At 49.6% G+C, this 62,016-nt stretch overlaps 2 protein-coding genes and 1 long non-coding RNA gene across 6 annotated transcripts in view; 2 read left to right on the top strand and 1 right to left on the bottom strand.

Moving 5' to 3' along the window:
* Window positions 1-5,058: 5,058 nt before the first annotated feature.
* Window positions 5,059-19,648, bottom strand: Spo11 (SPO11 initiator of meiotic double strand breaks). 4 transcript variants are annotated; one of them, XM_076571280.1, is made up of 13 exons: window positions 19,471-19,648; window positions 17,194-17,307; window positions 15,093-15,181; window positions 14,638-14,704; window positions 14,162-14,270; window positions 13,694-13,780; window positions 12,840-12,876; window positions 12,444-12,553; window positions 10,470-10,569; window positions 10,051-10,088; window positions 9,380-9,456; window positions 6,616-6,727; window positions 5,059-6,384 (listed from the first exon to the last, which is right to left on the bottom strand). In XM_076571280.1, the coding sequence occupies exons 1-13, from the start codon at window positions 19,599-19,601 to the stop codon at window positions 6,130-6,132; spliced, it is 1,326 nt and encodes a 441-aa protein (XP_076427395.1). In that variant the 5' UTR covers window positions 19,602-19,648; the 3' UTR covers window positions 5,059-6,129. The 4 variants fall into 4 exon arrangements, with proteins under 4 accessions (XP_076427395.1, XP_006985405.2, XP_076427396.1 ...); XM_006985343.4 differs by having other exon boundaries at window positions 5,059-5,796; XM_076571281.1 differs by lacking the exon at window positions 17,194-17,307.
* Window positions 19,649-25,467: 5,819 nt separating this feature from the next.
* LOC143273083 (uncharacterized) lies at window positions 25,468-35,773 on the top strand. Its single transcript, XR_013050967.1, has 2 exons — window positions 25,468-27,478; window positions 32,414-35,773. It is a non-coding gene; the product is annotated as an uncharacterized LOC143273083 (long non-coding RNA).
* A 22,771-nt stretch (window positions 35,774-58,544) lies between these two features.
* Bmp7 (bone morphogenetic protein 7) overlaps window positions 58,545-62,016 on the top strand; it is a 78,363-nt gene continuing 74,891 nt past the window's right edge. The window contains exon 1 of the mRNA XM_042276890.2: window positions 58,545-59,489. Within this exon, the coding sequence (XP_042132824.1) occupies window positions 59,075-59,489 (415 nt within the window). The 5' untranslated portion in view covers window positions 58,545-59,074. The remainder of the gene's footprint in view (window positions 59,490-62,016) is intronic.

The raw sequence follows: 62,016 nt of genomic DNA, 5'->3' as shown, positions 1-62,016 counted from the left end.
GGTCCCAGGTTCCATTCCAGGCACTTAGTTGACGATTCACCGTTCCAAAGAGAACCAACGCCCTCTTCTGGTCTCTGTGGCCACTGCACGCACGTGACCCACAGAAGTGCAAGCAGTCAAAATACCCATATGCATAATAAAATTTTTAAAAAGAGTTCATCAACTCATGTCCAAGGCTATCTTCTGAGAGGCTGCCTACCTGCTTGCCCACTGGAGCATCCCGAGGAGCATGATGATGATGCCTACTCACTGGGCTGTTTGTTTATTTCTGTGCCTGGATGTTTTGCCTGCATGTATGTATATGCACCACATGCGTGCAGAGGCTAGAAGAGGATGTAGGATCCCCGAAACTGGAGTTACAGACAGTTGAACCATCAAGTAAGTGCTAGGAACTGAGCCAAGTGCTCTTAACTATGAACTTGAGTCCCATGAACTGGTCTGTATTAAGCTGGCCTGAAACACCAGCAAAAGGCTTGCATTATGGTACATTCCATATAGAATGTTAAACATGTCAGGCAAAATGATGACACAATTAGCTAGATTCCAGACTGAGGATTCCAATGAGCCAATCAAGGAAAAGTAGTTTTAGAGGCAGAGAAAGGCTGAATGCCAATAATGAAGAACAAAATGTGATTGGTAGCTACAAAATTATTATTATTATTTTTTTGTTGTTGGGCAATGGCTGGCAAGCCTTCAATCCCAGCACTCAGGAGGTAAAGGCAGAGGCAGGCAGATCTCTGTGAGTTCCAGGCCAGTCAGAGCTACATAGTAAGGCTCTGTCTCCAAAACAAACAATTTGTGAAATTTAAGACAGAAACAGGGTCCCTGGACAATAGAGTAGAAACTGACATTGGCTTACGTGTTTTAAAGGGACTTCTGTATAATGCAGTCCGAAACTGGCCTGTCTAGGAAACTTGATGATTATACATTTACTCTTTTCCCCCTGAAAAGTCGAATAGCAAGTTTCAGTTTGGTTACGTGGAATTTGAACATGAGCGACTACATTTTGGTTTGTAGTCGTGTCTGTTCCTGTTGGGGACCAGTGAGGGAGTTGAGTCCAAAGTAGGGGACTCCTCTAGTTTGCACCCCACCAGGGACTGTTACTGTGACTTTCCCAGGAGTACTTCAGACACAGGGCATGTGAGGCAGAGGTGACCCAGACTCCTCTGTCTCTCCAGCCCTCCTTATCTCTAAGAGTCATCAACTAGCAAGCACAGTGTGCCCTCTGTGAGCATGGCTGACAGTGGCCAAAGAGACTTCGCACTGACTTCTACACCCATCAAACACGGGACAGCTTTCTTCAGGGCTGCGGTCCTTGCAGTCTATGGGCTGTGCTGGGCAGTCTATGTCAACTTGACACAAGCTAAAGTCCACGAGAGGAGGGAACCTCAACTGAGAAAATGTCTGCAGAAGATCCATCAGGCTGTAGGCAGGTCTGTAGGGCATTTTCTTAATTAGTGTTGACTGGGGAGGGCCCAGCTCATTTCGGGTGGTTTCATCCCTGAGCTGGTGATTCATGGTTCTATAAGAAAGCAGGCTGAGCAAGCCATGAGGAGCAAGCTAGTAAGCAGTACCCCTCCATGCCTTTGCATCAGCTCCTGCCTCCAGGTTCCTGTCCTGTTTGGGTTCCTGTCCTGACTTCCTTTGATGATGAACAGTGATGTGGAAGCAGAAGCCAAGTAAACCCTGTCCTCCCCAAGTTGCTTTGGTGATAGTGTTTATCACAGCAATAAAACCACTGACTAAGACATGGGATTTTGCAGTCTATGGAGCCAGCTCCAAATAGTTATTAATGATCTCTCAGACAATGTGGGGAATCACATCAGGTGGAGACGTCATCTTTCTCCCCCACCCTTACGTTCCCTAACATCGACCTCTCCAGCCCTTTGTCTCACAGGCTACTGACTGTGAAGCACAGGTCTGGCTCCAGTGTCCTCAAAGTCTGCTGCTCACCACATGGCTGCTTAGCACTGCAAGGCTGCTGTGTATGTCCTGGGTCCACTTGCCCCAAGGCCTTCTCTTAGAGCTTTAGACTCATGGCATTTTGTAAATATAGATCCAACATGTCCAGGGCGGGTCTGAGAGAACTCTGCTGTTTAGAGGATATAATGGACCAGCTGCTGTTGCACATCCCATCAGTACAGCAACAGCAGTGGTTGACCCAAACACAGCAGCTCACATTCTGTGTCTGTTTCTAACCTATTTTATGCAGACACATACTTTATGTGAATAATCCCACTTCATCCTCACAACGGTCTGAAGGACTCTGTCGTTATTGCCCTCCCTCATCGTGACTGTGAGACAGAGATGAGGCTGTGTCCCCGCCCCCCCCCCCCCCCCCCCGCCCCAGAGGCAGTGAGTGAGGGGAGCCTCACAGCCTGGCTGCACACAGAGGCAGTATTGCCTCTTCCCTAGCCTAGACACCACAGGGAGATCAGTCATCTATGTACTCAGTGTGGGTAAAAACTCACATAAAGCCTTCAATCCCAGCTCTCAGGAGGCAGAGGCAGGAAGACCTCTGAGTTTGAGGCCAGCCTGGTCTACAGAGTGAATTCCAGGACAGCCAGGTCTACACAGGGAAACCCTGTCTAGGGAAAACAAAATAAAACAAAGCAAAAAGAAAAACCTCACATAAAAATCCAAATACTGAAATTTTTGGCTGTGACTATCACCCACATTGGTGAAGTTTCAGGAGAAAACTCAGGACGGATTGCAGTTTATAGTACACTTCCAAGAGACTCGATGTGTTTATAAGTTTAGTTCCAGCTAATTTTTCAACTTAAATGATACTTAATTTTGACATTTTTAATTGGAAAGATCTCATAGTTTGGCTTAAGGTTTGCTAGCAGTTTTGGCAGCCAAGTACAAACTCTTGAAAGTGGGGGTACCCAGAACAAATTAGCTCATGGGGCCTCAGAAGTACTCACCAGAGGTCCTCCTGCTCCCCACGTCTTCTTTTTATGAGTCTTACACTTTTCCATCTAGTCCTTTTAAAAGTGGCTTGAAAATAATTTTAAGGAAATTCCCACTCAAAAGAGTGGAAGGATTTGGGTACCTAGCAAACATTTGCCAGCAGGGGGCAGCCTTGGCTTGTCCTGGGGGCTGTGGTCACATCTCCCAGACAGCCCATTTAGGGACAGAAGTCAGTCAGTGTTGCTCCACACTGCCTTCTGCAGACACCCAGCATCAGCGTTGATGTACACATGTGCCCTGGTTTTCAGAGTGTCTGTTCTCTCCAGCAGCACCTGACAGTTACTGGCCTCAATCTGACAGTCAACCAGGAGGCCTGAGAGAAACCATGAGGGACATCCTGGAAGATTTGCCCTGTTTTTGTACAATGTGCACTGCTTCTCCCAACCCCTATGAAACCATGACTTCTGAAACCACTTAGCATCACCAATAACGACAGTTCAATTTCCCAGAAAATGGGATGTTACCGGTTTTTTTTTGTTTTTTTTTTAATGAGGGTCGTTAGGAGCCCTTAAGGACAAACCATGATTCTCAGGACATATTTTGTGGTACTCTTTCCTGCTCACCCTAACTCCAAACAGATTCCAGTCCTGTGCTCTTCCACATGGGTCCAGGAGATGACGGTACCTTGAGGGCATTGTCTGTTGCCAGCTGCCATTTGAAAGAGCTGTTGTGCAGCAATCGTTTCTGAGAGCAAATCTTGTGAGCTAGAATTCTAGACGGTTCCCAACTGTAGCACCAGTTTCTCATCTGCATCCAATAAAGGTGGGTAGCAGAGCCAACTTCAGTGTGGCTGCTCTTCCACTTAATTTCCCAAAGAATAGAAAATTATTCTAAGAAAATTTCCAGTCATAAACTTCAGATAATTTAATTAGATGAACTGAATGGATCGGCAAGCTATTTTTAAGCTTATTTCCAAATTTTCATGACTCCTGTAATCTTGTATTTCCCTCCCATTTTGACAATATAACCTAACTCAGACATTCTGTGGGCTAAACATATTTCTAACTTGTGTTTTCTTTTTCAGCTTGTCAAAATTCAGTGACATTATTGCATGTTAGTATTGTGTATAAATTTAAGGAAAACATTAGTAATTTACAAAAGCTTTAAATAATTTTTGATCAGTCACACAAGGAAGACAAATCAACAGCATATTAAAATGCTCTTGAAACAAAATTTTCAGTGTCCTATATGTTCAGGGGCCATCTTAACGCCATAGGTATGATATCAGGGCCTTGATTTAGCACATGGCTTAGACCTTCCCCTGGCAGTGTGCATGCAGAACACATGGGAAGCACATTCTATGTCCCCAGCCGTCTCCAGCCCCTCCAGGTGAAGTCCAGACTCCACTGCTCATTAGTCTGTGGACACAGGACAGTCAGTTATTAAACACCCCTGGGCCTTCATTCCCTCATCTGACAAGTGGGGTCATGAGTTTTTTACTACAAGTTCTTAGGTGGGCTGGTGTGGTGGCTGTGTGACTCGAGTACTTAGGAGGGACCCGCTCAGTTGACTTCTCTGTTGCTGCTGTCTTGGAATTCTTAACTCTGAACAAGGGCTGCCTTCTCCGTTTCTCTGTAGCCCCTGCATATTCTGTCATCTGTCCACCGAGGTAGTTGGTATTATTGTCTCCTGATACTCTTGTGGCTTTGGAGAAGTAACACCCTCAGAGCTCTCACCTGTAAACTATGGAGTCATTACTGGGAGAATGAAGTGAGATCATGTGTACACAGTGGCAGCATGCACACACTTGCAGAATTGGTCCTGTTACATCAGCTGCTGCTGAGCCTTATAAACTAAGCAACGCTTACATCCTTTGGGAAGTGTGCAGACTTGCGGACAGTTGAAGCTTCTGCTCCCTTAGAGATGCACTGAGATCATAAAGGTTACCTCTGACAAAATGAAGGTAGAGCTAGAGAGAGAAGCCTCATTGCAGTCAATCTTGTACTCAGGGAACAAAGAGGAATCCAGATGCCTGGCTATGGCCTACTCTGTGTGGCTGGGAAGTAGGTTCAGACACAGTGGTATGGGTAAAAAAGCACACTGGAATTGAGTAGAGCAAGGCACGGGACATACACCAACTCAAGATTTGTTTACAATAAACTTTACTAGTTTCACAGGTACATTAACAGGGCAAGTTCACCACACAATGAAGCAAAAGAAAGTACAAGGAAAAAAATGCCATGTAATTCCTTTACAACCTCTTGAGTTTCGACTGCTACTTTTGGTACTAGTGAGATTCTTCACAGCTATATTAGCTATGTTACAGGAAGTCAATTTTTTTTTTCAAGATTTTTCAAGACAGGGTTTCTCTGTGTAGCTCTAGCTGTCCTAGAACTCACTCTGTAGACCAGGATGGCCTTGAACTTAGAGATCCCCCTGCCTTTGCCTCCTGAGTGCTGTGATTAAAGGCGTGCACAACCACCACCCAGCAGAAGTAGGTATTTTTATAGACATTCATATGCAACAGTTTTTCTAATAAAATTTAAAAATTAAATAAATTATTTTATAATCACTCTAGAATAAGAATCTGTCTTTACAGAAGATCAAACAGTCTAAAGGGCATTATGGAGTTTGCTTTGACAAACATATTAACATAAAATTTTACTGTTGCAGAATTAAGACTAGGTACTCCTTTGCCCAGTGCTTGCCATTCAAACAAGCTGATGGAAAGCTCTGGGAAGTATACACCACCCGACTCTGATCTTATATCCATCCTCCAAACCTCAGCTTGTTGGGTAGGTACACTCTGGAAAGATAGTCTGATGACAGGAAAGTCAAGGCTTGGATCTCTGCCTTCATCTTAGAGTCCGCCATCATTTCCATCTGCAGGAAGGTTAACCAGCATCTGTCAGGAACCCCAGGCTAGGCAGTCTTCAGGCCTGCTAGAGCATCTAGAGTGGCTACTGGTCAAGACTGTAAGGTCAGGCCTCAACACTAGAGTGCTTTTGTTTTGGGGCTTTTACACTTTCTTTCTTTCTTTCTTATCCCATAAGCTGTGCGGCCATCACTGATCAAGTGACACAACCGTGGGGAAAGGCAGGTGTCTCCCCCTGCTGACCTCCTCTATTGGCACTGTCTGTGATAAAGCTTCAACAGACTGTTATTGACAAACTACACTGGCAGCATCCGTTGTTGGTTACGTAGACTGTCAGGAAATCAGTCAGACTCAGAAGGACAAAGTGCATGCTTTCTTCCATGGACAGAATCTAGACTTAAATATGCACAGGTAGGACATGAACATAGGAGAGGGACTGTGTGGGGGAGGGAGACCAAGAACAGGCAATGGAGGAGGAAGAGACAAAATGCTGCATGTCTTCTCGTACATGTGGACTCGGGGTAAACATGTAGGGATGTGTGAAAACAGAAGGATGACCATGTTGGGTTTGGAATGGGACCTGCAGCAGGGATGACCTGTGGGGGTGGGGGAAATATGAACAAAGTACCATGATATATGTGCATGAAATGCCATAATAAAACCCATTATCTTGTACACTAACTGAAAACATTACTTAAAAATCAGTAACAGTGATGAAAATTAAACATGTTCAAGGATGTGCTGAAAGTATTGTGTGAGCAGCTACCACTACAATGAGAAGAAAGAAAACACATAGCATTTGCATTTTATAGAAACACACCATCTACCTCTTTTCTCCAGAAGGGCTGGTAGGTAATATAAGGCCTCCTCAGGATACTGTCCAGTTTCACCTGGTCATGCTTTGTCAGCGGAATCAAACTATCCTTAGGTATATTTAACCTGGAAAAAATGGATTGGAGTGATCAGTAAAAACAGAATGTTCCTCTATTTATGCCTGCACTTATGTTGTTATGTCAACAAACTGAGAAAAACAAGTGAGAAAATCAGTCCCGTGCTCCTCCCCAACCCCAGCTTCTGGGGCTCTGTGATATAGGCCAGGGAGTTTTCAAGTTCACAGTAGAAGTTTGTGTTGTCATAGAAACAGGTTCTGTCCTTCCTCCCCCTCCTCACCTTTGTGAGATGACAACAGATGGCAGAAAGTGGCTGTTAAACAAAGCACGGTGTCAGGTACACTGAGCAGAGCTCGTGTGGACAAGCCACAGATTTCTGCCTGCAGCTGTGAGCCCCAGCAGCCATGGCCAGTGGCTGACACTGAGAAATCAGGACTCGGGTGCCTAAGCCTTGACTCTCAGCACTGAGGATGCAGATCTTTGCTTTCTTATTTGACATGCACACTTATCTAGTTTGAAGTCTGAAAACAGTAGAGAGATCTAGGTTTAGGTATAATCTGCCCTTGAAGTCACAAATCCAAGGTGTCCAGGTAAACTCTAATTTCCTCAGCTGTCCTCGGTATCACCATAATTGTGGGCATCTGCAGTGGCAGTTCCTGGCTGGCCGAGCGAAGGGAGTCTAGTGCTGCTGATTGCAGCCTCGTTCCTTTGACCCTGGATCTGTCTGGATCTGTCTGTCTGTCTCTGTCTGAGTACACCAGAGGGCTTTATAAGCACAGCTCGAGTTCCACCGAGACCTCTGCCTTAAAAGCCTTCAGGGTCCTTGTCCCAAATCTGTGTTTGTGCAAAGGGGTCACTTGAAGGGATTGTGGCCATGACAAATAACTGCATTGGTATAAACTCTGCTTCCTTCTATGGAAGCATTCAAAACTCCAGGGCTAGGTTTCCTTCCTGTTCAGTCCATAGCTTCATGGTCCCCATATTTGGAAAATAAGCATCTACACCCAAGACAGCCCACTGCCCCAGGAAATCCTACACACACACTCAAGTTCCTCTCACAGGAAAAGGAGAATAGCAAGAGGGTATCTGAGAGGCTGGACGTGCTATGGGATGTCTTTCTGTATGCTGTGAATATGTGTTGCTCTGATTGGTTGATAAATAAAGCTGCATTGGCCTATGGCAGGGCAGGATGGAGCCAGGCGGGAAAATCCAAGAGAGACAGTGGGAGGAGAAAAGAGAGTGAAGCAGACATTGCCAGCTGCCGCCAGGAGAAGCAAGATGTAAAGATACCATAAGCCACAAACCTTGTGGCAAGGTATACATTTATAGAAATGGGTTCGTTAAGATGTAAGAGCTAGCTAGCAAGAAGCTTGCCATGGCCATAGTTTGAAAAGAATATAAGCCTCTGTGTGTTTATTTGGGTCTGAGTGGCTGCGGGACTGGGCAGGACACAGAAAAACTTCCAACTACACTGGAGGGATGGGTCTGTGGTTAAGAGTGTATACTGCTCTTGCAGAGGACCCAAGTTTGATTACAGCATCCTCGCTAAATAGCTCACAACTGCCTGTAACTCCAGCTCAAGGGTTCCAAGGTTTCAGTCCTCTGTGAGTACCTGCACTCACATGTTCATACCCTCCAGTATTCATATAATTAGATATTTTTACAGTAGTTGAAAAGCAGTAGTCCCCCATGCTGAGGGCCAGGTGGCTCACTCTCCACGGAGAACACATCAAGGACCTTATTGAAGGCAGGGAAAGCCTCAAACACACACACATGCTTTGACCCACCAAGTCTCTGGGAATCCTCAGAGACTGTGTAAGATTCGGGGAAAGGTTTAATTATCAGAGGACCCTTTGATCTGCTTGTCACCAACAATCTCGGCAGAACAGCTGTGAGGGATTGCCTGAAATTGAAATTCAGGAGAAGGAACTGTTACCATGAGGTCACAGGAGAGAAATGTATTTATTGGCAACAACAACAAAAAAGTGATCACTTTGTGTTGTATGCAAAAACCGGATGACAAAGGAACAGTTGAGGACCTTGAGGTTTCTCAGGAAAGGTCATAGCTGTGGGCAGAAAATCACCAGCCACCTAGGACTGCCCTGCCTCAGATGACTCTTAACTTCAAGTGCTAGCAGTTCCCAAACTCTGATATTAAGATGTGGTCACTCTATGGAGTTAGAATGTTCAAGATCAGGACTGATGTTTAATTCCATCCCAGGCCTCACACTTATTATCTGTGCCTCACCCTGGAGCTCAGGCTGGCCTCTGGCTCAGTCCCCTGAGCACAGGATTACAAGTATGTTGCCATGCCTCTCCATGCATTAGTCTTTCAAATACAAAAAACTTGCACAAGGGTCTAACCATAATTGTAAAAATAATTGTGGCTAGCTGAAAGTGATATTAACTAAGGTCATTGGGTTTTTGTTTTGTTTTTTTGTGTTTTGAGACAGGGCCTCTTTATGTAGTAGTGCTGACTGTCCTGGAACTCACTATATAGACAAGGCTGATCTTGAACCCACAGAGTCCTGCCTGCCTCTGTCTCCCAAGTGCTGATATTAAAGGTGTGCACCATCATGCTTGGTCTTCATTAACTATATAAATAACAGAGACCCCAAGAAATTTACTGTATAACTACAGACAGCAAGTGCTTTTCTAGTGACGTCAGGCATGTCAAACACAGTGCAGTGAGACTTCTTACCTTTTAATATCAGAAGGGAGGAGACCAAGCCATCTGATAGTTGGGACGGTGAGACTGTGGGCCTCGAAAGACATGGACTGAGATAAAGAGCAGAACTGTGTCAGATGAGCTGGACAAGGTCCTGGCTTTCTATTCTGGCATCAGGGTGAGGTGCTCTGGACCACTGCTTTGTTAATCTCTGGCTTGAACTGACTACCTCCCTCCCTGCTCTGCCACCTTCTGCTGTGAACTTGGCTGGGCTTCCGGCTCATTTGGAGATGCAGGCTCAGCAGGTTTGGGGGGGGGGACCAGGACTTGTGGCTCTCCAGGTTTTCGAAAAAGAGTGGAATTTGGGTACCATAGGCTCCAGTGTGGACTTGATGCTTTCCCTTCTCTCATTGTGGGAGTCACAGTGGCAAAGTCAAAACTGGAAGCTGCATGTGACACTTATGGTCTCGCTGATGCTCTTCAGGAGCAGATCAGACAGGACGGCTGTGCCACTTGCGCATAGCTCGACCCTCCGTTGCCCATGCCAGGGCTGGGCTCACAACACTGAAGCACAGACCGGCTCTCGAGAGGTCACCATTGCCCCTGGGACATGCTGCTGAACTGCCTTGCTAGGGTATAAGTCGACCCCGGTGAATGGAACACAGGTGTGGTGGAGAGGGGCAGCTGCGCTTCTCTGTACTCACCATGGAACCATACTTATAGATGCACATTATCTCGATGCCTGTAGAGAGGGAGCTTTAAGATTAGACTCGGGTCACAGCTAGGGAATCTTCACTCTCAAATTCCACCTAACATCTAAAATCTTTAATTCTGTGGACATTACCAAGGAAAAATTACATTCTCAGTTTCATATGTTAAACATCACTTTAAATGATTACAGTCTTTAGCTTGACTATATTAATAGTACCTTTGATTTATTTCTTTACTGATTACCATGCTGGAGATTGAACCTAGGACATTATGCATGCTAGGCAAGTACCATACCACTGAGCTATCCCCTGGCCCATACAATATGCTGTACAAATGTTCTAAGAGTAGAAAAACATAATCACAAATATGACTTAGTCACGATTGTTGTCCAAAATAGTCCAGGAGAGATTACCATGGGGATCAGCATCTACCAAAGTGAAAACAGGAATGTGAAACGTGTCCCACAGCTTCTTCACCAGGAGCCTTGTGTTCAGATCGGGAACGCCCTTTCCCTGAAAGCAGACAATACAGGCATTGAGGCTGTAGAGGATCTGGCCACATTCTGCCTGTATTTCATCAACACTGACAAGTGAGACCCCACCCTGACTTCCAGGTGGGGGAGTCCAGTGCTGACAGTAAGGAAAATGGACAGTGTTCAACAGGAAGAGCCACATCTGTTCACACCTCTGCTTCCAGGATGCCTGTCTGAAGACCCCACCCCCAGGCAACATTTCATCAGAACAGAACCAATAAAGGTGCTCACCGCAGTGTTATTTCAAGGGGCACAGTGAGGCACAGTGACATGCCTCCACATATAAAGCCTGATGGCCGGAGCTCAATCACTGGGACCCATATAATGCAAGGAAAGATCGACCAGACACCTACATACTGTCAGTCTTCATCTTCTATATCACCTCTTGGCTCTTTCACCCAAGCAGACGCCACCAGAATTTCCTGCCATCGCCCCAAGAGTCCATGCCAAAATCACACTTGGAACTTCTCTCATAAAGAGCTGAGTGCTTGTGTCTGTCTTATGGCTCTTAGTAGTGATGCTGCGCTAAGGTGCCATAGGTCAGAGCCACACTCAGGAGTCACCTAGTCCTTTTGAAGTGTCCTTTGTTCAGTCCCTGTTCCCCACCATCCTCACACTGAGATAAGCCCAAACCTCCCAAGAAGCCATCTGACCCACAGGCTGCCACATAAACCCTAATATGCAAAGCCTCTTGTCAGCCTATCTTTTTGCTCCAAGTCAGGATGCTATGAGACTGACCAGGCCTACAAGGCTCCCCCAGCTGCCCAACACCCCCCATCAGACTCTCTTCTGGCTATGCTAAGGCTGCACTTCTGGTCACTCTAACAAACCACAGCACTGTAAACCGCTCTCTTCTCCAAGGAGTGGATTTTCTGCAGCGATGTAAAGGCAGGCTGTGGAGAGGTCCCAGAAGAGGGGCTCCTGAACCATCCTCTTACTCTGCAGCCCCAATCTGTGTGCACCCCAAGCTTTCTTCCCTCCTGCAGCCAGTTCTTATGATTTCTCAAAACATGACCATACCACAGGGCGCTAACTGCCCACAATGGACCAATACTTCTGTCCCTCATAAATCCATGTGAAGGCTCAGGAGGTAAGGCTTTGGGGTCAAGAACAGAAGGACAGACTCCCCTGAATGGAATGAGAATGTAAAGGACCCCAGAAAGGCTTTTTCCTGTCTCTGTCTTGCTCTTATTTTCTTCCATGTGAACACTCAATGAGAAGACGGCTTCTTAGCAACCAAGCAATGGTCTGCTCTTAGCAGACAGGCAATCAGCTAACACACTAGTCTTGGCCCCAGGCTGCAGAACTTTGAGAAGGACACATGTTGCCTCAGTCACCCTGCCTGTTGCATCTCTGGGCTAGCTGTTGCTGGCTGAGTGAGCCATCCTTTTAACGAGCCATCCTGTAGTTCCACTGCTGTCACAACCCGCCTGTGTTCCTCACTGTTCCTGCCCATGTGTGTGAAAAGGGCAAGCACCGTTAGCCTGAACCAGTGAATCACCCGGATACAAACTCTTGTGAAGAACAGCAAGCACCAGCAGCTGCCCACAGCCCTGGAGAAACTCTGCGGCAGGAAAGTGTGAGGGAGACACAGAGCAGCAAGAAAACAAAGCCTGTTGGGGGTAACTATTTAAGAAGAGAGACCCTCATCTGAACCTGGGCTGGGTTTAAGATGTTGAAATAAACACCATGGACACTTCTGCTCTGGGATACTAGATGATGCATTATATTGGCATGGTATATACAGGGACATGGTATATACAGGGACATGGTATATACAGGGACACGGTGCACAGATGTTGCTGGAGCTCTGTTTCCAGGCACCACAGTGGTGAAGTGAGGCAGATATCCTACCGTGACCATGATGCATGGGGACATTCTGCTGCAGAAGTTGTCATCCAGGAGCCGCTGAAATGTTGCATCCTTCTCTACTATTAACAGAAACTTTGCATCTGTGATCAGATCTGTGGCGCTAAGGCTGAGAAACTACAGTCACAGCGTCCAAGCTTAGACACCCACTGCACTGCAGCACCGTATACCGTGACTCAAAGGCAGCTACGGGGAAAACTTGGTCATTTTACCTCCCAATACCTACATTCACCCAGGCACACGGGGGCCTGTCTCCACTTCACAGGGAGAGCCCTAGCAAGCCACTGTGGCTACTTGTCTCTATGGCCTCTGTTACACAACAGGAAGACAAAGTTCTTTTAGGAGCATTCCAGTTTAAACAGTTTTACCACTGAAGGATACTCCGGATCCCTTGGATGTTAGATGGCACAGCAGTAGCCTAAGTTAGAAAGACAAAAACAAACCAAGCAGTTTGTAAGTTAACTAAAAAGTAAGTGTAGCTGCACTTTATACTTCACAATGGTGAGCTTTCATCTTTCTTGGACGGGTAGTCTAGAGACTGCCGCTCAGTGAGGAAAGCAGACACAGGACCCACTTGGCTTCCCCGGCACAGCTATGGGCTTAAGCAGACACGAGGAAGGCAAGGGTCCTGATGCAGGGCCTCAGCAGCACTACTGTGCCCTGTCCTGATGGGAGCATCAGACCACCCACCCCGCTGCTCTAGTGCAGCATCAGCAAGGGGTTTGGGATGAAATGTGTTCATTTCAGAGCCACATGGATTATGTAAATAGCCATGCCAAAAAGGCCATGCCAAAGCCATTTGGAAATTTCAGTAAATTTTAAAAGAGAATGTGTGTCTGTTTATTTCAATATGACAATTAGCATATTTGAAAACTGTGTGCTAAAGCACACAACTGTTCACTCATCAGTTTTATTTTAAAATCCCTGGGGCCAGCAAGATGGATCAGTGGGTAAGAGTACTTGCCACACAGGCCTGATGACTTGTTTGATCCCATGAACCTATAGTGGAAGGAGGGAGCCATTTTTAACAGTGGTCATCTGATCTCTACACTTGTGCTGTGGCACATGTGCACCTGTTAGCACACACACACACACACACACCATACTCACATTCACACAATTATAAATAACTTTTTACCTTGTCTCTGAATTACACAATAAAGCAAGGAATGAAATCTAGTTCTAAATGGGAAGGGTTGTGTGGTGCTGAGCTGGTGAGATGGAAGGATGCTCACCGTGGCATTGCAGGTACACTGCACTCGGGTACCATCCTCCTCCATGTATCTCAGGTTGCCAGCAATCAATCCCTTGGATGTAGATAACTGGAAAAAATAAGGTATTTAAAACCATTCCCATTAATATACTTGTTGCTGCAAGCCTCTCCTCATGCTCACCTCTTAAGACATTTGTATTTTATCTTAGATCAGAATCTAGGCGGAGATGGAGGAGAAAGCATGTAAGGGTATTCAGGAAATAAAAACATCTGAAAAGGTTCCTGTTTTGGTCCATTTGACCAAAGGAACACATTGGAAACAGATTAAGGTTATGTTGAGAAAATATCCTATCCAATGACATGAAAAGGGGGCCGAGTACACTTCCCCAGACAAGATCTCGCTGTGAGGCTCCGGCTAACCTGCCTGCCTCTGCCTCTGCTCTGGGACTAAGGGCAGCTACCACTTTGTTTTGTTCTTAGAGGGGCTCACCACATGCAGGCTCCTCCTGGGCACTTTCAGCATACAGGAAATGTCATCTATAATGTTGTCCACTGCAGCTTGGTTCCCAAAAAGCTGGCTGTCAGTGTAGTAGATGTCTCTGTGAAAACGTCAGGTCAACATCTGAATGAGCCACATGTTCTGGGACTGTGACAAGCATAGAGTACTCTGTGGGGAACATTTACTGCAAGAAACACAGCACACAAGGAGGGCTGCTTATTACCATAAAGCATGTTTTAAAAGTTAACAGGGGCTGGAGAGATGGCTGCTCTTCCAGAGGACAAATATCTGTAACTCCAGCTCCAGGGAAACTGACACTATCTTCTGGTTTCTTCAGACACCAGGTGTGTGGTGCATAGACACACATGCAGGCAAAACACCCATACACATTAAAATTCAAACAGTTAATTTAACTCAGTCTCACCCAGCATTTTTTGAAGATGAATTTGCCATAACAATATATTTACCTCTTGGTTGCATAAGTGTTGCTCTGTACTAATTTATAAATCATGGACAATATTTTCAGAATTAGAGCTGGAAAATAAGACATAAACAATTTACTTCTCTCTCACTAATTTGAAAAATACTATTATCATAAATTTTAATTGTACCCTTTGTTTGTGTATAAACAAACTTTATGCTTTAAACTTTATCTTTCCAAAAGAGGAGGGTTAGGTAAAGAATAACTGTAAAATCACGTGCTTTCTGGGTAGCAAATCAGAGTAATTTCCTCTGAACATGAACCTAGAACATGCTGACTTTGACTGTGTGCTTCCAATGTTACTGACCATGAAAAGTCTAGAAATTTATTTTAAGAACAAGTTAAAGAACACGTGAAGACACTCAACTAGAAACAGCTAAGCTCTAGAAATAACTAACTCATTTACTATTGACTACTCAATGCCACGGAAGAGCAACTTACCAAATTTTTTAACTGATTTTGGTGAATCGCTTTTGATTTTTCTTGTGGTACACTGAGGTATCATCTGAAGGCCAACAGAGTCTTCAAACCTGTTGTTCAAAACACAAGAACAAAATGAGAAAGGCTTAATTCCTGAACACACACTTGCTATGACCTGCTTATCATGTGCACATGTACAGAGGCCAGAGGTCAACCTTGAGAAGTGTTCTGTAGGGACCACCCATCTGGTTTTGTGAGACAGTCTCTGTCTCATCGTTCTGGAGCTCACTAGTCGCCACAGACTGGTCTGTGAGCCCCAGGGATCCACCTGTCTCCACCTCCCAGCCTTGGGATTACAGGCATATGCCAGAGTTTGCTTTTATGAGGGTTCTGGGTAGCCTCACACTGATGATCCTGCTATACAGCGAGCATTTCAGCCAACTCAGCCATCTCCCACATTTCTTCTCTGTGGGCACTGGAGCTTAGGAATGTCCAAAAATTCAAATTGCTGCAGGAAGTTAACAGGTGACTAGCTCAGGTTTAAGCTAGACACCTTTTTTTTTTTTTTTTTTTTAAAGATTTATTTATTATATACAGCATTCTGCCTGCATGTGTCCTCTAGGCCAGAGGAGGGCACCAGATCTCATTACAGGTGGTTATGAGCCACCATGTGGTTGCTGGGAACTGAACTCATGACCTTTGGAAGAGCAGTCAGTGCTCTTAACCACTGAGCCATCTCTCCAGCCCATAGATACCTTTTAATATGGAGCATATGAGTAGTTTTTTTCTGAGAAGACAGTGTATATGGAATACTTACACATGTTTTACTATTATGTATTTTACTCATTTTGCCATTATTCATTCTCAGTTAATAATTTGGTTCAATTTAATAATAATTTTTGAAATATTTTGTTTCAATTTACCCACAAAGTGAAACTGAACCTCTCAGGCTCTCCTAAGGATGGCAGAAGGCACCAGGTGAACCCCCACATGGCAACTGCTTTGAAGCTATGTGAAATTCATCTTTCAAAACACATTGCCCAAGCATACATCTTATGCTAATTTTATTGATTTTAAAATCTCCCCTAGTCCCATTCCTCTGTAACTTTCACAAATTCTGAGAACCATTTGTGATTTGGTAGAAAAGGCTGTACAGGCAGGCTACAAAGGTTAAACTTTTTCACTAGGCTGGAGAATTTGGATAAAGCCGCCAGACCAAGCAGCAGTCGGCAAGGACCACTGAGCCTTATCCCTGTGCTGTGTTCCGGATGCTAGCACCATGGTCTGCATGTCAGCACTGACTGCAGCTGCCTGAGCAAAGGCTTGCTTTCCAGGAGTGAAAGACAGCCTCACCAGGGTGCTTCCCCAGTGCTGAGGAGTGCGGCTCTACACTTGCTGTTTTGAGCAAGGGCAGACAGACTTTGGGCTACCCCCTTCCTCGGTGCAGTTCTGGTTGCTAGTCCTTTCTTGGCCTCCTCATCTTTCACACTGACTTCCAGTTCACACAGCCCTTCTGTGGAGCATGGATTTTGTAAACCTGCTAATTTTTATGGGACAGGATAAAAAGAATGACATCTGACTATAACTCTGAAACAAATTGAAATAACAACATACATACTGCATTTTAAAATAAAACTGCAGGGACCAGGCATGGTGGCACATATCTTTAATACCAGCGCTAGGGAGGTAGAGGCAGGCAGATCTCTGTGAATTTGACATTAACCTGTGAGTTCCAGGCCAGCTGGCCATTATAGTAAGATCCTCTCTCAAACAAACAAACAAACAAACGAATGAATGAATGAATAAATAAATAAATGGATAAATGGATAAATGAAACAATAAAATAAAACTTCAGGGGCTGGAGAGATGGCTGGGCAGTTAAGAGTGCTTCCTGCTCTTATAGAGGACTGGAATTCAGTTCTCAGCACCCATACCAGGTGGCTTACAAATGTCTGTAACTCCAGCTCCAGGGAATCTGACACTCTCTTCTGGCTTCCATGTGCACCCACATGCACGTGTACATTCAGGTGCATACACACACATACACACATGCACACTCACACACACATGCAAGCACACACATCTTTTTAAAACGTAGAAAATAGAATTGCAAAATGCCCACATTATGTTTTCCCAGCTTGATCTGTTGTCTATTGTGAAGGCAGGCACTTCATTTCTTGCCAAGCTTTTGATTATGTCTTGAATAATATTTTCTATAGCTGTAAGAACCTCAGAACTGAAACAATAAACACACCGTGATTTAATTTTATATAGCATGTAATATTTCCCAGATCAATACAAAGACAACTTTTTTTCCCCTCCCTCGAGACCCTCTGTGTACCCCTGGCTGTCTTAGAACTCACTCTGTAGACCAGGCTGGCCTCGAACTCACAGAGATCCGCCTGCCTCTGCCACCTGAGTGCTGAGATTAAAGGCGTGTACCACCAAACCGCCTAGCACAACTGCATTTCATTAGATTTTTGTTGTTTTGTCTTGCTTTTGGAGACAAGGTCTCATAAGGTAGCTGAGGCTAGCCTGGAACTCACCCTGAAGTCCAGGATGGCCTCAAACCCACAACCCTGCCTTGGTCTCCTGAGTGCTAGGATTACAGGTATTGGCCACCACACCTCCCTTTTGTTTCTTCCTTTTTTATTTTTAAGCCTTGGGAATATATGTCAATAACCATCTCTCTTACTAAATTCTGACTCAGCAGGCATTCAGACAACTGCTCTTACAGGGGTTACTTACAGAGACATTAGATTTGCCTGTAAATTCATCTCTTAAATAACCCTTATGCATTAACAATGAGCTAATATAACTTACAAATGCATTTTTATTTGCTCACAATTAACTTACTTCAATGTCACTGAACTTCAATACAGACTTGGCTTGAATACTATTGTTAAATGTTTTAACTGAGGATGATGTGAGGCGGGCTTTGACATGCACACATGCACGCACGTACATGAACACAGCTGCTTGTAGCATACTGCCCTAATTGATCTCATGCCTTAAAAATTAACCATTTTTAATTTTAGTGATTCAAAGGGAAAAAATTTAATCACTACCAGGAAAGGGATAAATTGTGAATTCTGTACTAAATGGTTGACCTGGCCACTTAAGTCATTCCACTTTACAAACTATCAAGACTGAACTCAGTTTTCTGTCCGCTGGCTGCTAATTCCACAAACCATCAACTTCAAAATGTGTCGCTCTAAGTAACACCAGAATATTATCTAGGAAGGGAAGCCAAGTTAAACATAGGAGATGGGCAAAATGTTGAGTTTTAATGTCCACACCTTCTTCAATGTTTTCACTGAAAAAAAAATCAGAAAATATATTTTAAAACATTTAGTGTGTTCTAATACAGTAAAGACTAATGATTTGTTATTTTTTCAAAACTTAGAACAGTTTGAGAATAACACTGAAAACAAATTAAGATATAATGAGACCAATCTTTGTTCTTAACAGAGATTCCCACCATCTCTTTCTCTCCTTTAAATTCTCCCACAAACTAAACCCTTTTGCAAAATTTGTTTGCTTGTGAGGTTTTGGGTAGCTGGTTTGGGCTTAAAAATAAAAGTAATGTGTTTAAGATGCAAACTGGTGATAAACAAGAAAAATGAGAAAGGAAATCTGAATCATATAAATGCATTTTCTGTAGTTGATTTTAAATCACTTAACATAGGTACATGTGTTCCCTAGAGCTCAAGAAAAATATCTTATTATAAAGCACTTATAGCTGGGCGGTGGTGGTGCACGCCTTTAATCCCAGCGCTCAGGAGGCAGAGGCAGGTGGATCTCTGTGAGTTCGAGGCCAGCCTGGTCTACAGAGTGAGTTCCAGGACAGGCTCCAAAGCTACACAGAGAAACCCTGTCTCGAAAAACCTAAATAAATAAATAAATAAATAAATCACTTATAATATTGATAAGCTTGCTATATCTGAGAAACTCACTAGTTTAGAGCGCAAATGCTTTCCACTTTTCTCTCTCCTTTTCTTATCAACCTCACCAAAACCCCCAAAACATAATTTCATACTTTGTTTTGTTTCGTTATTTCGAGACAGAGATCCCCCTGCCTCTGCCTCCCGAGTGCTGGGATTAAAGGCATGCGCCGCCACTCCTGGCTTTCATAAAAAAAATTTTTAAAGATAAAACATAAAAGCCAGGTAAAATCTCAGACTCTCTGCCTAGAAGGGATATCACTGGAGAAACTAGGAACTAGGCTGGAGGGATGCTCGGAACGTTCTAGAAACAGCTGGTGTGTCCGGGGAAGTGGTCCCCAGCGCCCAAACGTGCAACCCAGGCGTTACAGGCAGGGGGCGCTGTGGGAGGCCGGCTCCGGGGCTCCGGCGTGGGCCGGCTGCTCACGGCCTCCACCGCCCGCGGGCTGCTGTACCTAGAGGCCGCGCGGGTGGCCCCGGCAGGGCTCGCCCCCGCCCCTCTCTTCACCACGGCCAGCAGGGAAGCCCTGTGCCGATCCAGGGCGTCGAAGAACGAGGCCTCGGGCCCCACAGGCGCGAACGCCATGATGGCGGACACAGCAGCCGCTCTCAGGCCTCGCGCACCCGCGAGCCTTCCCGCGCTCTGGCTGCGCATGCGCCCCGCCCCGCGGCCCCGCCGAGCAGCCCGCTAAGTGGAGTGCGCAGGCGCGTAGGCCTCGAGGCGGCTGGGACCCTCCTGCGGGGAATGGAGGTCAGGTGCAGCTCCAGCTAGCATCAAGGATCAGTGGGGCCAAGGTGTCCTTGGCCTGATAACTTACGGGAGATAACATTTGCGAACCCCCCCGCGGGGGGGGAGGCATTGGGGGGAATGATATTTGCAGCTTTTCTCTAGCACGGTGGGTCGTGGACCTGGCTGGGGATATGGGTGAGTGGGAGCATTCTTGCCTGCTTTCCCGCCTCCGCACCAGGTCCTCCTGCCTCCACCTCCGGAGTGCTGGGATGAAAGGTTTTACTATGGTCCAAACAATGTTTGGGACTTGCTTTTATTTAAAAAGTCGTTGCGGGGCTGGAGAGAAAGCTCAGCCCTTAAGAACCTTAATGCACCCGCAGAAAGCCTAGCTTCAGTTCTTAGACCCCACATCACGTGACTCATAACTATAGTTCCAGTTCAGTGGGACTTCATGGCCTCTGGCATCTAGATGTGTGTTCCCGTATGCATGTAGTACACACACATAAAGAAATAAAATCATTTTTAAAAAGAAATGAATCCTTTAAAATACAAAATGTTTATCTGAAAATGGGATTTCCTTCCTAAGGATTTAGAGTGAATATGGCTTCCTCCCCTTGCAGACCGGGCTAGCCATTTCTTGCTCTGTTCTCCCTGAGCCTTCTAGAGCAGAAAGGCAGATTTCCGAGGCCCTGGGAAAGACCCCTGACTCTCAGGACCAAACAGAGAGAGTGGGATGAGACGAAACACTGGAACATGGGGCCTTGAATCACGGTGCATGAACGGGACCCCAGAGCCATCTGACTCCAGGCCCCACTGGCCAGGTTTTTATTTTTATTTTTATTTTTTTTTATTCAAATTGGTTTCTGAGCAGAAATAACAGACTCTTCTGGTCCACACTGACAATTGCCGGTGTGCATGTGTCTCTGCACACAGGTCTTGTGTTAAAGGTCTTTCTTCATTGCTATCACAGTGATTGCTTCCTGTTGCCTCCCCTCTGCTAAGCAGTACTGCTTACTGAGGAATGGGGAAGCTAGGTCTCTGTGCTCAGGAAGCTCACAGTCCACGGAGAGGCAGGGACCGAGTGTAAACAGGTGAACCCTCAGTTAAGTTGACTGGGAGAAAGAGAAAGGTACACTTAAGAATCCGTCCAAAACCCTAGAAGGGAAAAACTCTTCCTCGTTTTCAGAATGGAGGGACTGGGGCTGGGGGAGGTTGAGTGGTATGTGCAAGGTTGGGGCGCCAGCAGGTAGGTTTTCAAACCAAGAGGGAGATCTTGATGCCAGGTTCATATCAAATCCTTAGGAACCGAGGTGCCTTTAGGGGTCTGGCTCAGAGTGAATCCGCATTTTATAGGGCACTCGCCGGCAGAATTAGCCCTTTGGCGTGGGTGGTGACTTTTTGTTTTAGTTTTCCTTCCAGATGAGAGCCCCATAGCAAGCAAGCTTCCATTTCCTTCCAGATGAGAGCCCCATAGCAAGCAAGCTTCCATCTATCACCCCAGAGAGGAGCCAGACAGCCGAAAGGCCTTGAGGAAGGCAGGCAGGGTGACATCATGCAGACCGGGCTCTCCTGGGCTACACTTGCTCCTGCTCCGGGGTTTTGTCCACTGGAGATAGGCGTGCACCACCTGGTTGGCTACAGACTCCCCCAGAGGCAGCAGCCACTCTCTCTGGGACGTGTCGTGGAAGGTCCTGAGGTGGGTGGAGGTATAGGGAGGAGACGACAGCCGGCGGATGAACAAAGCCTTCCGAACTTGCTATTCCTGAGGGAGAGACTCGAGGTTCCAGATGCCTGGCAGGGGTTCCCACCTCCACACACAAAGGTGGGGAGGGAGGGAGGGAGGCGTGTTCTGCCAACAGCTGCGTCTGCCTCTGCCCCGCAGGCATCCTGCCTCGTTCTGGGGAGGGTAGCCAAGTGCTGTGTGCCTGCAGCAGCTGCTCACAACACCTGCACATCAAAGGCAGTTTCCCGGCCCCATGCCGGGAGACAGAACCAGAAAAACACATTCGGCTCCAAGCAAGCCACAGCCGGCTTGTTGGCAAAGGCTAACTGCCACGGCTTTTCCTGGGCTGAGTCCTTTTCATCCTGTGGTCCTCTGAGCATCTCCCCAGACTCTGTTAGGGAGGTGTCTTGGTTTCTTTTCTGTTGCTACAATAATATGTCCCCACAGGAGCAACTTAAGGGAGAAAGGGCTTATTTCATCAGGTAGTTGAGTCAATCACAGAGAACTCAAGACAGCAGGAGCTTGAAGAGGCTGGTCACATGGCACCCACAATCAGGAAACAGGGATGAATGTGTTTGCGGGCTTGGCTTGGTTAACTTATTTTGTGGAATGCAGGATCCCCTGCCCAGAGAATGGCCTTACCCAGTTAAAATGGGTCTTCCCACACCAATTAACTTAAAACAATTGCCCAATGGGGCTGGAGAGATGGCTCAGCAGTTAAGAGCATTGGCTGCTCTTCCAGAGGACTGGGCTTGATTCCCAGCACCCACATGGCTGCTCCCAATCATCTGTAACTCCAGTTCTGGGAGATTCAGTGCCCTCTTCTGGCCCCTATGAGCACAGGCACCGAAGTGGTACACAGACATACATGTAGTCAAAACACATTAAATAAATGAATGAATGAATGAATGAATATCTTTTAAAAATAATTCCCCATAGGCGTGCTCAGAGGTATAATTCCGCATAGGCATGGTCTCCCTGATGATCCCTGATCTTGTCAAGTTGACACTGCAACAAGTCCCCAGAACTTAGTAGGCCCTGAGATCTTAGCAACTGACTCCTTGGTGGAAGTACTATTCAGGCTCTTAAAGTCAGCACATAGACAGCACCACCTGTCAAATCTAAAACAAAGGCCCAATCCATCAAAATCCATAGTTAGGGAAAGTCTCTAAATGCACTGACCTTGCTTTTTGGCTTCTGTAGTTCTGCTTCTGGATAATTGTTCTTGTTAACTGAAGTGTGTCAACCCAGGACATGGTTTTTTGTGCTTAAAAGCTGATCCTGAGAAAGGCTCGGGGCTACACTGGGATCCCTTATACCCAGTGTAGTTGCTGGCTGGCTGATAGAGACTTTCTTTTGTCTTAAACCGATGTCAACCATACTGTCACAGGGCTGCTTTTTGCAACCTCATTCTAAACCTCTGAAACCATAGGCTGTGGGCAGAGCATCATGAATGTGTAGGACCCCAAATTCCAGGGACCCAAAGTGACTGCCCAGTTCATAAAATCCAGGATCATGAAGGCAGCTGACAAAAAAAAAAAAAAAAAAAAAAAAAAGACAGATTTTTATGATCGAAGGTATGGGAGTGGACCTAGAAAAAATGTGAGCCGAGTCAGGTCCATTTAAAGCTCTCCTGGAATGTCCTGTCCTGGTGCTGGCTTGACCCATGTTGCCCATTCTTGGGGGTATCTCCCTTGTGAGGCCTCTTTGTTCTACCTTTCCTGGCTTTTCCCGCCTCTCAGACCTGCAGCTCCTGCAGCCTGGCTCTGCTGTACGGCACTCACAGGGGGCTTTCCACAAAGCCCCAGCTGGTTGATGCTGTTAGGATTCTGCCACTCCTCCAGCTGCATGACCGCACATGCACAGTTCAGTAGCTAAGCAAGGGGTCTTACGTCTTACTTCATGTGTGTGCTTCGTGATTATGTAATTCGGGAGGCGTGGTCACGCAATCTGTGCATGCATGGAGTAACTCTGTAAGCCCACGTGTGCAGGGGAATCCTCAAAAAGCCGGTCACAGACTCCTCCCCTCTCTTCTGCTCCCCGCCCCCCATGTGTCTTCCACAGGCCTGGTCACACTCTTCTGTCCCTTTCCCCAATAAAGCTCTGATACTGGGTTTTGTGGTACCTTGTGATACGGTAACAACGCTGCTTATTATTTAAACCAACAGATGTTCCTTCCCTTTCCTGCCGGCAGACTCTCAGGCCATTGGGCCTCCAAGGTCTGTCCCTCCAGTGTGGTCTGGTGAGACATCTAAGAAAACACTGACTGGAACTTCACAGAGAGGCTCTCAAAGCACCATGAAGGCATGCAAAGAGACCAGAGGATGTGGAGAAAGATGCCACCTGCAGGTACGTGAGCCGGCATTACCAGTTCAACAACATGAGCAAGGGAACTGGGGCCCGATTACACAGCAGTAAACGTGTTTGGATTTTGCATTTTTTTTGTGGGTTTGGTTTTGTTTCATTTGAGACAGTCTTACTATGTAGTCCAGCCTAATCTGGAACTTCTTGCTTTGTAGCTCAGGCTGGCTCAAACTGACAACCATTTGTCAGCCTCCCAAGTCATGGGATTACAGGCGTGTGCTACCACGGCAAGTGGAGATTGCATTGCAAATGGAAGTTGTCAAATTATTTCTACAAGTCTTTGGCAAGACAAAGTATGAGGAACAGCCTAGATGGCATAGAAGAACATGTTGGGAAGGCTTCTCTCTACAGTCAAGAGGCCTTTGCCACACACTAGTTACCACGAGGCTAATAATGACACCATCACAGAGATGGATAAAGAACAGAGAGAGGGAGCTTCCCCAGGTGACCTTGAGGAGGAGAGCAAAGGATGAGAACAAAGCACAGCATGGGGACAACTATTCTGATAAAAATAATTCCACTGGGGACTGGTAGGATGGCTCAGTCGGTGAAAGCACCTGCTGCCAAGCCCAAGGCCCTGAGTTTGGTCCCTGGGACCCACATTGTAGAAGAGAACTGACTCCCCAAAGTTGCCCCGACTTGCACACGAGCACTGTGGCATGTGTGGGGAGGACTGCACATGGGGTGATAGATTGTGTACCCTAATAAAATTTGCCTGAAGAGCAGAGAACAGAACAAACCACTAGATTCACAGAGGCCAGGCAGTGGTGGCACACACCTTTAATCCTAGCACTCGGGAGGCAGAGATCCATCTGAATCTTTGTGAGTTCAAAGCCACCCTGGACTACATGAGATTGACTCAGTCTAGGAGAGAAAACAGAGCCAGGCAGTGGTGACATACACCTTTAATCCCAGTACTGGGAAGCACACACGCCTTTAATCCCGGTAAGTGATGGCTGGGCAGAGAAAAGTATGTAAGGCCTGAGGAGACAGGAACTAAAGACTCTTAGGCAGAAGCATCCCTTTCAGCTAGAGGCTTTTTCAGGCTGAGGAGTCCTAGAGGTAAGAGGTGTCTGTGGCTTGTTCTTTTGTCTCTCTGATCTTTCAGCTTTTACCCCAATATCTGGCACTGTTGTTTTTGTTTGTTTGTTTGTTTGTTTTTGTTTTATTAAAAGACTGTCTAGAATCCGGGTTACACAGCACTGCCTTTTTCTTCCCTACTCCCCCCCCACCCCCGATCTGCTCCTTCACCCCCTTCTCCCTCCTCCTCCTCCTCCTAATGACTTTTTGTTTTTCATTTTTGTTTCAGACACTGTCTCACTATGCAGCCTTGGTTGGGCTGGAAGGCTGCCCCCAACTCACAGAGATCCTCCTGCCTCTGCCTGAGGAGTGCTGGGGTCAAAGATGTGAGTCACCATGCTTGACCTCTTAGGCTGTTGGCATTAGTATATATTATATTATATGGTATATATTATATGAGTTTCATTATGGAATCCTCACACATACACATAGCACACTTCTATCACAGCCTCCCCCATGCCCATCCCCCGCTGTGCCCCACCCCCAGCTCCCTCTAATTCCTTCCTTCTCCCAACTAGAGACCCTTCTACTTCTGTGTCTTCTCTTCATGTGACTCTGAGTTTCATTTGAGTTGCTTGCAGGAGGATGATCACCTTTCCCTCCTCAACCCAATCAACCATTAGCTGCACAAAAATCCTCAGGGAAGCCTGGGCCCCGTGGCCCCTCCCCTTTCTCTCCTCGGACCTCTTTATATTCCGACCGGCTGTGGGAAGGTGCCGCCCACTATGGAGCAAAGTCTTTCCTCCTCAGACCTTGGTGAACGTAGATCTCGTCAAGCTGACAATCGAGATTCCCTTTGGCTAAGGGCAGGTATATCTCGTGAGAGTCAGGGAGGCTGCTGCAGGCCTAGAGCGGCTGCCCATGCAACCCAGCTGCAGGCGCAACATTTCTCTGTGGCGGAGGATAACCAGGCTGCACCATGGGGCAAGAATGTGGGAAGAGCCTCAGGACTACACTGTCTAGCTCCATTTGGGCTGCTCACACCAGTATCCTTTCCAGAAGATACCATGACCTCATCTTTCAATTTACCTGTACCTGGCTGACCTGTGACCCCCATGACCACCCTTCTGCTACTTGGATTCTGACTGATGCAGTGAGGAGACTCCTGGGTTGTAGGTTTGCTATGAGAAGCCAAGGTAATGGTGTTTACAGAGCCCTTTGCATAACCCTCTTCCCACTGTGCCTGTGGATGTTGACAGATACTAGCCAGGGGGTTGCTAGGACACAGGGGCTCTGCAGTATGGTGGCTGATCCCAAACTGTGGTCGCCTGGAGTCCCTCACAGGACACCTACCCCATGTCAGCTCCACTAGCCCCAGCTCATCAGTGAGTCCTTGGAGGACATCTGAGATCTCTTCCATCACTTTTATTTCACCCACGAGGAAACTGAGGCTCAGAGAGGTTAAGAGTCTGTAGCAAGAAAGCAGGGGAGCTGAGACCAGAATCCAAGCCTGTCTTCAAAGCTTCTCCATCCTCTAGGGAGACAGGCATGCATGCACGTGACATGCATACACACACACACACACACACACACACACACACACACACACACACACGGGAGTTCCACTGACAAATTTTGTGTTGGAACCACAGCGCCCCCCTTTCCCCAGCAGAGTGGCCTTTGGGCCCTCACTGGCCACATTATTGTGCTAGTAGCAGCCATGTTGCCAGGGAGGCAAGAAGAGCCAGGCCCTGGCTCAGAGGTCTCACTGATAAAATTGGGATGTTCTTTCCGGTAGGGAAGGATTGCTCTAGGAACCGGCCAAACAAGCCATGTACTCAGCTCCTGGAGGCAAGAGACAGACCTGGCTTTGGCAGCTGGGGTGTCTTGGGTCTCAGGGCATGGGGTCTGTGAGGGGGTGCCAGGTCATTGTGGTTGGAAGAGTTCACATCAACTCCCTGGACTTCTTACGTTTCTGTCCCGTGTCCCCTGCTTCTGAGCCATGCTCCGTGGCAGCTCATGAGACTTCAGTCCTGAGGGCCACAGACCATGGGTCCGGCACATCCTTTTGGGGAGTCTTGTCATCTGATCAGTCAATGAAGGGCACAGCAAAGTGCTGGACTCTGAAGAGGATTCCCTGGTGGTCTCCTTTGACCTCGTCACATGACCGGCATAGATGAAACACTGGCTCTGTTTGCTTCTCTATTCCTTCCCAGCTCTCTCTGTGGATGTTCTTGGCTCACTTCCACTTGGACGTCGTCGCACACTGGACTCCCTCTGGAGCAAAGAGCCAGATGCTAATGAAGTCACCACCAGGCTCCCTGGAGGCTTCTGGAGGCACTAGTCAAGACTGGCAGTCTGGTCCAGCAGCCTGCATCTGCAGTCTCCTGGGGGCTCCTGAGTCTTGTGACTCAGGGCGGGCGAGGAGTGCACCCAGATTTGTTTTCTTTCTCTTCTTATCCACAGATCTGCAAATCTGCATCCTCCTGCGTCATGTGCAACCAGTGTGGATGGTGCCTGTCAGGATGAGCCTCCTGCTGTGTGTCCAGCCAAGGGCCCCCAGCATCTGCATCCTGACCCGTGGAAGGTCTATCCCAGGGGGAAGGTTCTCACACTCTGCTCACAGGTAAGTGGCACCGTGTATGAAGCTATGCTGGTCTTTTTGACTCTGGCTTAAGGCTATGCAAAACCCAGGCTGCTGTGAGGAGCATGTGGCCAGTGTCTGTTGTAGAATATTATTTTAAGGTGTGTTACTTTTTTTTTATGTTGCATTTGTTTAACTCCGTGAAGCTGTGTTACTTTGTCTAAAACACCCGATGGTCTAATAAGGAACTGAACGGCCAACGGCAAAGCAGGAGAAAGGATGGGTGGGGTTGGCAGGCAGAGAGAATATGTAGAGGGAGAAATCTGGGAGGAGGAAACAAAGAAGTAGCCAGAGAAGGAGGAGGACATCAGGGGTCAACCACCCAGGGACACAGCAAGCCACAGAGTAAGAGTAAGATTTACAGAAGTAAGAGAATGGAAAAGCCCAGAGGCAAAAGGTAGACAGGATAATTTAAGTTAAGGAAAGCTGGCAAGAAACAAGTTAAGGCCATGCATTTATAATTAAGAATAAGCCTCTGCAGATCTCTGTGAGTTCGAGGCCAGCCTGGGCTACAGAGTGAGATCCAGGAAAGGCGCCAAAGCTACACCAAGAAACCCTGTCTCAAAAAACAAAAAAAAAAAAAAAACAAAAAAAAAAAAAAAAAAAAGAATAAGCCTCTGCATGTGATTTATTTGGGAGCTGGGTGGCGACCCTCAAAGAGCAAAAACAAACAGTGTCTGCTGGATGCTGGTCCCAGTTCACAGCCTGTGCTGCCTTGAGAGGAGTCGACCCCCAGCCCTGGGCCCCCAAGGTGGCCATCTCTTTCCAGTGCTGGTTCCAGATCCCTTTACCTTTGCTGCGACACAGTGGCACCAGAGTGTGACAAGGTCACACATGTGCTCCATTTGAGGCTTTTCTCATTGCCCCTCCCTCTCAGGAAAAGAACATGCTTCAAAGGAACTAGAAAGCATACCCTCTCAGCTCCTGGTCTGTCCCTCCCTCCCTTTGATTGCTCTATCTATTATCTATCTGTATATCATCTATCTGTCTGTCTGTCAGTCAGACAGATCTGTCTGTCATCTATCACCAGTCTACCTATCATCTGTCTGTCATATCTCATCTTTTGATTATTTCTATCTTTATCTACTGATCATCTATTTCTATCATCTATGTGTCATCTCTGTCTTCTATCATCTGTATCACCAATTCTCAATCAATTTTCTCTCTATTCCATCCATCCTATCATCTATCTATCTATCTATCTATCTATCTATCTATCTATCTATCTATCTATCTATCATCTTCTATCATCTATCTATCTAATCTACCACCTATCTATCATCTATCTATCTACCTTAATACCTAGATAGCCATCTCTCCATGGTCAGGGTCTTGCCATGCAGCCCAGACTGGCTTTAAGCTTAGCCATCCTCCTTCCTAAGCTTCCTGAGTGTCACCACAAAGCCTGGCTTGGTCTATGTTAGTTTTCTTCCCATCCACATCTGGCATGGCTTGTATCAGCTCCTTCAGTAGGAACATTGGAAGCACAGAGTTGTGATTCTTTTTGCTGCTTCATGGCCCGTGTCTAGAAGCAAGAATGCCCTGTGTGTTGTGGGAGCTCAGTCAGTGGTTGGTAGACACTGCACATCTGTCCACTAAATGCTCATGACTGGCGTGGTGTGACACCTTGAGTGCTGTGGAGGACACCAACAGTGGCCATGTGACAACAGCTTACGGCAGCTGGTCTGCACACCTTGCTTTGTCCTCCTCTTCCCTGGTGGAGTTGCACTGGGGAGCAGCACGTCCAGGAGGGCTCTACTCCGCCCCCCGCCTTGCACCACCAGAGCCAGTTTGTCCCCAGCTCCTGTGTCAGTTCCCATGACTGTAGAGTGAGGCAAGTGAGAGCATCCAGCCACTGGGGATGTGGCTGAGACCCAGTGAGGTAATGCAGCAGAGCAATAAAGGCACCCACAAGGGCCATGGGCTCAGCAGCAGGCTGCAGTCCAGCCAGGAAGCATTCCGGCATGAGCTGTACCCGCTCTCCTGGCTTTGCGGTTCAGTGTAAGAGCAGAGCCCGCCTCACAGGTGACCCAGCTGTGTGGCACCAGTGCCCACTGCCGTGACACTGAGCCGACTCCCACGTCATAGCTGGGGATCCTGAGTCTCTCAGGCTCGTGGGCTGGAGTGGCACCCCAGTGTCTCGTGCTGTGGGTAATTTTATATAAATAGTAGGATGTGTGGAGAGAGACTAGTAAATGGGAAAATTCCCACAACTCAGATCCCAGCACAGTGGCATACTAGCGATGAGCTGGGGTGGACATGCAGGTCTCATTCATAACTAAGTGCAGTTGGGGGCCTAAGCAATGACCTTTAGCCTCAGCCTCTTAGACTCTGGGTCATGACCTCATTTAGGGGATTTCTGTAACTAAACAGTGTGAAAGATTTGGGGCCAGTAAAAGACTTGGGAATGCACAACAAGAAAAAGTGAATTCTGAGGTGTGGTTGGTTAACTTCGATGTGTGGTGTTTTTTATTTTAAAGTTAGAGAAAATAAAGTTTAAAAATTCTATTTTAGATTTATTTATTATTTACTTTATTTTATTTTATGTGTATGAGTGTTTTGCCTGTGTGTATGTGTGTGCCTTGTGCTCCTGGAGGTCAGAAGAGGACATCAGATCCCCTGGAACTGGAGTTGCAGATGGTGTGAGCCACCACGTGGGTTTTAGGATCCTTCCTCTGCACCAGTAGCAAGAGCCCTTAACCATCTCCCCAGCTCCTCTTTGCAAATTTTTATAATAAAGTTTAAAAAAATTAAATTGCTCATTGAGTTGCTAACTTGAATTTCACTTAAAAAAAAAAAAGAAAGAAAAGAAGGAAGAAAGAGAGAAGAAATGAGTTTTGATTTGGGAATCACCACAGAACTGCCAATAATTTCTGAGTGGCCTGAAAAAGCCTCTGTCATTTTATGCTAAGTGTGTATTTATTTTAATTATAAATAAAAACATTGGCCAGCTCTGAGAAACATTGAAGATGTTCTACATCTTCCACCATTAAATATTTGGCCATAGTTTAATTCCTCAGGTAAAAATAAATAAGGTCATCAACATGCAAATTACTTCAGTCTTCAATGAATAGTAAAATTACATGTATCTCAAGTATTTTAAAAAATTGTTATTTATTTATTTATTATTTGTTTATTTATTTATTTATGTATGTTTTGGTTTTTCAAGACAGGGTTTCTCTGTGTGGTTTTGGTTCCTATCCTGGATCTCACTCTGTAGACCAGGCTGGCCTCGAACTCACAGAGATCCGCCTGGCTCTGTCTCCTGAGTGCTGGGATTAAAGGTGTGCACCACTACCGTCTGGCTTGATTAAAAAAAAAAGATTTATATTCACTATTTTCAATTATGAGTGGGTCTTCAAGGAGGCCAGAGGCATTGATCCCCCTGGAGCTGTAGATACAGGAGGTTGAGAGCCACCTGAAAAGGATGCTAGGAACTGAACTCAGGTCCTCTGGAAGGGCAGTACATCAGTAACTGCTGAACCATCTCTGAAGTCCTGAAATAAATTTACTTATGATTTATTATCACAAACATTTGACTTGTGTGCATTTTATATACCTGTAGACCGGAGGTCACATAGAAAAAAATTCTTGGGTAAAATGGGGTGTCGGGTGGAAAGGTCCAGATTTAAGAAGCCTGGCATGGGACAAGGCTTCAGTTCTGTTTTAAGCCCCCAGTGCTGGGAATTGAACCTAGGACCTCCTGCATGCTAGGCAAGCATACTCTACCCTCGTCCCTTGGTTTTGTTTTAAAAGCATGGAATCCAGGGCTCCAGAAGCTGTCTAGTACAGTACACATACTGCTTATTCCCAAAGCCAAGATGGACGGTACCTGCAGGCCACACTGTTTGTGACAGCACCCCACCCCCACCCCCTTCCCCAAGCAATTCCTTCTCTGCACAACAAGCTGTAACCTGCTGAACACAGGGGAATCATTACTGGGCCTGCCTTTGAACTTCCCAGATGCGGTGTTCCGGTCTCAGAGGCAGGCTGAGCAGGCACTGGGGTGGGCCTCCTGGAGGGGCTACATCATCGCTCAAGAGTTTGCAGGTAACTTCCCAGAGGAGATGGCCAGGGCTGGTGCCAAGTTGTGTCCTCCAAGTCAACGTGAGAGAGTGGGCAGTGGACTTGCGCTAAGTCTTGGAGAGAGAAGGTTCTGTTGAATAGAAGGACTTGGTCCCCATGGGCCAGGTCGGTGTATGCAATATTTAGTAGAAGTCAGTATCCCCGTGTTGATGAGAAGGAAGCTCAGTCTCAGAGAGGGTCAGGAATCTTCCCAGGTCACATAGCTGTGATGTTGATACTTAGTGTGCGCATGGGCTGGGAGGCCTGACTACAAGTCCCACACCCCATGCCTGTGCTAGCTAGTTCGTGATTCCCCCTCTCAGGGAAACAGACCAGTTTGTACTCAGAGAAAGAGAAGATGAATAGAGAGAGGGATCCAGGGGCAAGAGCTGAACATGTGTTGGGAAGTGGGCTGAGGTGGCCTCCTTGGCTTGCTAAGGCTTTCCCTGGGACCCTGGGCTATTGGCCAACAGCACCTCAGAACACAGAGATAAGCAGGGAGGCATGAGCAAGGCAAAGCAAACTGAGTCACGCAGCCTTTCTGCGGGTGGAGGGCTCCTGTGTGACAGAATGGTCTCCTGCAGCTTTGTGGCCGCACCAGGTGTGGGAAGCACCTGGTTTGATACTCACACAGGAAGTTGCCTGAGGACACATTTCTCAGAGCGAGCCTATCACTAAACCTGACAGTGACTGTTAAATGTTCTGCCTTTGGGTTCCAGTAAGCTATAAAGGACAGACAACCCATGGAAATGATCGACAGGAAAAGCAAATATTGGTGCGTGTGACTTGACTCCCAGGTAGCAGTTGCAGGAGGCCTGTCTCCAGATGTTCAACTGTCCTCTCCTTTCTCAGGGGCCAAAAGACGGCGGTCAGACAGACACTCATGCTCAGCACTCAGCAACTCCACTGGGGAAGAGAGTGTCCCGAAGATGACAAAAGAAGCCCCAGGACCATGTGTTACGCCCACTGCCCTCCTCTCCAGCCAGTGCAGGGTTTGATGCAGATGCCATGGCGGGGAATGTGACCGACTTCCTCCACCTGGGCCTCCCCTCCTCACCACTACCCAGGAGAGCTATCAAATCCCAAAGCTGTCAATAATGAATTAATTCAGGAGCTCTGAGCCCTCCTGCCCCAACCACTTTCCAACAAACAGCTTGTCATCTGGCAACTGTGCCATGATAGTGAATATTGGCTGTCAACTTGGCAGGATCTTGAATGTCCTAGGAGACACCTCTGAGCATACTTGTAAAGGATTATCTAGATTAGGTAACTGAGGTGGGAAGACCTGTCCTGAGTGTGGGCATCATCATCCATGAGCTGGGACCCTGACTTCATAAAAAGGAGAAAGTGAACTGAGCACCAGCGTTCATCTCTCTCTGCTTCCTGACTGTGGATGCCATGTGACCAGCCACTTCCTGACTGTGGATGTATGTGACCAGCTGCTTCCTGACTGTGAATACATGTGACCAGTCGCTTCCTGACTGTGGATGCCATGTGACCAGCCACTTCCTGACTGTGGATGCATGTGACCAGTCACTTCCTGACTGTGGATGCTGTGTGACCAGCCACTTCCTGACTGTGGATGTCATGTGACCAGTCACTTCCTGACTGTGGATGCCGTGTGACCAGCCACTTCCTGACTGTGGATGCCGTGTGACCAGTCACTTCCTGACTGTGGATGCCATGTGACCAGCCACTTCCTGACTGTGGATGTATGTGACCAGTCACTTCCTGACTGTGGATGCCATGTGACCAGTCACTTCCTGACTGTGGATGTCATGTGACCAGTCACTTCCTGACTGTGGATGCCATGTGACCAGTCACTTCCTGACTGTGGATGCCATGTGACCAGCTGCTTCCTGACTGTGGATGCATGTGACCAGTTACTTCCTGACTGTGGATGCCATGTGACCAGCTACTTCCTGACTGTGTATGCCATGTGACCAGTCACTTCCTGACTGTGGATGCCATGTGACCAGCTGCCTTCTAATCCTGTTGCCATGATTTCTCCACCATGATGGGCTGTACACTCAAACTGTGAGCCAAAGTAAACCCAAGTCTTTTGTTTGTATCAACAAGAAAAAAAAAACAAACTAATAAACCTAGCTTTGATAGAGGAGTCTCCCAGGGATCTATCAGACCATCACTGTGCTTGGACCACATTCCTACATCCCATCTAGATAGCTGAGCTTGCAGATTGCTTTGCAGAAGACAGCTTTGTAGCAGCCTTTCTTAGGTCATGGCCCGCACTACCCCATCCCTGCAGTCTGAGGCTGGTTCCCTGCGATGCGGTCCAGCTTGTGTCCCTGTGTCTCCTAGCCACAGACGACACCTTGACCCTGGTCTCTGGGTCTTCGAGGCACATTTCTTGTTTTGCCCCCAAAGCTGCTTCTTATGTTTTGGCTTCTCAGTGAGCATTTATGGAGAGCATTTATGGTGCTGGGGACATCGAGGCCTGGTCTGCCCTCCTGGAGTCCCCTGTCTCAATTACACAGAGCATCATGGCCGAGTTGTGCTGTGGGATAGTCTGTATGTCAAATTGCTCTGATTGGTCAATAAATAAAACACTGATTGGCCAGTGGCTAGGCAGGAAGTATAGGCGGGACTAACAGAGAGGAGAAAAGAAAGAACAGGAAGGTAGAAAGACACTGCCAGCCATGACAAGCAACACGTGAAGACGCTGGTAAGCCATGAGCCACATGGCAAGGACTGGTGGGACTTGGTGGGACCTGGAGAGAAAAGCACTCCAGCTACAGAGTTGTATCATTGCAGTCCAGAAGGTGGTCCCTCCAGAGAGTTCCTCTGAGAAGTCAGGAAGGACTCTAGAGGGAAGGGACACAGGAGCTGAAGTGTACCTGGAGACACACTAGGTTGGAGATGGAGACAGGCGCTCCAGGAAAACCTGCTGCCCAAAGTGGGTCAGTGGTCTCCAAGAGGAGACTTCTGCCAAGAGGAGGCTTCCACCTTTGAGAAATGAGAGGCCTCAGATCCAGCAAGGAAGGAGTCTCCAGTAGGTGTCCAGGGACATTTCCAGGCGCACTGCTGCTCCAGGACACTGGCTCCTCCACCCACTGTTGAGTCCCGGAGCCTCTGTTGGAGGCACTGAGCATCTTGCTCACTTTCAAGGGCGCTAGGTCTCATGTTGCCGTGTGGATTTCCTTTGTCCATTTCCTATGCCCTTTATAGTCATAGCTAATGAACAGGTAGACGTTGGCATGTGTCGGGGCATGACCACACCCTGAGATCTGTTCCACAAACAAGACCAGCATTTTTTCTTTGGACCATGAAAAGTTTCCAGGATATAAAAACTGTGCCTCCATCCCATCTGTCACTGAGGGTTGTGACATTTTACTGCATTCCTGTCCTTTGATTGCTCCTATGTGATATGTCCGTCTCTCCTCACCTATCACCCACTTTATTTTCCAGAGCTGCTTCAGTTTGCAAAGTTTGCAAAAGTGTAGGTGACCCTGAAATTTACCTGAGTGAAGTTTTTTCTTCTCTCTCTCTCTTTTTTGTTTTTCGAGATAGGGCTTCTTTGTGTAGCCCTGGCTGTCCTAGAACTAGCTCTATAGAGCAGGCTGGCCTTGAACTCACAGATATCTGCCCGCCTCTGCCTCCTGCATGCTGGGATTAAAGGTGTGCGCCACCACCTCCCAGCCACTTTTTTTTTCTTTAAGTGTCTGCCATTGTCTCTAGGGTAAGCGCGTCCTCTTTCCCTCCTCATCAAAAGAGCTCACCTTCCTAGGTTTCTGCCTCAGAAGTGTAGGGTAGATTTTCTGCACTGGAAGTGTGTGAACAGGGCAAAGCAGCCAGCTCACTGGGTAAAGTGCTTGCCTTTCAAACATGAAGCCCTTGGTTCCAACCTCAGGACTCAAGCAAAAAACAAAAGCATGGTGATATGCACTGAGAGGGAGACTGGTGAACCCCAGGGGTTCAATGGCCAGCCAGTCTAGCCTAGTCAGCAAACTCCAGGCTAGTGAGGGGTTTGATCTCAAAGACAAGGTACATGGCCTGAGGAATAGTCCTCAAGGATGTTCTCTGACCTCCACACAAGGATGTTCTCTGACCTCCACACACAGGCACGCACACCTGTGTACACATTCACACTCACACATGCACATACACACATTCTCTCTCTCTCTCTCTCTCTCTCTCTCTCTCTCTCTCTCTCTCTCTCACACACACACACACACACACACACACACACACACACACACAGCAGATGTACAAGGCAAGCATAGTGGTGCATGCTGGTAATTGCAGCACTCAGGGGCACTGAGACAGGAGGATAGAGAATTGAATTGAAGCTTGAGCTACACAGTGAGTTCCAGGTAACCTCAGCTACATGGTAAGATGTGGCTTCAAAAAAATAAAAACAAAACAAATGAACAAAAAACCCCAACCAACCAACCAACCAACCAACCAACCAAACAACAACAAAAAACAAGAACGAAAAGAAGTATACACAAAGTTCTCATTCCCATTCATCTGTTCATCTATCCATTCATTCTAAAATAAGAGTTCAAATACGAAGTCCTGGGAGGCGCTAGACGTTGCCCAGAGTCCTTGAAGCTCCTTGGGACCTAAATAGTTGAGCAGGGCATGGTGTTTAGAAGCCACCCAGTAAAAATATGTTGTGTGTTGCACAATAAAATGAATCTCTGTGTTCTTTTTCTGTTGCTGTGATAAAACACCATTATCAAAAGCAACTTTAAAAAAGGGGGCTTTGTTTATGGTTTATGGGCTGGAGTCCATTAATGAGAGGGAAGACATGGAATAACCGAAGGAGCAGGAAGCTGGCCAGTCACATTTTCAGAGAGAGAGAGAGAGAGAGAGAGAGAGAGAGAGAGAGAGAGAGAGAACCGGGCAGTGAGGTGAAACTGTAGACCTTCACAGCCCACCCCCAGTGACCCCAGTGACATACTTCTTCCAGCATGGCTCTACCTCTGAAAGGTTCCACAGCCTTGAACAAGGGACCAGTGTCACCAACTTGGAAGCAAGTGTTCAAACACAGGAGCCTCTTGGGGACATTTTTCACCAGAAATGCCACAATCTGTGACTAGCTTCTCCAGCAAAGACATTCTTGTATGGTGGTTGATTTATTTGTGGCTTGGTTTTGTGATTATTTCTATTAATTATGAGTTTAAGTGCAACTTACTGTTTGTGAACATTAGAAAACACTCTAGAAATGTTCAAATGTGTAAATTCTCCCATTTCTGACTTGTGTTATTTGGGTTAAATTGTTTAAATGTTTTCAAGATGTTTATTTTATTTTATTTTTACAGGGCTAGGAATCCAGTTTAGGCAGGGCTTTATTCATATGAGTGCCAGCCCCACAAAATTTTGGTTTCTGTGCCCCAAATTTCAGGAACTTCCTTTTGGTTTATTTGTTTAGGTCAGGGAATTTTTTGAATTAGTAAACATGGTATGAAAACAGGCCCTGGAGGTGGTTGTGGTTGCTGTTGTTAGGGGTGCTGGGGATGGAGCCCAGTATCTCACCCAGATTAGGCAAGGGTTCTACCACTGAGCCATAGCCCATCCCCTGGCAGAGTGTGTTTCCGTCTTCCCTCCCTCCCTCCCTCCCTCCCTCCCTTTTGAGACAGAGTCTAAACATGTAGCCCTGGCCTGGAAGTCCTGATTTTCGGGCCCTCACCTGTAGAATTCCAGGTGCACCACCACCTTGGTTAGCAGGAAGCAAGCAGTAACACCCCAGTCTTGTTGCCGGGGTCGGGGGTGGGGCGGTGCAGTGCAGGGAGCCTTAGGAGGTGCTCAGTGCACAGTGCCTGACCCCTGCTGTGGATTATGCCATCTCCAATTGTGTGCTGGACCAAGGCAGCTCAATCATCTCACAGACCCTGAAGAAAAAAAGCTCTGGAGGGGACGAGGCTGCTCCAGAGGTCTGGGGCCATCTCGGCCTTCCACCCCTCCATCGTTTCTTCTCCTACCTTGATGCAGCACACTCCAGTCCCTGGTCCCAGAAGTGCATGGTCTCTGCGGTAGTTCAGGAGGGCTGGTGTAGCCTCGGAGGCCCCTCTCATTTACTGCCTACACCTCTGACTCAGAAGACATTGCCCCAATCCAGCCCTCGGGTCACCCACCGAAAGCCACACAGACCTCCAAGATTCCTTCTGAGAAGCGTGGGACAGCTTCTTCCAGGTCACTGCAGTGGAATGTGACCTCTGAGACCCGTAGTCAGGATTCCACCGTTCACCCTGCCCCCTCCTTAGACACGGTGCTGGCTGGTTTCCCACAGGCAAATTCTGCTTGTACTATTTCTTGATCGTGAAGGTCATACAAATACTGAACATAAATAAATAAATGAAACGTGAATGGAAGAAACAAACTCCTTCCTCAAAAGCACGAGCAGTTTGGGAATATTTCATTTGCATTCCCTTGTCTTCCCTGGTTGATGATGATGATGGTGGTGGTGGTGGTGGTGGTGGTGGTGGTGGTGGTGGTGGTGTGTGTGTTCCTGTGGAGGCCAGAGTCATTCTCAGGTGCTCTTCCTCAGATGCCAAACACAAAAACCGTCAGTGGCGCCTGGGGCTCACCAATGAGGCTGGGCTGGCTGTCCAGTGAGCCCCAGCGATCTCTTGTCTCTACCTCCTCAGTGCTGGCATTACAGGTGTGCACCTCCACGCCCAGGTTGTTGATCTTTTTTAAATGTAGGTTCTGGGGATTTGAACTCATATCCTCACCCCTGTGTTACAAGCATCTGGCCAGCTGAGCCGTCTCCCCAGACGGGGGCTTCTAAAGGAGAACTGAACAGAACACACACACTGTTTAGTCACCTCCCTTCTGTGGGAAACTCCCAACTTCCTAGACATCATTGCAACCACCGGACAGCACTCTAGCGGAGTTCTTCCGTACTAGCTGCAGAGACTCCCATGGTGAGGCCCCTCTCAGTGCGTAGGAGGTCGGCAGGCCTTTACAGTCACAAATGTTACAGAGTGAACATGCTTGACTGGTAACATTAAAAACTGGAATTCCGTTCAGCAAGGCAGACTCACCAATTAAATGACACACTATGAACCAGGTCCTCTGGCACGGTTAAAGTACTTTCCTAATTACTAATGAGCCTGTCTCTGTCTATGACCCATTTTACAGGTGTGAAACCTGAGGCACCGAGAGGAAACTGAGGTACAGTGAGATCACATCACTCGTTAGAGGCTCATAGGCCAATACAGACTTTTGGGGATATTATTTATTTATCTGTTTTGTGTCCGTGTGCAGTGCTGGGCTTTGAACTCGTGGCCTCACACATGCCGGGCAAATTTGGTGAGCAATACCCCAGTTCAACTTCCAAATGTATTCCCATCAGCAGAGCCTGCCTCCCTGGTCCAGTGGCGGCAGGAGGAAGCTCACTTACCTAGAGCTTCCTAATGCTCTACAGCAGTGGCAGCCAGCCGTGGGGAGAGCCAGCATCACCCCACTTACAGGAGACTCACCCAAGCCCGGAAGTCAGCGTTTTAAGGTAGTACAGGTAGTTTGAGGGATGTGGTTCCTGCCTGATTTCCAAATTGAATGCAATTTGTGTGCAAGTAATTTTGAGAAGTTCCTGGCCAGCCAGGGGTTTCCTGAGCCACACGGGTGCCCCCCCCCCACCATTCCTGGGTGTCACTGGGGACTTGTTGTCACCACAGGTGGTAGTGGTGACGGCACTCACTAGGTTTGCGAAGGCAGCTGGGTGACAGGGTCTGCCCTTCTGAGATGACAGGCAAAGCTCTCCCCTCCTGCCTGGCTGGAGGGAGGCAGGACAAGGACTTGGTCCACAGGTCCCTGAGTGGAGGAGTCTATCAGGGCATCCCTGCCCACCCCCTGCACACGGTCTGGCTGTGCTCATCTGCCTCTGTTTGAGGCCTGCAGCCTCCACCTTCAGGCACTGTATCAGTCTCCCCACTCCCCTCCGAAGCAGTTACTTTATTAGCAGAATCAGCTCAGCGCTACCCCATCTCACTGCTCCCAACTCAGAGCCTGGAGGTCCAGCTGGGGACCTGAGTCAGGAAGAAAGCTGTCCCTTGCCCCAGGACTTATCAGGAAGGAGAAAGACACATTACACATAGGCCTGTGGGGGTGACCAGCTGATATTGTGGGGACAAAGCTTCCCCAGAAACCTGCTTGAGAACCATAAGACCCCAAGCCAAGAAGGAGAAGGAGATCCAACAGAGTCAGGCCAGCACAGGAGGTGGAAGGATGGTGTCCCTGGGCACAGCTCAGAGGAGAGGTGGGAAGGCCAAGGCCCGCGAGGATGGTGGGGGACTACTTTCTTCGGGTCAGAAAGCCTGGCCCTTCCTCTGAGAGCCACTGGTGAGTGTGGGAGCCCATGCAAATGGAAGGAAACTCATGTTGGGTTTCGCTTCCTTTGACCACAGTGTGGAGGGTGACCTGGCCTGGCACAGGGGTTGAAGAAGCTGTCACTGCTGTCTGGAGCCAAGGGCCTGAGCCTGCAGAGACAGGTGTCCCTCCCGTATCATATATATATATATTGATATATGATATATGATATATGAACATATATATGATATGTGAACATATATATGATATGTGAACATATATATGATATAGGAACATATATATGATATATGAACATATATGATATATGAATATATATATATATATATATATATATGTTCATGTGGGGTGAAGTGCACATGTGAGGCCAGAGATTGACATCAAATGCCTTTTTCAATCTTCCCCATCTTATTTTTTCCTTCCTTCCTTCTTTCCTTCCTTCCTTCCTTCCTTCCTTCCTTCCTTCCTTCCTTCCTTCCTTCCTTCCTTCCTTCCTTCCTTCCTTCTTTCCTTTTTTTCTAAGACAGACAGGATTTCTCTGTGTAGCCCTGGCTGTCCTAGAACTTACTGTGTAGAGCAGGCTGGCCTCGAACTCACAGAGATCCACCTGCCTCTGCCTCCCAGAGTGCGGGGGATTAAAGTTTTGAGCCACCACACCCAGCCTCCATCTTATGTTTTGAGGCAGGTTCTCTCGCTGAACCGGAGTAGGATAATTCAGCTAGCTTCACTGTTTTCTGTCCATCAAGCCGCAGGGACCCTCCTGCACCACCACCCCCCCCCACACACACCAGCTCTGAGATCACAGGCGTGAGCGACTGCACTGGTCTTTTCCTTTTCTTCACAGGTGCTGGGAATCAAACTCAGGTTCACTGAACGAGCACCCTTATTTTTTTTCCCTGTCTTTAGACATAGATGACATTTGAACACCCTCCTCCTCCATGAATTCCCATGGCAGCCCCCGAGGCTTGCACCGCCATCAGCTGCGATATCGCAGCCAGGAGGACAGAGTTTCAAAAGAGTTAAGGGACTCATTCGAGGTCACGTGGCCAGCCAGTGGTGTGTGTCCAACACGAGCCCTAATCTGTCTGCATCTTGGCCTTCAGTGTTTACAAATGTGTCTTGCCAGCTGAGAGAGGCAGGAAGCCCACAGAAAGTTCTCAGGGAATCACAACCAAAATGTCCCTGTCCTTTATCTGGCTGGTCACCCCCACAGCAACTCAGAGCAGAGATTTTTGTCTGGCTTCTTAGCAGCGTGCTTCTGGCACGTCAGTCCTTCAGTACAGGGAATGGACGTGGGGAGTAGGCTTTGGAGGCAAGCCCGTCTTTGGGTTCCGCAGTCCTGTGGAGCTGTGTGACTCGAGGGAGTTACTTGGACCTCTCTGTGCTATGGCCTCCTCAGTGTCACCTCTTCCAGGGAGTCTGAATTCTGTTTCTGTGGTGGACTCTGCCGAGTGCCTGCCCCGGCCAAGGCTGGGTCTTGTTTCTGGGCTATAGGCTGGACTCTCTGCCATCACTCAGTGGGTCACAGGGATCTACAGAGTTCTCAACACTGGAAACTGACCACAATTCCCGAATCTATGCCTCCATTTCCTTTTCTATATTTTTTGTTTGAGACCGAGTTTCTCTGTGTGGCCCTGGCTGTCCTGGGACCTGCTCTGTAGACCAGGCTGGACAGATCTGCCTGCCTCTGATCCTGAGTACTGGGATTAAAGATGTGCATTGCCACCGCCCAGCCCCTTTTCTTTATGTGAAGAAAAAAATTTCCTTTATGTGAATAAAAAAATTCATATTTATCTTGTCTATGGTAGGTATGACTGTAAGAAAGAGGAGGAGGAGAAGGGGAGGAAGTGGAGGAAAGAAGAGAAAAGATAGAAGTGAAGAAAAAAGGGGGGCTAAGAGCATTTGTTCTTGCAGAGGGCTGGGGTTCAACTCCCAGCACCCACAAGGCAGAACTGTCTGTAACTGCAGTTCCAGGGGACCTGACGCCCTCTTCTGGCCTTTGTGGACACTGCATGCATGTGATGTGCATCCATACAGGCAAACACTCATACACAAAAAACTGAACTAAATAACTATTTTTTAAAGTAAAGAGGGAAATAAATAAATAGGAAAATGAGTCTGTATATACACTTCAAACCTTTGACACTCTGGCTATTAAGAGCTGCGCTGCAAGCCAAGTATGGTGGCACACGCCTTTAACCCCAGCACTCGGGAGGTGGAAGCAGGCAGATCTCTGTGAGTTCAAGGCCACACTGATCTACAAAATGAGATCCAGGACAGCCAGGACTGTTACACAGAGAAACCTTGTCTCGAAAACCAAAAAGCAACAACCCAAAAAATCTCCAAAACAACAACACCACCGTCCTCCCCACCCCCAAAAAAGATCTGCATCCCTCAGTGTTGACCCCGAGGAGAAAGGAGGGTGGTTCTGAACAAGAGCCCTTACCAGCCAGAGGGAAAATATGAGAAGCATTTGGTGGACCATTCATTTGCCCCAGACTCACCCCAAGCAGCTTGAATAGAGTCCTGCCCTGCGTAGCCATGGGGCCGGCAGGACACACTAATCCGGGTTGCCAGGGGACTGCACGCCATGTGGCTGGCCACTGCAAAGGAACCCCATCCTTGTTTAATTAAAAAGTGAAGAAAGGAGAAGGAAGACTGAGGAAGGGGGGCAGTGGGGTGGAAGGAAGGAAGCAGAGAGGGAGAAAACCGGAAGGGAGGGAGAAAGGAAAGTGTGGCCCACTGGGGACGTCTCTTCTAACTCCAGAAGACATCGACGGCCCGCTGGGTGGGAGGGGGCCCTCCCTGGCTGTGCGTTGGAACAGCGGTCTTTACCACTCCTTGTGGGCCAGTTGCCGCCCTGTGCCCCAGCATGATGGGCCAACTTTATCTAAAGACACCGAGTGGTCCAGAGAGAGCTCACAGAGAGATGGCTGAGAGGCAGCTGGCCTCAGTGTCTCACTCATGTGGCCTTGGGACTCATCTTGGGCACTTGACTGCCAGCTTATTCATCTGCAAGACCAGTGAGTCACACTTGTGCCCAACACCTGTGTAGACGGAGCCCTGCACAGTCATGTCTGCAGTCAGGGGCTGGGTACCAGCAATGCTGTAGTAGGTTATCCCGTACTGGCCAGGGCAGGCTGCTTGTGAGCACGTCCCACACATGGCCACTGAGATCCAGTGCCCAGCTGAGCTGAGCCACACTGGGGACACCACTGAGTCCTGGAGATGCTTCAGACATACAGGGCCAGTTCCTGGACCAGGAAACAGGGACTGTGTGGCCCAGGCTTTCATCTCAGGGTATCTCACTAGGAGCACCCAGGGTTGCATTGTGGGAGTACTTCACAGCCTGGACCCTTGACTGTGATGAGCAAATCAGTTCTCAGTTATTAAACCGGTATTTAAATTGGTCTATCTGCTTCCTCTCTTCTGGATTCTGCTTGAACCCAAGGGTGCAGTGGCCTCCAGAAGCAAAGTAAAGGTTCTGAACTGCAGCTCCCTTCGAGTCTTTGCAATGCTGAGCGGGTGCTGCACCCTGCCCGTCAGCAGATTCACTCCTGAGCCTCTGGAAACGGGTGTCCCTCCTGGAAGACATCCCATGTCATGTACACACACAGACGATAGTGCGAGTGCTGTGTGCCTGTGACAGAACTCCTGACACTTTGAAGGCACTAATTATGGGAACTGTGGGTCAGTCCTGCCACACACACACACACACACACACACACACACACACACACACACACACACACACTGCCTTCCCCCATTTTCATCTCAGACAACAAATAAAAGAACCAGCCTCCCTTGTGGCCAGACCACCAAGGCGGAGCAAAGGCCTAGCCCTCCCCAGCGCCTTGGCTCTGCCCGACAGGGCACTTCCAAGGTGGTTCAATGGCTGCCTTGTTGAGACTTCCACAGGGCTGGCCTGGAAGGAACCATTAAAAAACAGTTTAGTCAGAACAAAAGCTTGTCTGTTGTTATTGTCTCCCTGGCTGCAGTTTGGTCTCTGAAGCTGAAAGTGGATCCGATGGGCCCCAGATTTGGAAGCAGCCAGCTGTGGGTTCCCCATCTCTGGCTTCAAAGTCTGATCCTCAGTGGAAAATGTATAGCCTAAACCAAACCCAGGCAGAGACCTTGGTAGGATGAATGCTAATGGCCTTAGAATCCCTTGGAGCTCCCTGGAAACTGGGGTGCTTATTGCCCTCATGCTGACTGTCCAGTGTTATTTGGGGCACATAGACCCTGGTGTGTATGCAGCCTCCATGACTCTAGGCTGGCTGTTCAGGAGCCAGGCAGGACACATGGCCTAGAGAACTCTACTGTGGCTGTTTCCCAATCCCCATGTTAAAAGTGTCCAATGAGCAAGCATTTCAGAACCCCAACGTGGGGCTGTACTGCCATGTGTTATGGAGAATGGGAGCCTCTGCTTTATAGCTTAAATTTATTTATTTTTTGTTTTATTTTATGTGTATGAGCAGTTTGCCTACATGTATATATATGCATCACATGTGTGCAGTGCCCTCAGAGACCAGAAGAGGGTGTCGGATCCCCTGGAACTGGAGTTACAGAGAGAATGTGACATCTAAAGGAGGTCAATGTGACTTCCAGCAGCAAGACCCCACAGGGCAAGGGTTAGGGTTAGGCTTAGGGTACAGTTAGGCCCCACAAAATGTGACAACTCAAGGAAGGTCAGTATGACTCCCAGCAATGAGACCCCACAAGGCAACCTTCCCAACCCTCTTTCTAGTTGGTATTTTGAGTTGCCCAGGCTAGCCTTGAACTCACTCAGTAACTCAGGATAGCCCTAGTGCTGTGATTGTCCTGCCTCAGCCTCCTGTGTAGCACACACTAATGAGCCTGGTTTCTCCCCCGGGAGGGTTCAGAAGCTCCCTCCTTAGGGCACCCTGCCTGTGAGGCTGTAATGGAGACCCATCCTATATGATAGAGCATCCCATGTCATCATCTGTCTCCATGCATTACCTCAAGGTGAGCCTGCATAGTCTACAGAGAATGGGGTGAAGTGGTATGGCCTGATAAAGCCACTCAAGTCACATGGCAAGTCTCTGCTGCTGGTCCATCAACACACTCCAGTCAGCAGGAATTTGTCAAGGGTGGGAACTCTCTCTAGAGGGTCAGGCTGTACATATGTTTAGATTCTGTGGACCATGGGGGTCTCCATCACATCATCTGCTGCCATAGCAAACCAGATCACCACAGATAATATGTAAGCAGCACTGTATTTCAGTAACATGTCTTACTTAAATTAAAATGGGCACCTTATCTGGCTCTCAGACCACAGCTTATGGGGTCCAGATCTAGTGATATATGCTCCCTCTACCTCCTGAGGATATTGGAGGATGTGCTGGTCTAAGCCTGGGATGTGTGGCTGCAGCCACCGGTTTCTTATTCTCTTTCCTTTCCACTAGACTCTCTTGCAGCTATGTGGATCCTGTGCCAGCTGAGGAAATGTGAGGATGAGATATGATAACATAAGGAAAGACTATTACTTTCCTAAAAATTCAGGAGACTCACCTGGCAGAAGCGTCTTGCCTTTCCTTCTATTTATTCTGCCTGGAAGGTCAGGGTGGTGCCTGGAACTGGAGCAGCTCTACCACAAAACCACGGCCAGGAGCAGCAGAGCAGGATGCTTGTGAAGAAGGGGCACTCGGAATGTCGTTTGAGAACTTGCACTAATTATATTGGACTTCCTTCCTATAGAACTCCTGTATCGTGAGAAAAAAACACAAACAAAAACAAACCCCAACTCAAGCCTATCATGTTCTTGTTTGGTCAGTCACCATGGGGAGGTCTCTGCCACAGCCAAATGCAATCTTGATTCAAATGCTGAGCCCAGTGATGGACTAACAGCCTTTTTTTTTTTCTTTTGTCAACTTGACACAATCTAAAGTCATTTCGGAAGAGGGATTCTTAATTGAGAAAATGCCTTTGTAGGACTAGCCTATGGGCAAGTCTGTGTAGTATCATTTTGATTAGTGATTGATGTGGGAGGGCCCAGTTCACTATGGGTGGTGCCACCCCCTAGGCAGGTGGTCCTGGATGATATAAGAAAGCAGGCTGAGTAAGCCATGAGGAGCAAGCCAGTAAGCAGCACCTCTTCATGGCCTCTGCATCAGCTCCTGCCTCCAGATCCTGCCCTGTGTGAGTTCCTGCCAGGACTTACTTCGGTGATGAACAGTGATCAGGAAGCCTAAGCAAAATACAAACCCTTTCCTCTGCAAGTTGCTTTTGGTCATGGTGTTCTTGCTGTGTTCTTTTCTTTTTTCTTTCTTTCCTGTGTGCCAGCTGTGACGGCTGTTTCCCTCCCTCTATGCACATATCACCCGCTACAGGCTTGTGGGGGTTTAGGATAGAACTTTCTGTGTTAGTAGAGTGTGCTTCTCAAGACGGCAACTGAACTACCCATGAAGCTTCACTTCCTTGAACCCTTGTGTGACCTGCTCGGACAAATGGAAAGCAGAGGAAGTCCTTAGCACATCTGAGAGAGAAGTCATTCCAAACAAGAGAGAGAGAGAGAGAGGCAATCCAGTCCCCCTCCTTACCCTCAGTGCCTGGAGCTCTGGCTCCTTCTTATGACCTCACGGTGATGGCTGGAGTGTGAACAGGGAAGCTCTGAGGAGGCTGCATTGGGAAGGTGGCTTCAACAGATTCCTGATGGCTGCCAGGGAACTCCCAAGACCATGCTGGTGCCACAGCCTCCCTCTCCACGGCTCTCTGAGGGCACCCGGGTCTGGTGGCGAAGACACTGCTACCTGGGTATCCCACAGCCAAATACCTCAACCTTTCAGGCCATAACTCCTAAACCTGGTGAAAATAACACTTTTTGTTGTTGGTTTGAGACTGGTTCTCACTCTACATCCCAGGCTACCTTGGAGCTTGCTGTGTAGCAAACTTGTGGGCCATCTTCTTGCCTCGACCTCTCAAAGTGCTGGGATTACAGACTTGAGCTACCCTACCTGGTTTTGGTGGGCATGACTCTCTCCTCACCCCCACCCCGGAGCCGAGGACCGAACCCAGGGCCCTGCGCTTGCTAGGCAAGCGCTCTACACTGAGCTAAATCCCCACCCCCGAGCATGGCTCTTGATGATGTCCCAGCGCACTCCTAGGCCATCCCTCTCCTGTATTCCCTACTTTAGTAACATGGTGCTACCCTCCACCCACCCCACTTCTCAAACTCAAACCATAACACTTCCCTGCCTTCCTCCCTTCGCATGTGATCCATCTGATAACCACTGAGCTCCACCCTCAGGAATCATGGCTGCCTCCGACACCAGGTCCAGGCAATGCCATCTCCACCCTGACGCTCCCGTGGCTTTCACAGCTCCAGGCTCTCCACAGCCCAGTTTCCAGTTTCCTTGTGGTTCTTGGGTGACCTTGAGCCCTTACCCTGCTGTTTTCTCTCCTGGGTCTTCCACGTGTTTCTAGCGTCCTCACTCATATCTACAGCTATGCAGTAAAAGTGTCACAGACCCGGGGGTGGGGGGGTGGGGCTGGGGTGGGCTCTGGTGTGGTCCATGGCTCTCCTGCAGCATTGTCAGGGCATAGCCAGGGATGGATCCTCATCGGGGCTTCAGTTAAGGAAGATGGCTGCCCAGGCTCACTGTCCCTTGATGACTGTGGGTCACCAGCACGGCCACTTCATCAAAGCAGGAGAAAGCTGCAGCATGGTGTAATCACAGAAAGGCCACTAGGCCATTGGCTATGAGTGAGTCACAGCCCCCTCCCATAGCTGAATATGAGGGAGGTCGCAGGAATGCCAGGAGGTGGGACTGGTCAGGACCTGCCTAAGAATCTGGGGGGCTCCATGGCCTGCAACTCCTCAATGGTGTATCCCTGGAGTCAGGCTCTTAATTCCCCATCTTGGTGTCCCAGTCACTGTAACCCTCTGGTTGTTATGTAAGCATACACATCTGTTCTGCCCCAGGACCTTTGAACATGTCATTTCCTTGATCTAGACCATACTTCTGCCCAATAGCGTGATTTTCTCCACTGCTCTCAGGGTCTCTGCTCCGAGTTCTCTCCTCCAGCAGTGTCTCCTGACTGCTGTGGCTGAAGTGGCCCCGTCCCTCTGAACCTCTGCTCAATGTCACTGGGTAGGAAACGTGTTCCCTGTCATACCCTCCCAGACTCTTGGAAAGGGCCTGTCACAGAGTGGTACTCAATAAATGCTTGTTCTATGAGGATGAATGAACTCTAAGAAAAGAATCTCAAGCACACAGAGGCTGGAGAGATGGCTCAGTGGTTAAGAGCATGTGCTGATCTTTTGGAGGACCAGAGTTTGGTTCCCAGTGTCAGCCTGTAACTCCAGCTCCAAGGAATCTGCTGCCCTCTTCTGACCTACTCGGGCTCCTGCATTCATGTGCCCATACTCACTCATAGACACACACAGAATTAGAGATGAAACTAAGCATGGGGGCATTTGAGGGGCAGAGGGAGAAACCTGTTTGAGACCCAAGAGAGGTACAAAGACTCAGCCAAGCAAGCCCACACAGCTGAACTTCTGGAGAATGCCACTGTCCTCCTCAGTGTTGCGGTGCCCTGGTGTGTGCCAGCATGGATACATGAGACAGTGGGACCCGCCACAGGCGTGATCTGGGAGTTCTGCTGAGGGAGGGGAGAAGCAAGCAGGAATGTGTACTCATCAGGAAGTGTCTGCTGTGGGGATACACAGGAGATTTGGCTTCAGAGTATTCATTGAGCACTGACTGTGTGCGGAATCAGAGCCCCGCACTGACGGTGATGCAACATTAGGGCCTGCAGGTCATGTGTGACCCAGGATCCAGAGCTGCCAACTTACTGAAGGCCATGGTCCTTCTGGGACAGAAGGGTCTGGATCCTGTCTCCAGAGCTTCCAGGAAGGCCTCCTTGTTAGGACATCACCCTGGCCTGGGCTTTGTCAGAGGACCTGCCTAGATTCTCCCTCTGAGGGGCTGAGGGCACCGCTCAGTGGTGGAGTACTTGCCTCGAACCCCTCTCTCAGGATGGGTCTTAGTGGAGGTGCGTTTGTCCAGCACGTTTGAAGTTCTGGGTTCTGTTCCTGCACATCAACCCTCAGACCATTTCAGAAACACAACACCCCTTTGCCCACGATTGAAGACAGAGAGTCTTCGAGCCCGCTGAACTTTCTGGACACCATCACCTCCCAACCTTACCAGACAGACAGTTCTCTCTTCTTGATGGTGGTCATGGTGAAGGAATGTGTAACGCGAAACTCATCGAGAAGGCTGAGACAGGAGGATTGTTAGGAGCTGAACACCAGCTACGCTCCACAGTGAGACCCTGTCTCAAACAAACAAAGAACCCAAACCCAGAAGCTCCAGAGGCTTCCAGGTGGCAAAAGACACTTCTAAATTCCTGACCCTCTCTTGCTGTGTGCAGCTCACTCCTGAGCTGGGACTTGGGTGCCCGCACAGGGCCCTTTTCACAGCATGTCTTCGGAGTCTTGTCCTGTTGTTTTATCTATAAAAACGCTGCCTGGGAGCCAGGCCCGATCCTCCACCACAGGCCAGTTTTATCTGCTAGGCTTGTTTACTGCTTCATTCCAAGACAAGGGTGTCTGAGGCCCAGATGCCTCCAACATGCACCGTGCCTGCGGCGCGGGACGGCTGCCCTCTGTTGATCTCCTGCCTTCTTCAAAGATGAGAATAAAAGAACCAAATGTCTGGAAATTAAATTTTCTGGTTATAACAAGGCTTTTGAAGCCCCGAAAATCAGTCTTTTGTTTCTCTGCACACACCCCCACTCCGCCCCCGCCCTGCTCTCCCCAGAAAATTCCCACATGGCATTTCGGAATCAAAGGATTTTACCCCATCAAAACAAAATCAAGGCCACAGTGCCAGAGACACTGAGGGCCACAGGGAGCCACCGGCTTGCACCACTTCCACAGGGTTGGGGAGTAGGGCTCAGGCCTGAGACATCTGCTAATCCCTGTCCTTCCTTGGTGTGTCATAGAGGAAAGCGTGGTGTGACAAACGCTTTGGTGTCTGGCACCATGCCAGCTTCTGGCTCTGGGTGCTTGTGGATGGACAAACAGACAGTCCCCGGGGAGCATGCTGGGGCAGAGCAGGCTGGGGTGGGGTCTAGCTTCCTCTTTGGCGTAGCAGGTGAGAACCCGGTGGTGTACTGTGTGGACTCTGTCCTGGGGAGGGAGCTGGCAGGGATCTGTGCTGAGTTCTGTCGGCAGCAGGAGGTTGCTCCTGACACTGACTCCTGCCACCCCAGTGATCGAGGTAGGAGAATGCAGATAGATGGAAGGGGCTGGCACAGGGCTGGTGATCCGCTGGGATTGAAGGTGAGTCTGGCTCTGTTAGTCCATTAGCTCTTGATGATGCTCACATTGTACCTACTGTTTCCTGTACCAACAATACCCTTCCCTGTTCGGCTCATGCCTGGCTTCTCAGAAGTCCTTCCTCTAAGAGCCCCCCTCCCCCCGCTTTGTTCTTAATTCCTTGCTTGGCTCTAACCTGTCAGGTTTTTTTTTGTTTTTTTTTTTTTTTTACAGGGAGTGGGGGTTGACACTGGGTCTCACTGTATAGCTCTATCTGTCATGGGACTTGACCTCACAGAGATCCGCCTGCCTCTGCCTACCGAGTGCCGGGGTTAAAGACGTGTGCCATCGTGCTGGGTCTTGTCACTCACTCCTGTTCCTCCTTTCTCTGCCCCAGCTAAAACAGAAAGGTCATTGGATGTCTCTCCACTGCTGCGGCCGAGATTAATAAATACACGTAAATGAATCAGTGAATGAACAGGGTACCATTGCTCAGAGTGTGCACTGTGTAAGTCTGGAGGTCATCATCCTCAGAGATGATTGTGGTGACAGCCCAGCCCTGGGTCCCTCTGTGACACCAGCTGGCTCCTCATTGATCACGGCCATGCTGGCTCTGCCTTCTACAGCTTACCTGACCAGGATCCCAGTTTTTCACGAAAGGAGTAAATCTGAGGAGTATGCATAGTTGTCATGCTTAGAGCTGACTCATTCGCCACTCTGGCCAAGTTGCATGGTGACTTGCATGTGACACGCTCTGGCCTGGTTGTCTCTGGTTGGAGAGGCATAGGTGGTGGAGGGGTCCATTTATAGCCCCCCCCCCCCAGGATTTCACACAGTCATTTCACACATCCCCAGTAGGTGGCGCTATCACAAAAACAGATTCTATGAACCGGCTGAGGCTTCAGTTAGGCCAGCTGGGTTCACAGCGGCTCTTTGCTTTCTCTGTGTGCAGCCCCGAGCAGACTGCTTAGCTTCTTTGGGCCTCAGTTTCCTCATGGGTGGAGCATACAAATAGTGTCTCTTTGGAAAAGTGAGGGGGAGTTCAGAGGTGACGAGGGTCGTGCCAGGAGCTCCTTGCTGACAGCTGCTAAGTCTGCTGTGTTCCCCGGTTCTGCTTTCGCAGCACCACAACCTGTCTGCCGAAATGCTGGGGTGAGCAGCCTTACACTCACAGTCAGGACAGCCCAGGGCTCTGTCCCTGGCCACAGCTGTGGGGCATGAGCTGGCCAGGAAGAATGGGGGAGCCACTGTTGCTGAGGGAGGGCTCCATCGAGAATCTTCTGTCACCCGGTAGTCCTATGATAAGGACTTGTCAGCTGAGCCCTGCTGAAGGAAGGGGACCCGAGGTGTGTCTATCATCACTTGGCAGGTGACTGAGTGTTGGCTCCAGATTCTGAGTCAGGTGCCATTCCAGCCATGCCATAGTTCTCTCTGAAAGCTTCTCGTTTATTAATCAATCAATCAATCAATCAATTCATCACTGAGCACCAGGTGCATTTCAGACACCATTCTGGTTCTCAGATATGTGAGTGGGTCAGAACAGAACTGATGCCCACATCTTAAAATACTTTATTTTTAAGTGTGTGTGTGTGCGCGTGCGTGCGTGAGAGAGAGAGAGAGAGAGAGAGAGAGAGAGAGAGAGAGAGAGAGAGAGAGAGAGAGAGAGAGAGAGAGAGTGAGAGAGGGCACTATGTGAACGTGTACTTAAAGTGCAGTCCCCCTTGGTGGCCAGGAGAGGGAGTCAGAGCTCCTGGAGCTGGAGTTAATGATGGTTCCGATCCACTCCACTCCACACGGGTGCTCAGAACCAAACTTGAGTCCTCTGCAAGGGCAGAACGTGCTATAAATCGTTTCCTCACCTTCTCAGTCCCACCCTACAGGTCCACATTTTAACAAGGGGAAGAAAGCAATAGACAAGGAGCTATATATTTTTGGGTGGTGGAAAGTGTGAATGAGAAAAATCCCACCTCCCCAAGCCTGTCTTGATAAAAATTTGCCAAATCTGATGGTTCTGAGCAATGGTTAGAATCGTGGGCACGGTGGAATCTACACCTTGTACCGGCTCCATGATAGGGACTGCCCAGCTGAAACAGGACTTTCGGCAACAGGTACCCCTGGAGTGGAATGCTGGACTCGCTGCTCATGACCACACGTGCGTGCGCCTTTCTGCCTCATCTGTGGGACTCCATGTAGGTTAGAGTTGGAGTCCAGTGCTTTGACATGGGGAGCTGCGCCCTTAATCTAGTTCTTAGGAGGCTTTGCATCCCGTTTAAGACCCTCCCGGAACTGCTAATCTCCCCATATTGGCTTTCTCCCATGAGTCAGGACTGAGGTAGCTAAAGGAGGCTTTAGGGAGGATAACGAAAACCACAGAGTGAGAAAAGATCACACTGTTTCCGTGTGTGTGTGTGTGTGTGTGTGTGTGTGTGTGTGTGTGTGTGCGCGCACGCGCGCGCACGCATAGAGAGAGTAAAATAAATAAAATAAATGTAATAAAGCAATTTAAAAACAATGTGCTTGTCAGCAAATAAACATGAGAATTGTTATATGTGTCCCTTAGAGATCAGTGCTGTCTGGTGACTTGGGAGTCAAGTTCCGGGACAGTTTTTTTTTTTTTTTTTCCCCCCCGAGACAGGGTTTCTCTGTGTAGCTTTTGCGCCTTTCTTGGAACTCACTCTGTAGACCAGGCTAGCCTTGAACTCACAGAGATCCACCTGGCTCTGCCACCACCGCCTGGCTCTGAGACAGTTTTGATGTCCCCAGCTCCTCCCAGCTCCTCCCCTCCTTACTGTATGAAGGCCTTGTACCTGAGCTCACAGCTTCCTTCATGGAAACCAGTAAGGTGCAAGCATCCCCGGGCCCAGTGGGGCTGATGCTGGTTTCTTGGTGCTTTCTGTGGCACTGGGCCATATTGCTTCTGCTTTAAAGGGGGCAGAGAGGACAGGCCCCAGGATGCTGTGGGCATCATGCCACAGTGATGGGCACTCCTATGGGCAAGGCTCCTGCCGGGACTGGGAGATGCATGGGCAAGTCCCTGCTCCAGGGTGTCCCATGTTTAAGGACTAGACAGCCTGCATTAGAGTGATGGTTGATTGACAGCCTTGGGCGGGTTCCCAGCAGCTGAGCTGAGCTCTTGTGGTGTGTAGACTGAGGACAGCAACAGTGGCTATGGTACAGGTGGTTGGGAGAGAGGGACCACTGATTTAGAAAGGACTCCAGTCCTAACTGGCATGCATGGGATTTTCAGTCTGCAGCCTTCCCACCTGAGTTGGCACTTAGGAGAGTGTATGGTTCTCCGTGAGGAGTTCATAGACAGTAGCAGCTGCCAGGCCTGGGAATGGCATGGGGCAGAGTCCAGCTGCTTCCTAGGCTGCATGTGAGATCTGCATTCAATCTGCACACCTGCAGATCCCAGCACCCCAACGCCAGAAATAGTGCTTGTGGATGGGGCAGGAGGGAAGAAGAGCTAGCTACATCTCTAATCGCGGCAGTATGCCTGGGCCGTACACAGTGTGGCTCTGGATCCTGGTCCACTGCCGACTGGCTGGACCTTGGCCAACCTTTCTCAGCCTCTCGGCCTTCTATTGCATCGTGTGGAGATGGAAGTGTGAGGCACCGTTGTCTTAGCAGGTGCCAGCCCTGGAGCAAATGTGTCCTGTGGGTCAGAGGCTCCCTGTCACCTTCTGAAAGGAGAGGAAAGTGGAACCAAGGGCAGCTGATGTCCACTGCCAAACTGGTCTCTCTCCAGAGGAAGAAAGGACAGCCATGATGGTCAGAACAAAGTACCCTCCTGCCCTACCCCCGACATTCCGATGGCCCATTGCTTGCCAAACCCTAGAAATCACAGAGTCTGTGTGTGTGGTGGTGGTGTGGTCTGTCTGTTTTGGAACTGTGGTCCTGATGACTTGTGGGTCAATGGGAGTTTTTTATTCCTCTCTTCCATCCTTTTTTCTTTCCTCCTTTCTTTGTTTCTTTTTTCCTTCTTTCTCCTCCTCTTCTTTTTCTCCACGCCCCCCACCCCCGGTGTGTGTGTGTGTGTGTGTGTGTGTGTGTGTGTGTGTGTGTGTGATTGCATTTGAGTGTAAAGGCCAAAGGTCAACCTCAGGTAGGTCCCTTAGGAGCTGTCCACTTTGTTTCTGAGTCAGGGTTCCCAAGGGAAGCTGGAGTTCACAAACGGGCTAGGTAGTCAGGCCCAGCAGTGAGCAGCAAGGATCCTCCCGTGGGGAAGCACTTTCCTGACTGAGTTAGTTTCCCAGCCCGCTTTCCTTCCTTCTGGCAACAGGCTCTGTGTAGGCCAGGCTAGCCTCCATCTTGCAATCCTCCTGCCTCATCGTCCCCAGAACTGGGGTTCCTTGGCCACTAGGTGCAGTGCCAAGCTGGGCTGACGGGTGATGTCGAGTCTCCTGCTCCTGTTTAAGTCTGCAAAGGGCAGCGTGAAGGAGGCATGGGCGCAGGAGCTGCTGCTGCTGCTGCTGCTGCTGCAGAGGAGAGTTTGCCAGGAAGAAAGGCATGGCAGGTGTGCAGAAATGAGTTCCCCCGTGGGGTGATGCTCCAGGCACAGAGGAGTGTGTGTGAGTGAGTGTGTGTGTGTGTGTGTGTGTGTGTGTGTGTGTGTGTGTGAGAGAGAGAGAGAGAGAGAGAGAGAGAGAGAGAGAGAGAGAGAGAGAGAGAGAATGGAGAGAGAGAGAGAGGCAGGTTTGATGGGGATGGGGATGGGAGGGGGTGGAGGGGGGGTGGAAGGGCGGAGAGAGCTTGCTTTTCACTCTGGGTCTGAGATCTAGGCTGCTTGGCCTTGACCAGATTGGGTGGGAGCAGGGGGACTGCCTGTACCCCGCAGCTGTGCAGGGAACCCCTAGGCTGGCTCAGCTCCCGCTCCCCAGGCAGATGGAATGAGACTCTGCAGTTGAAGATGAGGTCCCACCTTGCTCTGCAATGTATACATCAGCAGAATTCTTTTCTTTTTTATAGCCTTGGAGACATATGCTGTTGGGATCAACATCATCTCTGCGGGGTGTGACTGGTGGTGCACCGGATGAAAACTCCTTGCCCAGCACTGGGAGGCTAGCTGGTGAGAGCAGCCTCCAGACACAGCGACACCCCTCCATTCCAGGCCCAGGTGGCCCAGGTGTGGAGCAGCCTGGGGGATCACATTACACTCTGAAGCCTGTGCTGGGTGCCTGCCGGGTTGGGGGTGGGGCTGGTGTGGGTCAGGGCCTGCTTGCTCAGGAAGTCTCTGGGCCCAGGCTGGCCTGGGGTGGGGGCTGGGGACAATGAGAAGCTGGCAGGGGGACCGGAATTCAGGAGCCTTAAAATTGACTGGGCCTCCTTTCCTCACACACCATTGCTATCTGCTCAGGGCTGTCTTGATCCTCTGTGCAGACCACCATGGAAAGTTCTGTTCGTTTTAACTGCTGGAAGCTTCCTCCAGGGGTGTTTTTAGTCTTACCAGATGGCAACTAACATTTACCAAGGATGTCCTCTGTACTCCAGGCAGCTGGCAGATCCCTTTCCATGTGGGGCACTTGTGAATCCTTAAGCAACCTTGGGAGTCACAAGCTCCTAGGTCCCCATTTTATAGACTGGGAAACTAAGGCAGGAGCTGGCCAGTTTCCTGTCACTGGACCCAGGCTGTCACTTCCTCTCCACAAGGCTGTCGCTAAGCATCCCCAAAGCCTTCCCTGAGATGGCCTGGGTGCTCCAGGGATGCTTCTGTCCTGCTTGTTCGTGCCCCATCATCCAGAAAGAGCTGGGGTCTGCTGAGGTCTTGGGGACTCCTCTGGGAGGAAGAGGAAGCAGAGATAATGATGACTGGGGGGTGGTTGGAGTTCAGAGGGAATCTTATCTCCAGAATTGAGGAATGAGAAAAGGTGGCCACAGGGAGGTGGGAACCTGGGTGAAGGGCAGCCTTTCATGGTCCACCCCTGAGACATTGGCCTTCTGGGTTACGTTGGCTTGATCCATCTACCCAACAGGTACTTGGTGAGCAGACATCCGCTTTGTGTGGGTGTGTGGGGTCCTCAGGGAGGGACCAGCAGGAGACACACTAGGATCCTTTGTTTAGGCCTTTTTGGTGGAGGAGTCGATTGGAACCCCTCACAGGAGTGTTTTCCATATGGAAATTGGCAGCAGCCAGACCTGATCCTCCTTCTGCAATGACCCCACCTTGCTGGCTAGGGCGATGCTCCAACAGATGGAGCCAAGGATTTGAGCTAAGAGGCTTCCTTGAGCAGTACACCTTAACTTGATGTCATTCTAGACTTTGGAAGGAAGCCACTTCCTGCATTGAAGCTGGCATTGGGATCAGCATAGTTCCTGTGGGGCTTTGGCTAAGGCTTCAGGAAGGTCCGGGGTTAGCCTAGTTCTCGCTTCTGCTCTTCGGGCACTTGCTGGCTGGGCTCCTCTTCTTGATGTCTTTTCCAGGAAAGTGTCTCTTTCAGCAGCCCTCCGTCCCATGGCTCACCTTACTTGGGTGGCTCACTCTCTTTGAGGGGTCTTGCTTGTGTGCTGTCCTATGGACAGTGGCTTTCCTGTCACCCCCTGCAGCTCCTGAGTCAGATGTCCCCCTCCACCCAAAGGCCAGCCAGATGTTCTGTCTCTATTTTCTTGGGGGCCTCCTCCACCTGGCTTTGGTGCTTTCCAGGCAGAAGGAAGGGACTGCTCCATTCTGGTTCCCAGACCTTACTGAGGGTCCCTGCTGTTTCCAGGGGCCCGAGGACCAGCTTGTCACAGGGGTCACCATGCTGGCTCCTTCACTGTTATGTCCTCCTGCTTGGCCCTGTGTGGCATCCAGGCTGGCCACAGGGTTTGCTGAAGTGAAAGTAGAGGCCTTTTGTTTATTCATTATCAAGAACTGTAACATGGTGACCAGAGGCTATGACACCAGCTCACAGCTCACAGCCAGCATGGCCTCAGTTCACAAGGCAAAGCAGGTCCAGGGAGGGGACTCTCAGGGCTCTGTACTGGCCAGGGACTCAGTACTGGCAGCATCCACAGCCTGGGGTTAAGACCTGCCTGCAGGCCTCTTTTGTTGTCTAAATCCTGCAGGCCTCAGGCAGCCATGTTGTCAGAAATCCCCATGGGCAGGGGGATTATAGGAGACTTTCTCACCAGGCTGTCCCTTCTCACCCTAGGATTCCAAGAGGGCCCCCTTCCCAATGCCCTTCCCCAAACTCTGCCCCTCACTTCACCTCAGACTCCCTGGGTCCTCTGGAAGCCAGCCTTTAGGAGAGCAAGGAAGCCTGCCCTACCCTCCCACAGCCCCATTGCCACTCTGGGTGAAACCTGCATTGCTCCCATTTTTCAGATAAGGAAACTGAGGCCGCAAAGAGCAGCAATCCACTGAAAGCCCCAGAGGCAGAGTGTTTAGAGCCTTTCTTGTGTGAGGAGAGGGTGGCTGGTCCTTCGGGGACAGGAAAATGCAGCTGGGAGGTCTCCTGAACAGCCCTGCGCCATGAACTTGGGTACAATGACCAGCTGCTGCCTACTCCTCAGCCCTGCCTGGGGCTGGGAGGTGTCTGACCGAGAAGGACTAAGAGACTTGTGTCAGGATAAGGGGTGTGGACCCCCCCCCCCCAGGAGAGGGTGAGAGCCTTTTCTAGTCCCAAATTTCACTTGTGCACTCAACAAAGTTGCAACATCAGGGGATCCCCAGGTTCTGGGTTCAAAATACTAGGGTAAAAAAGCCTAGAAGCCAAATCTGAACACTCAGGGTGCTGGACTTGGGGGTGAGGGGGCGCGCAAGACCATAGACAGCGTAAATCAAGACTGTGTGTGTGTGTGTGTGTGTGTGTGTGTGTGTGTGTGTGTGTGTGTGTGTTTCGGGGAGTGAAGTGCAGAAAATAAAAGTAACGTCTGTAGGAGGAAACAACCTTATCTCCACATTATCTCTGCCCCTCCTTCCCAGAGGAAGTGGCACCCGAGGGGGAGGGGCGGGGAGAGAACGTCCCCCGAGGAGGAATGGCCCGGGTAGCAGACCTGGCAGCCAAGCGGGTGTGCGGAGGGGGTCTGGATGACTGCAGCAAATGGAGTATTCGGGAGGGCTGGAGACGAGCCAGGCCCAAGGGTGGCCACCTCCGAGGAGCCTTCTCGGATTCCCGCGCTCCCTCTCCGGTACTTTCCCACCACAGCCCGAAGGTGACACAGGTCTCACTTTGGCCACCTCCAAGTGCGAGTTCCGAGAGGGCAGGGCCGCCTCGGACTCCTCTCTCCGCACCCCTGCGGCGTCGGTCCAGGTACCGGACACATGGTGGGCACTCGGTAAATATTTGTAAAGCGCCCTAGGAGGAATGAATGAAGCCATTGGGCCAAGCTTGGGGAGGGCGGGGCCGGGCGCAGGTGGGAGGCCGCGGGAGCGGGAGGGGCGGGGAGGTCGATCCTCCTGCTCCTCCTCCCCCTCCTCCTCCTACCCGGCCCCAGCGCGCACCACTCTGGGGCTCCGGAGGCGGCTAGAGGGAGATCCGGGGCGCGCAGGGCTGGAGCAGCGACCCGGGGCCCCTGTTCTGGGAGCGGGAAGTCGGAAGAGGGTTTGTAGCTGGTGTCCGCAGGCTTGGGCGCTACCCGAGCCAGAGAAGGGAGCGAGGGCTCGCTCAGCTGCCTCCCCGGCACTCACTCTCCGGACTCCAAGGTCTGCAAGGCTGCTGCTCCTCCCATCCCGGCCCGCCTCCTCGCTCTTTCGATAGCTCTCCCGAGCTGCTGTGCTAACCCTGCGGTGCGTCCCGGCGAGTGCGGGCCGAGGGGCCCCGCGCCAGGGCTGAGCAGAAGACAGAGGCGTCCCGGGCAGAGCGCAGCCGGCCGGGGAGTGGCCATGTGTGGCAAGGCCGCGGCGAAACTAGTCTCCAGCAAGTGATCTCGCGTCGTGGACCACTGCCCTGCCCCCTCCGCTGCCACCTGGGGCGGCGCGGGCCCCAGTGCCCCGGATCGCGCGTAGAGCCGGCGAGATGCACGTGCGCTCGCTGCGCGCCACGGCGCCACACAGCTTCGTGGCTCTCTGGGCGCCTCTGTTCTTGCTGCGCTCCGCCCTGGCCGACTTCAGCCTGGACAACGAGGTGCACTCGAGCTTCATCCACCGGCGCCTCCGCAGCCAGGAGCGGCGGGAGATGCAGAGGGAGATCCTGTCCATCTTGGGCTTGCCCCATCGCCCGCGCCCGCACCTCCAAGGAAAGCATAACTCGGCGCCCATGTTCATGTTGGACCTATACAACGCCATGGCGGTGGAGGAGAGCGGGCCCGACGGCCAGGGCTTCTCCTACCCCTACAAGGCCGTCTTCAGTACCCAGGGTCCCCCTTTAGCCAGCCTGCAGGACAGCCACTTTCTCACCGACGCCGACATGGTCATGAGCTTTGTCAACCTCGGTGAGTGGCGGTGGGAGGGGTATGTCTCAGACGGGGATCACTTTGGGACAGAGAGGGTCGCTGCTTTCAGCCAGCGGGTCCACCTTTCCATTTGCAAAGCATCAGTGCCCGCCAGAGACTCTCGCACCGGGGTCTTAATGGGCCCTAAGCTCTGTGCGCCCCCGGTAGGGCTTGCACGCTCATCGGGTTTGTGGGGGCTACCGGGAGGGAAGGATCGGTCCTGAGTCTCAGCCGGCTTCGCCGCGGGTTGGGGCGGGAGGTGCGGGCTGGGCCGCGGCTCAGTTCAAAGAGCCCGGCTGGGTCATGTGAGCTGAACCGGCTACAGCGGCCCGCCGCGCTACCTGGATTTAAAGGGCCCTTGTGGGTCAAGCTGCCTTCCCGCCCTTCCTTCGCTGCTCCTCTGAGTCCAGCCTGGCTCTGGCATCGCGAGCATCCCTTTCCCTTCCCCGCCCTGGCCAACCCTACCTGTCCCCTTGCGGTGCGCCTGTCTCGGCGCGCACCCGGAGCGCCTCGGGGCTCCTCTCCCAGCCGCCGGGCCCCTACCTTTGGGCTCTCGGCTGGAGCCGGGGAAAGAACGTTGCCATTGCAAGCTTTCTATTTTAAATATTTAATGATAGGTCCCGGGCGGGCAGAATCCATTTTCAGCGTTTATCACGTGTGGCGCGCAAACCACGGGGTTTGGCGATTGGGTAGCTGGGGACCTCGGAGCAGAGGCCGCCACCGAGTGGCTAGGGAACCCTCTTCCCTACCGGAGTCCCAGCCAACCAAGTGATGCGAGGCTGGGCTGCGGCTGGTCCGGGACAGCTCCCCCTGCATTTGTGCGCTCACATGCTTACATGTGTCTAACTTGCTCAAACTAACCCCCGGCGGTGCGCTGTGGGGTTGATCATCAAATATTTGCCTTTGGTGATAACACACCCTGATAATGCTGCTTCCTGAGCCGCTTGTATTCTGCTTGTGGAAGTTGCTGAGAAAGCCCCAAGTCAAGACACCAAACACACCATGGGTGCTGTGTCAACTTGGAAATAATGCAGCTTGAAGGCCACCCCTCCCCCGCTGGGCACCTGGGGCGCCGAAGGGGTCTCACGTTAATCCTTCCAGCTCCAGATAAAGGCCCTGGAGTCCCCGGGAGGCCATTGTCTGCCTCCGTTATTGGTCAGAAATACCAAATAATGAGACAAGGGTCATGGTGGGTGATAGAGATGCCCAAACAATATGAATCAAGTTTAAATTCTCCTTAGACACTTGTTAAGAAGAGGCCCTGCTTTGGAACAATCTCCAAGACGTGAAGGTAGGAAAAAGCTGTGACCCGACAACTACAGAGAGAGTTTCCTGGGGGCAGGGTGCTGGGAGATGGAGGCTGTGTTTCACTGTGTCCGTTTTTTAAAGTATGTAGATTTATTACTAAAAACTATAGAGCACTCCTAAATAGCCTGCTTGGCAGTATGTGGTCGGCATGGATGTGTGAAGCCATCTGAAAGCCAGGGTTAATAGGGTCCTTTCCTTGGGGCGAGGGTAGGGGCTTTCCGCATCTTCTGTTCTCTCCCCCTGTGATCTCCAGGAAGGTCCTAACTGATGATTCAGAGCCTTGCTGGGCTCATCAAGCCGCGATATATAATCCCTGACTGGTGGCAGTTCTCTGTTCTTCAGGTCAGGCAGTGTGGCCCCAGCTGGCCTCCTGCATCCCAGAAGGCCAGGTGGCTCCCAGGGCGGCTCCCCCGGCCCTGCTGGGAACTTGGCGGGGGCGGTCGCTCCCCCTGGCCTTGGGTACAAGCTGGGGCATGCTGGGGAGGCCACAGCTGGGTGGCTTCCTCTGGCTGCACACACACACACCTTTCAGTCCATTCTTTCATGTTGAAAGGACAAAGACTGGCTTGTCTGAGCCTCTTACTCAGTGGGGCTGGCCTTGGGCTTTTGCCGGACCATCCTGACTTTCTCAGGCCCCGGTTTTCTGGACCATCACTCCCAATTAGATAGCAGAGCGGCCTTTAAGAGAACCCATGGACCTGGATCTTGTTTTCTTTCTCTTTCTGTCCCTAAACTATAGGTCATTAGGGGAAGCCCCAGACTGCAGCTGCCAAGAGCTGGCTGTAGATGTGTCTTTAAGCTCTGCTGGGCCACGGCACAGCCATGCACCTCCTGCCTCTGCTGATGGGATCTCTCCCTGGGAGCCATTTGGGGGAGCAGTCGGGTTGAAGAGGGGTGATATTCCGACTGTAAACTCGTCCCGACACTGAGTCTGCCGAGAAAGCTTAGTTGGACCGCCAGTCACGCGGATAAGAAATAGACAAAGCTTTAGGAAGCCAAGTTGACTCTTAGCCTCTCACTCCCCAGAGTGAGGAAATGTCACCGGTTCCCGTCAAGCCGACCCTTGTCTCTGTTGCTGCACTTGGTGTTCCTGCAGACTGGCTTCCCCAGCTGCCCCCTCCCGCCCCCGCACACCTCCACCGCTCCCCGGGCCTGCCTGCTGGGGGACCCCTGCCTCAGTCCTGAAGGCTTTTGCAGATCCTTCACCCTTCTGTCTGCA

The sequence above is a fragment of the Peromyscus maniculatus genome, chromosome 4 (genome assembly GCF_049852395.1).
Source record: "Peromyscus maniculatus bairdii isolate BWxNUB_F1_BW_parent chromosome 4, HU_Pman_BW_mat_3.1, whole genome shotgun sequence".
Lineage (NCBI taxonomy): Eukaryota > Metazoa > Chordata > Mammalia > Rodentia > Cricetidae > Peromyscus > Peromyscus maniculatus.
This window is presented reverse-complemented; position numbering and strand designations above follow the sequence as displayed.

Bases quoted from the DNA above. Each gene is read 5' to 3' on its own strand.
- Spo11 (XM_076571280.1), bottom strand. From the start codon at position 19,601: ATGGCGTTCGCGCCTGTGGGGCCCGAGGCCTCGTTCTTCGACGCCCTG. The intron at 9,457-10,050 runs GTGAGTACAGAG...TCTTTATCTCAG, and splicing joins TCTATAAGTATGGTTCCATG to TCCATGTCTTTCGAGGCCCA. The intron at 6,728-9,379 runs GTAAGAAGTCTC...CATTTTTTCCAG, and splicing joins CTCCCTTCTGATATTAAAAG to GTTAAATATACCTAAGGATA.